Raw genomic sequence first — 59,378 nt, 5'->3', positions numbered from 1 at the left:
GTAATTATTTCATTATTTCACAAAGATTTATGATTAGTATTGTGTGGAATTTGCCTACAGTTTTTTTTTTTTTTTTTTTTTTGAGAAATAGGTAACAAGTTACCTGCTTTGTTCATTAAGTCATGGCCAAATAGTCTTGAAGAATAGACGAGCCTTTAATTGGAGTTGACGTGCATAATGCCGTCAGAATTATTGATAATTTGGATGGTTTGGAGAAACTATAACAAAATATAAAGATTGGCTAAATTACAAAAAAAAAAATTATCCGTCAAAATTCGATTTTTCACTTTTTTCTATTATTTAAGAATCAATACTTTGCCCTTTTAAAATAAAAAATATTCACAGAAATAGGTGTTAACTTGATAACAAAACGACTAAATTGCTCCTCATTCTCTTCGTCTGCTCATTTGTAGCCTCTTCTCCTCCGTCCTTCGTGCCTCTCTCGACCTTATCTCCGACCCCATTTTCTTCACCTGCTCCCCCGCTCCTCCAGCCCCCCCACAACCCCTCCATTTCAGCGACTTAAGGGAGAAGATCGAGGTAGGCATGGAAGGAGAGGTGGCGAGGGCGAGGGTCAGACGATGGAGGAGGACGAGAGCGTGTGTGAGGGCAGGACGGAGAGGTGGGCGAGGGCGAGGCGGCGCGGTCGAGAATGTCAATGAGGAAGGAAGAGGTGCATCTAAGATGAGGGTTTTAGAAATATTTTGGATATATAAAAATATATATAGTAATAGGATATAAACGGAACCCTAAGCCATCGTTTGGTTTGGGGTTAAGTAAAAACTTGTTATTCCAGGAATAGAGTTAAGTTCAGGATTAAGATGGAGCTAGAGTAATTTTGTGTTTGATTGAGAATTAGGTTTAGTTCAGGTATAAGTAAAATAGTGTTTTGTTAGACTAGGTGGGATAAGAAAGATAGTGGATAAAATAGTGTTTTGTTTGGTTAGAGTAGTGGGGTGGGGTGGGGTGGGGTGGGGTGGGGTTAGCTAACCCCACCTCCCAAATTGAGTGTTTGGGAATAACTTCGGGGTTAAGGGGTTATTCCACCCCTTTACCCCGAACCAAACGGGTGCCTAGGGTTTAGTGGTGGTCCCCTAGGGTTGAGTGGGNGGCATGGAAGGAGAGGTGGCGAGGGCGAGGGTGAGACGATGGAGGAGGACGAGAGCGTGTGTGAGGGCAGGACGGAGAGGTGGGCGAGGGCGAGGCGGCGCGGTCGAGAATGTCAATGAGGAAGGAAGAGGTGCATCTAAGATGAGGGTTTTAGAAATATTTTGGATATATAAAAATATATATAGTAATAGGATATAAACGGAACCCTAAGCCATCGTTTGGTTTGGGGTTAAGTAAAAACTTGTTATTCCAGGAATAGAGTTAAGTTCAGGATTAAGATGGAGCTAGAGTAATTTTGTGTTTGATTGAGAATTAGGTTTAGTTCAGGTATAAGTAAAATAGTGTTTTGTTAGACTAGGTGGGATAAGAAAGATAGTGGATAAAATAGTGTTTTGTTTGGTTAGAGTAGTGGGGTGGGGTGGGGTTAGCTAACCCGGGATAGCCCATTTGAGGTAGGGTTAGCTAACCCCACCCTCCAAATTGGGTGTTTGGAAATAACTTCGGAGTTAAGCGGTTATTCCAACTCTTAACTCCGAACCAAACGGGTGCTAATGGAACACTAACGGCGGTGACCGAAGTGAACATTTCTTAAGTTTAAAGGGGACAAAATGTAGGCTTTCAAAAGTCATGAAAAGAAAAATTTAAAAAACAGATATTTACCGAAAAATTTTATGTAATTCAACCATAAAGATTAGAACCCTCGTAGCCTTAAAAAAAAAAAAACAAACAAAAGAAGTTACGAACTAAAGTGAAAAACTAGGCACAGATTAAAGACAATTGATGTGTTTAATACTTTTATCTATCAAGAAGAACGAAATAAAAGTATTAAACATGCATCAGAGAAGGGAGCCTGCAAGGTTGACTTCGTATGTGTAATGTGTTAGAGACCCTCCACATTTTCCTAATTCTGCTGCTTCTCTTCTTCAAGGTTGTCTCTCTTCCATTGACATTCTAATCTTAGGTAAATCCCTTTCTCTTAGATTTTTCCTCTCTTTTTTTTTTTTTCCAATTATCTAATGAAATATATTATTAGTCTATAGGTATATGAGCATTCGAAACTTCATTTTGCAACTTTTTTTTTTTTTTTTCTTTGATCTAATTATCTTCAAAACCTGTAAAAACCACAATTAAATTCTTGTTGCTAATTGTGATGTTTTGTCTCTAGAAGAGGTTAAAGTCATTCTTTTGTTTCTCTTCCTGGACAGTTTCTTAATAAAAAATACCAGATAATAACCAAAAGACAAACAATTTATTTCAAATAATGAACAGAACTACAACACATTTGTCGATACCGACCCCGAATCCTTGACGATCTAAAAACAAGGCAATCTCATTGTTACTGTCATCGAAAGAACAATAGGAAAGACAAAAGGGAGGAAAACTATACTGTTTTACTCTTTGAAGCTACAATCAGAGACAGACAAGAACAATATAGCCGTGCAGATTCATTACCTGCATCTAATTTATACTCATAAGTAAAGCAAACACAGAAAAAGGCATGCCTAGTGTTTGTTATATTGACCTTAAAATGCAATGCTAATGCTTTTCCTAGTCTCTATGAATCTCTCCTATATAAGTTGATTCTCTCTTTTATTATATATATATATCTACAATAAAATCTACCCTCTTTTTTTCCCATCTACAGCAGAACCCCACCATAGCCATGAATGCAAGTTACCGAACACCAGAAGGCGAACAGAGATAGAATCTGACACAAACGAAGTTCAGTTCTATGAAGAAATCATGGTCGACAGACTCCCTCTCTAGCCTTTCGGGGAAAAAAAAGTGCGTCTGCGCCCCGATGACTCACCCTGGCTCATTTTGTTGCAAACATCACAGTCAGCTAACAGACGCGGACAAAATTTCACCCTCTACTCGTCCTAAACCTCTATGCGCAGAACAAGCATCAGAACGTGAGAAATGTTCAAAAATTCTTTCTAAATCTTTAGTGAAATTATCTTTTAAATAATTTAACATGAAAACAATAAACCTTCTGTTTCAAAAACCACAAGCAAAAATTAAGTAGCAAATACTATAGAGACAAAAAGATCAGATGAGGCTTGTAAGTCGAGACGTGCAAACCACTGTTCTAGAAGCGAGATTGCACATTCATAGGGGTGTAATGATGGCCCACATTTTTCGTGTCAATTCGGGCTAGGGGCCGGCCCGGCCTGGCCCGGTTCCAAATCCGGGCCGAGCCAGGCCGGGCCGGGCCGAACTACCAAATCTCTGGCCCAACACGGCCTTCGGCTGGAAGGCCTGGGCCGTGCCGGCCGGGCTCCGGGCCAACCCCTAAAAGGTTTTATTTTTTATTTTTTAAAAAATATATAAATTTAAAATATAAAAATAATTATTTCTATTTAAAAATTTAAAATTTATAAAAATAATTATAAAATAACAAATATTTAAATTTATATATATATATATATATATATATATATATATATATATATATATATATATATATATATATATAAAATTTTCAATTTAAAAAAAAAAGAAAAGAAAAGAAATTGAAGTGTTTTTGGTCCAATGGACCAAAATTGTTTGGTCCCTTGGACCAAAAGCCTCATCCCAAGGTCTGCTAGAGCAAACCTCGGGAGGAGATCTAAGATCTCCTGGGGAGTAGGGCTTCTCCCCAGGAGATCCCCCAACCCCAAGGCCCCCTTCTCCCCTTGGGGAGAAGGGCCTTGGGTTCAGGCCGTTCTGGCCCGGTTGGCACAGCACAAGAGGGCCGTGCCATGCCGGGCCATTGGCCTCTCCTCGGCCCGGCATGGCCTAAGCCCGTTTCGGATCGGGCCGTGCCGGGCCGGGCCGTCGGGCCCAAGAGGAAAGGCCCAGCACCGCCCTTAAGTTTGGGCCGGGCCGGGTCGGCACAAGTGCTAACCTATGCCATGCACCAGCTCGGCCCGAGACTGTGCTGGGCCGAGCGGCCCACGGGCCGGACCCACTCACGTGCAATGCTCCGGCAATCACTTCTAACGATACAACGGCTACTGTCCACTCCGTTGGTATATTTTTAGGGTGGCACAGTATGAATCCAATAAGCTTTCAGAGATCCAGTAAAATAGTAAGAAGCAATGTAAAATTTAGTGTAAAAGAAATGTAAAATTCAATGCAAAATAGGAGGAGGAAGCCTTTTTGCAAATATCTAGTAGAAACCAATGTAAGCCCCCAAATCCACCCTCACCTCATCTATATACAGATGAGAACCCAAAGGGCAAGGCAAGATCTGGAAAAGAGATCTTACCGAGATAAGGTAATTATTATGCTTAAATACAAATTCTCAAAAATAAAATTAAAACAAAAAGTTAGGTGAACCGGGTAGCCTAAACAGCGCACGCCCACCCAACCTGACCCTGCTCGTGTCGTGCGTATGTTTAGTCGAGAGCTTTACTCTCACATTCTCTCAAATAACTAACTTGAGAAAAAGCAAGCATAAAATAAGCAACAACAAGCCTTTGGTTTTCAATATGAGACTAAACCTCACATGTAGTAACCTAAGCATGGACTCCTAGGCAAGGCCTATAAAATGTTGGGCTGCCCAGGAAGCCCATGGGCAGAATTAAAGTCTTAAATCACTATTTTTTTTAAAAAAATTAATACTAACAAGAAACTGGATCAGAATGGATCTTACCTAATTGGCTGATTTTGTTTGTTTTTTGAGGCTAGTCGTAACAAAACCTTCAATATCATTGTTATTTCCTAAAAATGGTCTTTTATACTTAATTTGTGATTGAGATCCCAATTTGTCAGTGATACAATTTGTTGTAACCATTATTGTAATGGCTTTGTTGATAATGCAGATGCATTAGAATTTGCAGTGTATTTCCAATCTTTTGTTAATTTCAGACATTTATTCTCAATTTTCGGTTTGCTGGAATTTGCGAAACAGATCATCTCATCTGACTTCAAATGTGATCCAATTTTTTTTAATAATCAAATATGTGGTTGACTAGAATATGTGACTAACCGTCCCTAGTGTAAGTGGCAAAAGGTTTGGTGGTTGGTACTTGAGTTCTCACGTTCGAATCATAGTTGATTCACATTTCCAGCTAAGTTTATTTCTAAAAAAAAAATAAACGAAGCGGATAGCATGCTACCTTTTTCTCTCAAAAATAAAATCAATATGTGATCCAAATTGTTCAACTTGAACAAATGTTGGTAATTTTGCCAAAAAAGGACAAGATTCTAGTAAGTTAATCATTAAGGAAGAAAATTTGATACAAGTCACATAGCAAAAGAGAAAGCCATTATGTAACCAAAGTACTTGCACTAAAATGTAATCTTCTGCAAGAGGGGTTGGGGCGTGTGATCAATATGAGAATAGAAACAACAAGAAGAAGATAGCAATCAAAATGATTATCTCAACTAACAATGGAACATTTTTTATTTCAAATGGCAAATATGACAAAAAGACATAATGGTGCAAATTACCAACCAATAATCCAAAAGGCGGCCTATGCGGCCGCATATGCAATTCGGACCATCCACCGCACTGCATATGTAATATGCGGTGCAGTATGCTGTCGATATGCAAACGACATTTTTTTAGTTTAATGTGGAATTGAAACGTAGTGTTAAATGGGATTGTTTGATGAATGATTATGAACATACATATGATTATTTTATACAAGTTACTAATAATGCATAATAAATGCAATTATTTTTTTAGTAGATATTATTTCTAATATATCGAATAAATTATGTTTATGAATATTGGTGCATAATTTTTAAGTGTTGGCCTGTCGAATGGCATGAATGATAGTTTATTGAAAAAATTAATATTCTTTATAAAAATTTAGCATATTAATTTTCAGAACATTCATTTTCATTTGATATTATTTTAAAATTTTGCATCAAAATTTTATTTATTACTTTTTTTAATAATTAAGAATAAATTGTCAATTATTAGTTTTATGGTACATGTGTGCATATGAGATTTGTGACTTGAAATTAATTATTTCAATTTGTGAATTCTAAATTGTTACTATAGTTATTTAGTTTTGCTAGGTCACATTTATGTATATTTATAATACCTGTAATATTTTTTAATATTTTAATTATTGGACTACAGAAGTATCCGCATATGCACTGTTTGGTGGGTAACCACATTGATTCAGCATACTACCTTTTGGAAGACCACCATCTAGAAACTTTTACCGACTAAATGGAATTCAATTCAAACAATCTTAAACATAACTGAGATCACAAATTGCAAATAACTTTCTGACATAATAAAACCAATTAGCAAGAGAGAGAGATGTGGTAGTAGCAGTAGAAATATCTTGTTAACCATCTACTGTAAGCAGCCATGGTTGAATTTGCTAAATTATCGAACTTCAGCAAAAAAATAAAATAGCGGTTGTTCAATAGAATGCATCAGACAAAAGAAAGAAGCAAAAGGATGAATTCACAGCTCATTGAACTTCAAAAGGATGTGCAAAGCTGAAAGTTTAGAGTGACAAGCAACTCATGTTTACTTTTGTATAACACAGACATTGAGGATTCACTACTACTACTACCGCTACCACCACAGTAAGTGATGAACATGTAAGATTATACTCTTTTATCAAGCAACAAGATTGTACTATCAGAGTTACTACCAAGCAAAAGTTATCTCATCAGGAAAATAATCCTCAATTCTAATTTAGTTATGCTTGAAAATTTTGAGATTGCAAATGAATTTCTCAACTATAATTTAGGTAATCTAACTGTTGCACAATCATGTAAAATATCCTGCTCAAATTGTTTTACCGTCTAAATTTGGATGCACCGATTACAACGTGTTCTTCTTGGTAAACATGAGTTTAATTCAGTAAGAATATTTTGACAACCCAATGTTAAACAAAGGAAAATAATCGAAGCCTGTCAAATTGGCAAGAACCAAATATAAATCCATTATGCAAGTGAATAAAAATTGAGACTAATGCATTCCATGGGGAATAAGTCTTCATGAATGACATTTTATTATCCAAAATTGTTCAATGTATAAACTTCAAGAATCTAATCTCATTACAATCTCAAAAAGGGTAATGAGCTATCAATATATTTCGCAAATAACGTAAAATTATCGAATTTTGCATTATGCTTGAATTTCCCCACAATCATCAATCTATGCAATATATCCCCACATTATTTCGCAAACTCTTCTACCGCAATAAAACCTTCTCGTTTACTCAGAGAACTAAAACTGATTCATAGCAACAAAAGCAAGAAACCACTTACTTGGCCTGTGCCTCACTCTGCAACTCCTCTGCTCCATCCGCCGCCGTGTCCGTCGCCGCCACCGGCTTCTCCTCGGTGGCCTTCTGCGATCCGGTGATCCTCGCGAGCGCGACGAACGACATCCCCCCGAGCACATTATTCAAACACCGCAGCACCACCACCGCCGCCTTGAACCCCGGCGGCGGCAAAGTTTTCGCCGCCGCGTATTCGATCCCGTTCAAGGCCTGGTACCTGAAGTTGCTGCTCACCCCCATGTGCGCCGCCCACGTGAGCGCGTTGAGCACCGTCGGCGGCGACCTCGCCGGCGATTCGTCCGCCGCCGCGGCTGAGGCGGCGGCGCCGCCGACCCGCCGCCGCAGCGCTACCAGCGTGTTGGAGATCGCCGTCCCCGCGAGCCCCGCCGCGAACCCCACGGCGGCGAACGCGGCGCCCTTGGAGGCGAAGACGCCGAGGCGGGTGAGGAGGGAGTGGTTCCCGGGCTCGAACATGTGGCTAATGGCCGCGGAGGAGGCGATGGAGGAGGTGGGGGCGAGCAGGTACATGAGCACGAAGTTGACGATGGAGCCCACGACGAGGGTGGAGAAGACGAGGTCGAGCTCGGTGATACCGAAGTTGGGGCGCGACGCCATGTCGCCGAGCACGTTCGCGCTCACCCCGATGAGCTCCTCCATGAGGACCTTGAAGGGAAACTCGGGGTCCGCCGAAACCCTAGATCGCCACCCCTCGAGGAAGATCCCGATCGGATCGGATGGCCGCGGCGGGGGATCGGGATCGTCGCCGGAGCCCCATCCTCCGCCGGAGGAGCCTCCTCTCGGTGGGGCGGCGCCTCCGCCGCCACCTCCTCCGGCACTTTCGTAGGCGGGGGGGATGGGAAGTGATCGAGCTAAAGAGATGCTAGTGTTCGATGATCCCGATCGGAGGAGCAGGGGGAGGGAGAGGGAAGGGGTATGGGTCTGACGACGATGGGAAGGGGCGAGGGAGGAGGAGGCCGAGCGGATTAGGGTTCCGGCGAGTGTGCGGCGGTTTCCGGCGAGGGGCGGCGGCGGGAGGTGGCGGAGTTGGGTCGCCATTAGAGAGAGAGGAAAATATTTTTTTATATTTTTCCCACTAAAAAAAAAAAACAACGTTTAACTAGTTTTTATTTATTATTTTATTATGAGCGCATCAGCGCAAGCTTCCATATGCCGCACGTGCGTATGCAGACCTCTAAGGCGCAAGGTGGTAGGTTGGGTGAGGTGGACATGTATGTTATGGGAATTGTAAGGTGTATTAATGCTTTTAGGGTTGTGCCGATTGAGTGAGGGGACGTAGGGGACTCCCGGTAAAGCCATAAAGCGTTTTCGCTTCAACCCATGCGTGGAGGCTTAGAGGCGGGACTTCAGCAAAAGGGGAGGTGGCAGGGGCTGTCCATGTAGTGCGGGGTCTTTTGACGGTGCACAGTAATTAGTGTTAGTATTGAACTGCACAGGAATGCGATAACCTATCTAAAGGACACAGCACAACATATCGTAAAAGGATCGTACCCTAGGAGGTGGAATTTTAGTGGTTGAGGTGGTGGAGGAAGAGGCCACTCTNGGGGCGGCGGCGGGAGGTGGCGGAGTTGGGTCGCCATTAGAGAGAGAGGCTCACCGGAGAAGGAGGTGGTGGAGTTGGTGATTTTAAGGTGGAGGATCCCATGCTAGGAAAATGCCATACAACACGACACAGGAAATCTATCCAATACCGTGAGGACACGTCAAGTAAGATTGTGATTAATGACACGTGGCAGTATCTACGGCGTGATGTACCTGTCGGGGAAGGTGGAGGGGAAAACGACTTTAGGGCGGAGATTCGGAGGTGCGTACCCAACTTCGCTTTTGCGAAATACCGAAATGGCCCTCAGGGGATGCAGGGGAGTGAGTTAGCCGTGTTGGGATTTTCGTAATTATGTGGAATTTTAAGGGTATTGTATGTACAGGTGGAGTGGGTTGGATGGTGGAACGCGGAATCTCCAGACGTATGCGTGCACGCCGTATACCTTCGAACGCGACTACGCGAGTATTATTTTATTATTTATTTTTGATCAAATTGGAAAAAAAAAAAAAAATCACCCTTTTTATATTTTTTTTATAAAATATATATTATTTTTTTAGATTTTAAAAATTAAATCTAAATTTTTAATAAGGTGAGTAAATATATTTTCTTTTCTCTCCTGTTCTCTCTTCATATTCCTCTTCCTCGCAATTTCTTTCTTTCTCCACCAGCTTTTTATCCCTCTCCTCCACCTCCACTACCTCATGTCGATGTCATGCTCCTCTTTCCTACTTCTCTACAGTTTTGTTGACACTAGCGGTGGCAATACGGATTTGGATATAACACAAATTGTGGAAGTGAGTCGTAAACGGCAATGACGAGGAGGGTACAGTAGGATTTAAGGTTGACAGGTAGGGAGAGCGCATCGCGGCGGGGGCAACGACTGCGGCAGAAGATAACAACTGCGGTAAAGAGCGACGAAAGAAGTGCAGTAGCGAAAAAAAATACAAATGGTGGAACAAAGCGAATAAGAAAAAATAAAAAATATATATNTTAATATATATTAAAGGTATTAATTTCTCTTTTTTTCTTTAATCTTTGAAAATGAGGCTAGATGCGGAATATTTTTCAAAAGAAGGCTAGATAGGGAATATTTTTTTGTAAAGAGGCTAGATATGTAAATAGTTCCCTCCACCTTCACTACCTCATGTCGATGTCATGCTCCTCTTTCCTACTTCTCTACAGTTTTGTTGACACTAGCGGTGGCAATATGAATTTGGATATAACACAAATCGTGGAAGTGAGTCGTAAATGGCAATAGCGAGGAGGGTACAGTAGGATTTAAGGATGATAGGTAGGGAGAGCGCATCGCAGCGGAGGCAACGTTTGCAGCAGAAGATAACGACTGCAGTAAAGAGCGACAAAATGAATGCAGTAGCGAAAAAAAAAATACAAATGGTGGAACAAAGCGAATAAAAAAGAATAAAAAATATATATTTTTCTTCTTTTAAGAAGGTCATCATGTGTTATAGCTAGCTGCTACAGAAAGACCAGTAGAGAAGAAAGAAGAAAAAATTACACTGTTTGAGACTAAGTTGTATTTTTTAAAACTATTTGAGACTAAATTTTGGTCAAAATTTGTTTAATTCATTATATTTTAATTTGTTTCTAATTAAGAAATCAAATTATAATTTTATATAAAATAAGTTGATTATCTACATTTTTATTAATATTTTTATAATATAATAATATATGACAATTAATTTAACTATAAAAAACAATAACACTTCCGTTCACCCAAAAGTGAGTTTAAATTTTACATTCTATCCAAGGGCCAATAACTCTTTACTAGGCTTATCAGTTTTTTTAAACATTAAAATCTCAAAAGGAGTGTCTAAATTCTTAGAAGAGTAGGTGTGAATTTTAATTGACACCTAATTTTTGAGCCCATAAGTTGCATTTGTTATAAAGTGTTGAAGTGACAATGACCGCTAATCTTTAGCTACTATATCATTTTAAAATTATTATTATTCAGTAATGCGCACAGATGCACTACAAAAGACTAAAATGAAAAGATAAAAAGCTTGAGTCATTCAGACAAATCATTGGTATCTCAATCGTATCTAAGATACCTAGTGAATGGAATGAAAGATTATGAATTTGAGTTCCAGATAAACAAATTTAGATAGAATTGTTGGGAGACAAGTTCTCCATTCTTTAGAGAAAAAGAAATAAAAGCATAAGCCACTCAAATTAAAAGGACCGACAGGAAACCGACTATTCCTGCCGCAAATGGCAAAGAGCTTGGTGATTGATACTTGAGATTTCAAATACGAATCCTAGTTGAATCACATTTCCAGCTAAGTTTATTTATAAAAGAAATAAACGAAACGGATAGCATGCTACCTCCTTTTTTTAAAAAAAATGGGGGAAACTTCAAATACCTTTCCCGTGGTTGCACACTTTCTTACTTTAGTATCCTGTGGTTTAAAGTGTATCAAGTTAGTATCCTGTGGTTTCGCACTTTTTTACTTTAGTACCATATAGTTTCAAGTGTATCAAGTTAGTATCATGTGGTTTCTCACTTTAGTACCATGTGGTTTAATATTTCGTTAAATTATATACCCCGAAATAAATAATAAAAAGAAAAAATTGAAACCACAGGGTACTAATTTGATACACTTGAAACTACAAGGTACTAAAAGTACGAAACCATAGGGTACTAACCTGATACACATTAAATTACAGGGTACTAAAGTGAAAAAGTGCGAAACCATAGGGAGGATATTNTCATATGCGGTGGCAAAGTATAATAATCATTTTTCACCAGAAATTAAAGCTGAATCATTTCGAATGCGACTAAAAAAAAAAAAAAGAAAAAAAAAAGAGACTCATGGGAAGTTCAAAAGTCACAATACATAAATAAATATGGCTAAGAGGAAGTAGTTAGATTTGCAGAGAAGATTTTAATGGGGGATCAATGGTGCATGAGACATGATATTTGAGCATTGAATTGGATTTGCTTTGAGCCAATGTGTAGTTGAAATCAGGATCTTTTAGTTCAGTTTGATGAGGAATCTTGTGCTTGTGGCCCCAATGGAGTTGTGATGAAGAACAATTGAGAATGCGAAAAAGTAGTGTAAAATAAAAAATAAAAAAAAAAAAAAAAAAAAAAAGGAAAAAGAAACTTTTGCCCTAGTCAAGTCCAGGTTAGGTGTAACTTGGGTGCACCAACCTTCACAAAAGGAGAAATGATTGGTTGTACCTGTGCACCCCATGTTTTGTGTATCTATTTTCTTTTTTTTTTCTTTTTTTTTTTTGAGAGAGATAGATAGCACGTTATCCGTTTCACTTATTTCATTTAGAAATAAATTTAGCTGAAAATGTGAATCAACTAGAATTCGAACTTGGATCTCGAGTACCAACCACCAAGCCCTTTGCCATTTGCTCTAGGGACGGTCGATGTGTATCTATTTTCATTCTTGCATATTTCAATGGGTTAATTGTACATGTATTTATACAAAGTAATAAGATTATATATTTATTCCTATAAAAGTTTAGTGGTCAAGTGTATATATTCCTTCCAATTTGTGTAGATTAGATTCGTAAATAATTTCTCTCTACTAACTAGTTGGCTATGATTTTTTAGTTGATACTACGGTTTTACGTTCGAAACTTATTACTTTATATTTCAACTTATTTTTGACAAAAAAGACAAAACTAATAGTCTACTATCTTTCTCTCTCTAAAAAAAATTTCTTAATTGTCAAATTAATCACAAAGAAAAATGACCAATACTATATAACGTAGTTGGCCAAGAATTTAATGATTGACATAATAGCCTATTATCTTTCTCTCTCTAAAAAAAACTGTCTTAATTGCCGAATTAATCACAAAGAAAAATGACCAAAGAAAAATGACCAATACTATGCAACGTAGTTAGCTAAGAATTTAATGATTAATATTTAAGATTCTTTTTTTTTAGATAGAAAGGGCATACTATTCGTTTTGTTTATATTTTTTAGAAATAAACTTAGCTGGAAATGAAAAGCAGTAAGGTTTCGAACTTGATACCTCGGGTATCAATCACTAAGCCTTTTGCCACTTGCGCTAGAGACGGTCGATATTCATACTTGATATTCTAATTTCGAAATTTAATTGTTTCATATTTCTTACTAAGTTCATTAAAAAAATTAAAACGAAACATGTAGTATATATACTACTTTTCTCTCCCTAAAAGAAAGAAAAAATGTATGGGGACCCCCTCAACTGCAATACATTCTAAAATAACCTCCTCTATTATCATTTTTAGATTGACACCTGCTACACTAATTTTTTAAAAATAAGTAAATTTGACTTAAAATTCTAAAAAAAACTTATCAAATTATTAATAATATTATTAAATTTAATAATTTTGATCACTTTTAGCAAATAATTTTTTTTTTATTTTCTTCTTCACAGGAAAGCTGTAGGAAAAATTATTTTTTATGAAATAGATGTTATAAAACAGTGTTTTACTAAATAACCCCCACTGGAATAAAACTCTAGCGGAAGAAGCAACGTGATTGCTTAGTATTATATATATGTTTGGTTTGGAAAAAATGATGGCTAAATTCATCTGTTCTAATTTTTTTTAAAAAAAATTTAAAATATTTAGAAAATATATTTTGTAGTTTTAGTTCTACAAAATAACAGTGGGAACCACTGCACTAAAAATGTGTCGCAAAGGTGTCTCTCTCTCTCTTGAGAAAGTTCCCATCATCATTTTATTTATTTATTTTTTTTTATTTGCCCGTAAATCTAAAGCAATTTCAAATATTTCTGACAAAATTTCTAAAGAAAAATTTTTAAATATTATCCTAGTGATTTCATATTTTCTCACTTTAATACCATATAATTTAAAGTGTATCAATTTAGTACCATGTGATTTTATTTTTATTCTTTTATTATCGATTTTACTAATTTTTTTTGTTAAATTAAGGACAAAGTTAAAAATAAAGGGTACTAAAGTGAATATTCGATAAACCTAATTGGGGTATCTGAAGTTTTTTGTATATAATTTAACGAAATATTAACGAAAAAGCTGACGAAAAGATAAAAATAAAACCACGGAATACTAACTTGATATGCTTTAAATCATATGGTACTAAAATGAGAAAGTGCGAAACGAAAGGAATAGTATTTGAAGTTTGTCCATTTCTAAATTAGACCGTAATAATGGAGAAAGTTTACAGTATAGCAGTTATACCGAATCATCAAATATAATTAAAATACTTTTTTAAAAAGACTAAGATAGAATAGGTGAATCTCCAAATACCACATCATTCATGTGATTGCTATAATTTATTATTATTTTATTTATAGCAATAATTTAAGTAATTTTAAGTAAAAAAGAAAAAGAAAGGCTCATCTAAAGCACACAAAAACAAGTAACTCTTTCCAACAGATTGGAGAAAAACCCACCCACTGGTTTCCCAAATTCTCACCCTCAGTCCACTGCAACCCAACCCACTGAATTATATTTAAATATATCAGGGAATAGATTTATTTGGAAAAGTTATTCCTGCAGGTAACCTATTCCTACCCAAGAAATTCTTTCCTGGACCTGGTGTAGTGTTCTCGTACCCCGCACCTCAGAAACCATATCACAAATAACTAAAAATTTAATTTGGATGTTGAAATAAGTTATTCGAGAATAACTTTATTCTTCCGCCTTCAAAATAAGGAGTTTGTTTTTTTGCTTAGTTAAAGGTCTCTTATTATTCATGATTTGGTAGAATAGTATATTTCAGTTAAACGTTATTTATCTCATTTAAAAAAAAAGATTTGAAATCTGAATATGATATTTTATCCTCAACACTTGATCATACTCTATATCAATCAAATATATAAATTTCTTGTATAAAGAAGAGAATAGTACAGAATAAGAAATTCATATATCTAAAGAAATTTGCAAATGATGAAGTGTAAAATCTACACTCCTTTTTGGCTGCTTAATTAGTAGTTTTTTTTAAAAAAATTTAATCGGGACAGCTACCATTGCTGACCGTCAAGCCGATTGATGGATTATGAATTTGATAATGTTGTATAGATATCGTCTCCAGCAAACTTTTATCTATTATGAAGGGCTCAAAAGTAGACAATAAATAAGTTATAACTTTCGAACATCGATTTCTTAGAATCCAAATTATGAATCTTTCTATTACTGCCCGTTTTTCAGACTGCTAGACGCCCTACATATTAAATTTCCAAAATATTGTTTATTTTCGCGCATGGCTTTTTTTTTTTTTTTCTATATTGTGCAACACACACAAGTGAACACTGATCACAAATACTCCACACGGTGCATGAGACGTACAGATACACCAGGTGCAGGCAATAAATTACGTTCCCACCTGCTTATTCATGCTATTTATTATTAACTCCTCTCATCCTAATCCCTCCCCTCTACCTATTTATACACATCCGCTCACATCTCTCTTTCACAACACTGTGTGATAATATATACACATTATATACATGTTCCAATAATTCATTGCACTGAAGCTTCCTCTTCACAAGATGGCCACCATTATCCTCCTCTTATCGGAGCTGCTCCGGCCGGAGAACACGAACTTGCTCGCGGCCGCGCACAATTCGACGGCCACTGCCTCTTCCCGTCGCGGCGGCGGCGGCGGAGGCGGCATCTGCGGTGCAAATAAGTTCGAAGTAGCAGAAAAGATCAGAGAAGAACGAAGCCGACCGGCGGAAGGCGCGGATGATCATCATTTGGAGGAAATGAAGATATCAGTGGATCTAATTTGGCCTTGATTTTTTCTGTTGATCTAAGATTAATCGTTAATTAGGTCATCAATGAGCTTAATTAATTGCAAATGGTTGAGCTTATTGAGATCATCATGTACATAACATAATATAATATACAAGTTTGTTGAAGTGTTTTTCGTAGAATGGATTTTGTCATTAATTGTATAGCAATTATGTCCTAAACTTTTTTTCTTAAGTTTCAATTGTTATTGTTTTAAGTGTTTATTGCATTATTAGTCCTCAACCTTTAATTTGATTTTTTTTCATTTTGGATTCCAACCTTGCCCTGATACGTAAATTCTCATTAAAATTAATAGAATTTTCAACAGCAGGACTAAATTGAAACGAATAATAAGTTTAAGGGTCTAAGTGCAAAGGAAAAGACAAACTAAGCCCGGTACCAACCATTTGGGCCGTAAAATTGTTACGGCCTGGTCCAGCCTAATTCGCAGAATTTTAAATTTTTTGTCCTTGAAATCGGACGGCCTATTTTTGATCTTACAAATGAACGGTTCAGATCGAGTCGAGGTTGCAAAACCCAAACCCTAATTCCCCTATATACTACGCCGCTTCTTCGAACTACTATATATATCCCCTTTCCTCTTCGCTTCGCCAGTTGAAATTCCTATTTCAATTCCCAAACCCCTTCGTCGTTGCGATTAAAGTGAGAATTACGATTCGTATATGTGTTTTTTATATGTTTTTATATTTAATTTCTTCAATTATGGGGGGCAAATGAGGAGTCTTTTTCACAATTAATGGGTAATTTGCGTCTGAGGATTCACGGTGATGTTACCCTTTTATCACCTTGGAGATCTGATGCCCCACCCTTTCCTTTTCCTCTTTTTTTTAGAAATTTTTTTGTGATTTATTTATGCTACATTGATTGTGCAATGATTTAGTTTTTTTTCTTTTTTTTTGTTTCTGAAATGAAATTGGAGTTGTTGTTGTGGAAATAATTGCAAGGTTGAGATGATGATGTGTGATTTAGTTTCCCTATTGGTTTGATGGCCGAGATGATGGCTTTCATATGTATTAGCTCTATCTGATCATCAACCTTCTCTCTTTCGTTTTGTGGGTTGAATTGTTTTTCTTTTTTTTTTTTGGAAATTTGTTTTGGTTTGTTTAAGATTGAATTCGCCTTTTTATGCACAATTTTAAGTTATATCCTCTATCTTTTTTGTAGTTCAAGGACATTTTTTTAAACTAATCTCTATACAATTGAAAAAATTTTATTTGCGAACTAATTTGGTTTAATGGAGAGAGAGGTCAAAGATACTGAATCATTCATGGTGTTTCAACATATTTTTCATATTTTTAGTGTGAAAAAAATAAAAAAGTAAAGAAAAGTGGCTATGGAATTTTATATTTTTGCTATTTAAAAAGCCTTTTGCATGTTAGAATGGTAAATAATTTATTATTTGTTTTTACAGTTATTATTACTGAAAAAAAAAAAATTCTAGAATGTTGTTTGTAAAGTGTTTAATCGCTCAAACCTCCTCTCTCTCACTTTAATTTATGAGAGTTTTAAGTGCTTGCATGTCAAAAATTTATGAGCATTTTTTAGACTAAATTATAAAAAAACTGTAAATATTTTTTTTCTTGTAAAAATTTTAAAAATAATTTTAGAAAGATATGATGTTAATGTAGAAGCGAAATAATCAATTTTTTTTATTAAAAAAATAATTTTCTAATATATATTTGTTATTTTGAAAGGTATTTTTATAAGTAGTGATAAATTCCCCAAGAAGGGGTTTAAATGTAATAATTTAAAATATTAAGTAAAATATAGATTTTTAGAAGTTATAGAAAAAAATTGAGAAAAAATGTTAGTATTTATATGCAAAAATTTATAGTTTAACTTATGTTTTAATATTTTCTTGATTTTTTTAATGTATTCTAGAATATGCAGATGGGGACAAATCAGATGCAGTGGAAGAAACCTGAGATCTTTAGATGTGAATTTTGGATCGCCATTTATCATATTTTTGCTTGGAACAGCAACTGTAACTGTTGTTTCTTAAGTTGTAGAACATTTCTTCTTTAATATTTATAGAGATAAATATAAAATGTTGAATTTTGTGTGAATATATTTACTATTCAATACGTTTATAGAGAGTTGAATGAAATTAACTCTAAATTAAAATTTAAAAATTTGAGAATCAAAGCATTTATTTTATTTGAAAACATTTGACTTTTTATATGAATAAAAGATTAAATTTGTAAAGTTTGCAGCAATTAAGAATGGGTTGGTCAATTCAGAATGATTTTCATCCTAAATTCTTACTAATAAAGACAATGGCGTTAAACAGAAGTTCACTAAGATCTCGAGAGATTGCGTTATGTGCGGTAAAAAAATACGTTGAAAAAATATTTTATTTATTTCCGTATGTAATATTACTTTCGCATATCGTGATGAGTCGATTACTATATATTTTCTGTGGTTTTACTGGAGAACGCAAAAGCATATTTTTGTATGTGTTTTTTTCAATTCCATTTTATCTAAAAAGCGTTTGATAAGCCTTCATACCAAATTAAGCCTAATAACTACTAATTGTAGAAGTTTGTGGAATAGTGGGATAATTTTAGTAATTATAAATGTATTTGAAAACAGTTTTGCCCAACATTTTTCAATTGGGTTAATTGCATTTTCACCATTCACCCAAATTTTTATTTTAATGTCCGACTTTTTAATTTTTACAATCGGAATTAGAATTAAAATCCCAATTGGTTCCTATTTTTTTTCCAAGCCTAATCTCACCGCGCCGAGGGCGTGTTTTGTTCATTTATTTTTCATCTTGGACTTCGAATGGACAAATCGTGAGTGTTTGGTATGCGAGATTATTATTTCGATTTCACTTCTCGATGAATGAGAATCTCCTATCACTTTTTTTTTTCAATCCAACCTCGAAAGTTAGACTCTGAATTGAATCCAGATAAAAATAATACACTTTAAAAAAATACCTCAATTACATTTTGCTATTTTTTTGACTTTGATTTTTAATTAAATTATAAATTTAAATTTAGAAATTAAATTTTTAACTCTAGATTTTGATTTAGAAATTAAATGAAAGTACATATTCAATACAAGTATTTTGGATTTGATCTATAATTGTAAGTTTGAATTTAATTCAAATCAAAAATTAGTTTTACTTTTTTGAATTGTCCACTAAATTTTAAAATTTTAAATTATACTTTAAATTTTGGCTTATCATTTTAATATTTTGATGGGAATTTTAATATTTAATTTTTAGTTTGAATTTAAATTATAAATTTAGTTTTATGTTTTGAGGTGCAAACTTAATTTTAAATTATTTTTTTATTTTGTATTTTAATTTTAATTTTATTTTAATTATTTTTGAACCAAAAGTGTTATGAAACTCTTCAGAAAATAAGAAAAATATATTAGTATCAAAATTGATCAGAGACTTATGGACGATGATCTTGATAATGATCTTGATATATACCAGCAAATACTACTTTTTTTAGAGCATTCAATATTTTTAATATCGAGCTTAAAGTAGTACTTAAATTTTTTTGATGGACCATAATTGTCATTTACATGAGCAGATATGATTTTATTAGAGTCGACTTAATATATTTTATCAAAATTAAGATAAATTTAAATGCTCCAGATTTATTTGAAATAAAATATAAAATAAAAGTTAGAAGTGAGTTTTTGGCCAAAAAAAATAAAGAAAAACAAAAGTTAGGAATGGATTTTCCCGCAACTAATCGTGCAAATTTTTTTAATTGTGAAAATAGATATTCCGAATTTTTATTTATAAAATTAGACCCAAGCGATTAATAATTTATTTTTTTTAAAAAAATAGACATAATAAACAGTAAAAATAATTTTAATTTTTTGAATAAAAAATAATAAATAAATTTTATGATATTCAAGAAATAATGAATTATTTATCAGTCAAGAATAACTTTAAAACTTATTTTTATAATTATAATATCTTTTATAAGCTCATTAATTTTGAAAAAATAGTTAATTTAAGTCAAAATAATAATAATAATAATTAAAATTCGGATCAACGTGAGAAAAGAGCGTCACTCACTCTCCCCTCCATTCTCGCGCTGTTCGGTTCGAGCCCCAAATTCTTTTTCGCCAGGAATTTTTCTTTTCCTCTTACCGAATCCTTTTGGCTTTTTTGGTTTTTCTCGATCTTCTTCTTCTTCTTCATCTTCTTCTCCGGATCTGGGTCCCAGATCTAAAAAGTAAAAGATCAAACAAGATTAGGGATCTGGGGAACACGGCGCGATAGTAGAAGAACAACAGTTTTCGTTATTAGGGTTCTTGGGATCTCTCTCCGCTCCAGCACAGTTGCGGTAGCAGTAGCAGTAGTGGTGGTGGTGGTGCTCAAATGGCGGTGAATGGTGGGGGTGGTGGGGGGTTGAGCGCGGAGGAGGCGTCGACGATGGGTGGGATCGCGACGGTGTCGCTGCTGCACTCCTTCATCCCCACGCACTGGCTCCCCTTCTCCATCGTCGGCCGCGCCCAGAACTGGTCCCTCTCCACCACCCTCCTCATCAGTCAGTCCCTTCAATCCTCTATCCTCTTCTTCTTCTTCTTCTTAGTATGCAGATGCAGACCCTGTTTGGATGCACGAACATCTTCCTCACTCGATCTATTCAAGAATTTTCACGATGATGATCGCGGTCTGATATACTAATTTGAGGAATTAGATGAATCGGCTGGTTCGTAGGTGGAATATGCTTGCTATCCAAACCCGCCTTTCGAGGAGCAAAAAAAAAAAAAACTCCTAGTTTTCAATCATTTATCATTGGATATGTATGTTATTCTGACATCCGAGTAAGGTCTGAGCTATATGCTTGTACCGAATAAGTTATCATTGGATATGTTATTATGACGTCCAAATAAGGCCTAGTATATGTACCGTACGACGATACGAGACCGATATGTATCGTAATCCACCCAATAATCCAAAATCGGCTATCGTGCTTTGAAACCTTTCATACCAGCTCAATCTGTTATGCTCCGGTGTGGAAGTCCAACTGGGAGGGCAACGGATCTGCCGCATGGACAGATTCTCTCCTGTATGTGTAAAAGCGTCAGGTCGAAACAACCTGTCTAACGATTTCGTGATTTGCATGATACAAAGAGAAGCTTGTCTAGGGGGTTATTGGGTAGCGGAGTTGGATCGGACCCATTTGTTTAGACCCTATTTTAGAAGATGCATTTCTTCTGCAGAAGAATATTCTGTTGGATTAATGGAAGAAGAGGGTTCATGTGTTCTCTCGATAATATTATTTTGACACTTGGGCAGAACTTTCAGTTTTTTCAAGAGTTTATGAGATTTAAAAAGAAGAAAATGAGTAGATTAGATCTTCAAGGTTTCTTTTCAGGCTCTCCTCTGGGCGCCATATCCGGCTAGTTTAGTATAGGAAAGTAAATTTTAAATCATTTCCAGCATCTAGAGATCGATCATCTAGAGTGTTAGAATTTACGAGGCTCTGAGAGATTTGAGGATTTGGACAGGGGAACAGGAATGGACGTCAGCTGGTAGTCATGGGATGCGTTTAGAGTTCATGGGGAAGCGATGTCGACATTGAATGAATGGATGGACTTGCAAGTTGTGAAAAGTGAGTTTATACTACCCGGAAATTTTGTGTACGATGGATCAAATGTGATCAGCTAAGTATATCTAAGGTCCCCAAGACATTGGAGAAATTTGTTAGTTTTGGCTCTTAGTCTATTTAACGAAGTAGGGGAAAATCTAGATTATTTGTGGAGTAATGTGCCTCTGAAGAGTAAAGCTGTATCGAAACAATCTTGCGTTTTTTATTGCACTTTGCTATTTTCTTCAAATCTGCTAAAGACCTGAACCCAAATTTTAATACATTTGAATTCTGACAAGAAAAGGGAAACCTAATTTTCGTCTTGTACGTAAATGGTGGAAACCTAGTTGATCCATAAAACCTTCAAAATGAGTAACTTTCCTGATTAATTTTGGCCCACAGAACTTGCTGTTGCATGTGAATTGGCGAATTATTTGGTTTTATCGAATATCGACGGTTACTTCAATTGTGACCAACAGATCAAAGTCAAGGGAGTCATTAGCTCCAACAATGTCGCATCGGATAGAGTCCACAACCAATGACTATATCTACATTTAGAGGCTTATAGGGTTGGCAAAATCCGTATACCTTTTTTGTCTGTAACCTTTATTCGGTTTGCTAGGCCGTAGTTCTTCTCAGAGTTGTGCTTTCCTTCATTCTTACATTTTATGGTATGTATGTGTGGCTAAATAAAAACTCCCTTCTCAACCTCGCAGCTGCATTTGGAGGTGTCTTGCATGTGGTTTCGACCTCTCTTCTTGGCATCACAGCAGTAACTATGGCTAACACTATTGCAGGCGAGGAGACAGTGCATAAACTTGCTTCCCTTTTGCTCATATTTCTAGGAGCAAGCTATATCGTATTATTTGCTCTGGGGAAGGGAGGGCATAGTCATGCCCACAACCATCCGATGGAGAAGATGGCTGTGGCTGGGCTGGTACTTGTACCCGCATTATCTCCATGCGCAACAACCCTTCCTGTGTTTCTTGCGGTCGGTAACTCGTCCTCCATGATGATTCTCGCCATCATCGTGCTACTATTCAGGTGCGCCATTTTGTTTATTTGACTATCTTGGTTAGAGTATTGTTTTTCAATCTGTAGATATGAGGAATATTTTGTCCTGTTGTCCAAACATGGGTTGATTGCTTAGTCGCTACTTTTGTGTCAATATGAAAAAGATAGTATGAAGTCAGCAGATGTTTCATAGATATGTTTCGTCCCCCGGAATTTCAATATACCAGGAGCTTCAGTGGCAAAAGTTTGCTACCTACCATCATAAGGAGAAGTGCACATAGTTGTAGTTTCGGAGCGGGTAAATACCAAATTTCTTCTGTTTTAGTGGAGCCTTTTAAATTTAGGTAAATCCCAAAAGTAGGTTATCGGTCACTCGTCTCATGGAGAATAGCAAGGGCATTATGCAAGTTGCTTTTCTAGGCCGTGTTTATTACCTACCTATTATGTGAGGACATTACGAAAGACAGGTGAGTATGACCTCGTTCAAGCTTTTGAGGGATGTGATGTCGAGTTTAATGATTCTCAAAGCCATGTTGACATGTTGACTTCCATTAAAATCGCCACCAATTTCAGGTAAAACCTAGAAGTGGGAGCTTTCAATTGAACCCTTTGTTTTTAATGCTTTAGAAGATAAAATCAAGAAGTATATCAACAATGTTCTTGATCTGTTAGATGATTTTCCAGTTGATTTCTTTTCTCAGACAGATACTCAGGCATCGTTTGGTAGCATTGCCAGTTTTTTGTTTTTCTTAATGCAAACTTAATATAATAGAGTGTGGGTGGATGTTAGAATACTCGTCTGTCTATACATCCAAAGAGTTTGTTTCCCCAAAAAACAAAAACAAAAACAAAAAATTAGTCGTAACTTTTTACTCTTTCTTAAGAAGATGCCTTCGATGCCTTCTGACTCCCCGATGGTTTGCATTGCAAGCTAGTCAATAATGACAGACCTAAGAAAAGTCTATAGACCAGTTTATCGACCATCAGAATTTGTGTTTATTTAAACTGAAAAACAACTGCAGTACCAAATGACTCCTTAATTGTTGTGTTTCTTAGTCTTTTACTTCGATCCCTTGAATTCGTAAATTTAGATCATTTTATTCTCTGAAATGCAGTACAATCACGGTGATGACCTCTCTGGTGGCTCTATCATACTACGGCGCGAGCCAAATCAAGTTTCACTGGGTAGAACGGTATGATAAGCTTCTTGTCGGCTCGGTGCTTTGCCTGGTCGGTACCCTAACCTACATTTTCCACCACCACGACGGCGACGAGCACTCTGCTGAAGGGCATCTTCACAGAAAACTTACAGGCCTGTGAAAATCGTCTGATTGTTACTCTGCAAATGTATTCTTTGTTGTTCTTTTGTTTCGGTAACATGTGAAAAGAGTCCAGTATGAATGAAGATAGCGGAACTCTGTCTCTCTCTCTCTCTATATATATATAATTTTTTATGATGTTGATTACAATGCTTGTGCTATGTAGTTATATTGAGTTGAGCTAGAATATTATCGGTAGTAAATGGATTTCGTTGAGACCAATTTATTTCGATGATGGAGTTTTTAAATTAGCGATCAGTATCGTTGAACATTGAACATGATTTAGACCATTTGAAGTATTTAAAAAATCAAATTTCAAAATTTTCCAATGTTATTAACCTAATAATTAATATATTATAAAATTTGTAATTTTAATGCTCAATACGAAGCATCTTCTTATTTAATGATATAAAAATATTTAAATCAATTGGATTTTTTTTATTTTTTAAAATTATTTAAAATAAGATCTACACTCTTTATCTTTAGTGCAAGAATTTTATTATTATTTTTTAAAGGATATTTTTTTAGCTATTTATTTTTGTGTCCAATTATGCATCAGAAAATAATATTAGAAGAACATGAAATTCTTGATGCATAAGAGAATAATATCATAATAATATGAAATTTAATTTTTAGATACCTCAAGTGATTTAAATTATGTTCAATGATGTCCATCATCAATTCGGAGGCTCTATTAAAAATAAATTGATAGCAACAAAGTTTGTTAATCACCGATAGTATGGTATTCTATCCCAACTTTTGTTGTACTGATGCAATTAGGGAGTATATCTAAAGCTGGATGGGTATAGTTTCTGCAACGGAGAAGAAAAGTTTTAAAATATGGCTTTTGCAATTTGCCAACTCGTACGGTCGTACCTCGACGCCTCTTGAGTTAATAGCCTTTGGATCAAAATTTATTCTTGACGAGTCGTTGAATTTTTAATACAGTGACTCTAAATCATAATGTTCATCGCAATACTTTTTAATGTTAATAATTAGTCTTTTAAAATTTTGAATTTTTACTTGATATGATATAACCTTGTTTATGAAAAGTAAGTTGTAGTTCGATTTCAAAGATATATTCCAACTGAGAATAAATATTATTCAAGAAAAGAATGTTGGAGATGATCTTCAAATTATATATATATATATATATATATATATATATATATATTACAATTACCTGAGAAAAGCATTTCAAGTTGTTAGATTGAATCAGCCATCACGAAGCCCAATGATGAAAAACAGAAAGCAAATCAAAGGCCAGATACAGCCGTCAAAAGAGAAATCCAGCAAATTTCAACAGGATAACGTAGCTAGTTAATCAAAATTGTGAACATATATAAGAGATCTCCCACATCTTAAGAAACATAATAAAATCTTTGCGATCTCAACAAAACTCAATTTCAAATTCGGCGCCGACATCCCTCTCAATAAAAGGCCACCCATTGTTAGCCGGAAGAATACTACAGCCTCCTGAAGTGTCAACAAAATAATGAGAAATCGATTAGTGATATTCCTTCTAAAATACTTGTCGCTAAGACGAGAAAAAATGCGCAAGTTTATGTAGAAAATGAAATTTAATTACCCATGCACATGATAGAAAGACTTGAAAGAATTGCATGAAATCAAATTTGAAAATGTTAGTCGTAAATAAAGTAAATACAAAAAATACAGCACAGCGTGTCAATATTGACGTTCATGAAACACAAACTCACTCAGACTAATCAGTATCTGCGTCTTCGTGATTCTTTCTTGTTCGAAGATGGAAGTACACAAATTGAAGGATTATCTGTAAAAGGAGTTAAGTTGTTCCTGCTGCAATTATTTAGGAAAAAGTAAAATAGAAAATATCGAGGATACAAGGGAATCAAGAAGCACACATCCCCCAGCATCAACTAGCCATGGAAGATTTGGCCGGATTTTATTCCAATCCAAACTATTTACGAGTATGCTGCGACAAAAATAAGTAATCATTTGCATAAACAAAGAGTCGTAGTCAGGATGCATAATTATCAAATCGTATATATCCATAAAAAAGGCGCGATGGAAACTAGAGTTGTTAAGCACTTCTAAAAGTTTCAGGTGTATTAGATACCTTCCTACATAAGTTGCATTTCCAATTAAAGCAAATGTAAACATTAGCGGATTGAGGCCCTGCACAGAAGACATCAACATTGAGACCAATATACCATCAAGCTAAATGAAATAACTTGAAAAATAAAAAATCACCGTCGAATATCACATACAAACATACAAAGGTCCCCCGATGCTTAGTATAGAGAGTGTTCTCCAATCATAGGAAGAAAATATTGCAGAGTATGGTAGGTACCACAATAATAGACAATTTCCAAATATTAACTAAACTAACAACTTATTCTAATACCGAGACAACAATCTTGGCATGCAAAGTTCATCGTTGGGAATTAAAAATTGAAAAAGACAAGGCCATAAATAGCAGATAACGAGCACGTAGCATGTGGAGGGTCTCATAGTGGAAAGCAAATAGTGGACGCCATAGAGGGCGTTGTGAACACGTAACAGATTTCACAAAAAAGACTACTAAATATTTCGTCGTTTCTTACAAAAAATACATATGATTTTGAAGGAAAGACAAGTAACCATTATCTTTTTCTAGTATTGCAAGCATATCAAATATAATATCATTATTTATAAAACTAACTTCAAATATTATAATTTAGAAAATCAGAAGGACAAAAAACTAGACTGTAATCTATTGATAGGATTTAGATCATTTTATTTAACTTCAAATCCGACTGAATAAGACATTTTCACTCATTTGCAAATTTCCAGCTTTTTAGCCCATAGCGCCTGCTTTAACCCCACTTTATAGCACCCACTCTAGCAGACTCAGTGCTGCTAAAGAAGTCACTACGAACCCACTCCACAAAATACCGCTCTAAACAAAATGGCGTAGTATTAGCATAGTAAATACGTTACAGTGGCAGCTATGGCGGGCGTAGTAGCTGCTATTTAAAAGAAGTTGACAAATATTTCTTTTGTCATCACTCGACATAACATTACATAAAAGGTCTCATTGAATATCTTGATCACAAGAGTGACTCTCTCCTATCATCTGTGCACGTAAAATGTTCTATTTCAACCTCCTCCTTTTGCTACATTTATTTGAACTCAAGGAACTTTTTGGTCTCTCAATAACATCAATCTAATTATCAAACATACAGAATTTCAAATTTTTGTTATCATATCAATAGGACATTATAAAACTTGTAGTTGACAAGCATGCCAAGAGTAATTAAACTTTACGATAACGCACAACTGAAGTAAAAAAGACAATTAAACAACAAAACAAGTCTATGACACTTGCCTACTATTGTAGATTTCTTTTTTCGAAGGTCATATACATGTGGGTTTTAAAAATCATTGTATGGATATAGCATTACCATCTAACACCTTCAGTTCTAACATCAAATTTATTTTAAAGCACATAAATTAGGAAAGGTAGCAAGAACTCATTTTTTACAACAAAATAAATGCCCAAGAGGAATATTCATACTAAAAAAATTGATAGTAGAAATCACGAAAACAATAATTTACTAAAAGAGCACAAGAAAGAGAAGAGCTTACCTCTACATTTCCTCGCCTAATCTGCAAAAGATTGCAAATTACTCTCAATTTAATAAAACACATATAATGAAATCTTGACTAAAAGAAGAAAATTATACTCTCAAAATCATAAAATTTTCGATATCATAGAGTGTAATCTTACATTCAAGAAAATTTGAGGAAGTCGGCCCCCCATATATATAGCCGCCATTGCCCAGCCGAGGAAGCTTCCAATCCCGCTGCTTTCGCCACTATGTTGAAGTGATGAGTCGCCTCTTTTCACCTGCGAGAGAGTTATTTAACAGAGTATCCTAACTAATGGCATTATAACAAAAGCACTAAATAAATATCTCACACAAAATAATTTATCACAAAAAATAATTGACAAAAAACTTCATAGAATATATTAACTCCCATCAATTCACCAAAAATAAGAGAAAGTCTCAGTTTTTGTTACCTGTAAAAGCTTCCGGCCCAACCGTAGAACCGTTCCATGAGGCGATGTATTGAATGTATTGCCTATAGAGAAGTAATTAAAATACATAACCAGGCAGAACGCCGTAAAAGGTACCTGAAATTAGAGAATGAATTGTGTATCATTCTATCACCTAAACAAACGCAAAAATACTATATATATATATATATATATATATATATATATATATATATATTGGCAATATTATTTATTTAGATGTACCTCTCTGCAATTTTAATGCATGCTCTCCTTATCATACCCTTTGCACTAAAAAGAATGCCCAACTTTAAAAACATTTATAATTTTATTTATAAAAAACCAATTCCACACACGAATTTGGATGACTCTAACTTAAGGGTATCTATGTAAAAAACTAAATCAACAAGTATCTATAAGAATATAAAACTTAGAAGGATTCAAGTATCTATCAGCACAGGTTGTGTCTATCATGCCATATCATGTCGACAAAACATCGGCATGATATGACCCCACCGTGGATGGCACAGTTCAAAACAATCTTTTATTTAAAATTAGCAAGTAGTTACATTAATAAAGTGCAAAAGATTTGATAAAGATATATAATAATCAATTAGAATATTGTGATGTCAAAGAAAATAAATATATTTGCCATTGTGCGTCGGCACAGAAGTATTTTTGTGAAACGTGCGTATAGGTACGACACACTGTGTCATACCATGGAGGCAAGTGCTCGGCACACTTCCTTGCTACAGCACTTAAATCCTTTCTTAGAGAGGTAGATATATATAAATAGAAACTTCGAAAGAATATATATATGTAAAAGTTACAAGAGTATTAATTACCACGGAGAGTATATTTCTTGTATTGCTTGTTGGTGGCGCAGATTGTGTTGGAACAAGACCATCTAGTAATGGTTCTCTTGAAAGAAATCGAGTTTGTGTGAGCAGGGGTGTCCTGCTAGTATAAGGTGAATGAGGTAACCAAGAACCAGCTATTGGTATTGGGCTGCTTGATAGAGATCGTGCCGACCTGTAGATTCAATAAAAAAAAAAAAAAGTTAGAGAGGAGTTACTCCCAATATCTAGTAACTAATAAGGATGATTCCACCAAAAAAAAAGAAATCATTGTCTTAAAATTTTTATAAATAAATTGTAATGTAATGCAAATAACAAGAGAAGAAAAAATGGTTTAAAAAAAAAAGCAAAATAAATTATAACTACAAATCATAACAAACCACTAAGTAGAAAAACACAAGTCTAAAGATGGAATGATAGTGAAATAGATACAAAACAAATAATGAACAAATGTTTCTAGATTTTAAGTTTGGCAATTCAATGTATCAAGTATTCAAGTGAAGAGTGATATTTTGAACCTTAAATTGTACTACAAATAGCAGACTAAGTAGTTTTACAATTCTAGTAATTTTTTATTTTTAAACAAAATCTAAATATTCTAAATAGATCACATTTTTTAGCAAAATATTTGATAATTAAATAGATCAAAAAATTACATATAGTAGAAATCCCTGCCGTCAGAAGTATAACGTTGAATTACGGTTGGGTCAACAGGAATTGGTGAGCTTCGCATATGGTTTCCTTCAATTCCAGAACTGTCTCCATTTGCTTGGTCACTTGCTTTAGATTTGTGGTCATCCTTATACGCCAATAGCTTTTCAGTTGCTGAATTTTCTTCTTCCTATATTTCATGATTAAATAAAGTATCATTAATAAGCAATTTTAACCCCATGCACATATACATGCATGCATACATATGTATGTATACAAATGAAATAAATGAAAATAACAGAAAGTAATATTCCTTTTTTCCATATGCTGATTGAAATAAATGTAACTGTTATTAGAAATTAAGAAGAATGATTAATTGAGACCCACAAGGACAGATAAGTACCAAAACAACATAGTTTACTAAACATGTGGCTTGCACATTTTGTACAAGTATGTATGTGTGTGTGTTTGCAAAAGAGGGATTTAGCCGTAAGTTCTGTAATAAGCGCAAATTTACGCATGTGGCCACACAAGCATGAAACAATAGTATGCATGCACATGCCAAACATATACCGCACTTGCTGTATTAGTAAGTAAACTTTACTTTTATTGAAATCTTTTGCATTATATATTTATAGAGTCCCGCTATGGTGCTTTTAAAAGCACTAAGCACTTAGTGCTTGTAAGTTTTCCACAGTTAGATCTACCCCTTTGACCATTTCCACCCGTAAGATCATACTATTCAACCAACTACCCACCCACTCAATCTTAGGAAACCGCTATCATCCTAACCTCACATCCCTTATTCCAAGGGCTGATAACCTACAAGCACTAATAACTTGGTACTTTTAAAAGCATAGGAGCTCAATTCTATATATATATATATATATATAGAGAGAGAGAGAGAGAGAGAGAGAGAGAGAAAGAGAGAGAGAGAGTATAGGGCTACTATACTCTTATAAGCATAGAGCTCTTTATACTCATAAGTTGTTTTTTAATGATGGAGATTCCGAATCGACGATACACGCCATTAAATATGATCTAGAACATTTGAAACGTCTAGGAAATAAATTTCGGAATCTTTCGAAATTATAGTTAAGTCCATCAAGCGAGCATAAAATGAACGGTCAAAATTGAACGACATCCTAAACATGGATGATCCGATTCTTCAATTTAAGATCGGAGTTATTGATCTTTATCTAGGTAGTGAATAGAATTTTCTATCAAAAATTCAACCTATTCGGATTCTTTTGCACCGTTAAACTAGCAAGTATTCCATGCCGGCCGTTAAAAATTGTCGATTTTGTGAGCTTTTGATCGTAAGGTAAATAATGTCGAAAAATTATGAAATTTGATCTCTAGATGTTTCAAATGCTCTAAATAAAGTTTAATGGTGTGGATCGTCGATTCGGAAGCTCTATCATCGAAAACAACTTATGAGTACGAGGGCGATCGTACTCATAATAGTATAGTAGCCGGACTTTATATATATATATAAGTCCGGCTATGGTGCTTGTAAATTTTTTATCGTTAAATCTACATCTTTGATCATTTTTACCCGTTAGATTATACTATTCAACCAACCACCCACTCAACCCTAGAGGGCCCACATCATCTTAACCGCACATCTCTTAATCCAAGGGCCGAAACTTACAAGTACCAATGACTTGGTACTTTTAAAAGCATAGGAGCTCAATTTTATATATATATATATATATATATATATATATATATATATATATATATATATATATATATATATATATATATGTAGAGAGAGAAAGTTGAGCTCCTGTTTGTAAATTCTTAGCAAGCACAGGAGCTCAACCTGCTTGTGACTTTTTGGTCGTCGGATCACCTCAAGATCCGTGCAGCAGTAGTAAACGGCACTTAATGGGACACCATTAATATTGCTACACGAATATTTAGGCGATCTGGCAGCTAAAAAGTCACAAGCACAAATCCCCCCGTGCATTTAACATGAGCTCAACTACATATGTATATAGAACGAAGCTACTATATTATCTATAGTACCGGTGTGGATCGTTTTCGATCTTCGATCTTAGAGTGTTCAAATCAACGAAACACACTATTAAATATGATCTAGGGTACATGAAGTTCTTAGAAATAAAATTTAAATTTTTTTCGACATCGTTTACTTAGTAAGTAAATCATGTCAAAATGAACGGTGAAAATTGAACAATCATTAAAATTTAAGGATAGGACTTTTGAATTCAAGATCAAAGATGCTGACCTCTATCTAAAGAGTTTAAAATATTTTCTATCAAAATTTGGATAAATTTAGATTTTTCTACACCATTAAACTACAAACTCAGCATCGTAGCCATTGAAAAATGACAATTTTGAAGTGGTTTAATCATAAAGTAAACTATGTCGAAAAAAATATAAAATTTTATTTCTAAAAACTTCAATACCCTAGATCAGTTTTAACAGTGTGAATCGTTAATTTGAACATTCTAAGGTTGAAAACGAGACTATAGTACTAGAACCTTGGTACTTTAGATATTATAGAAGCCTCTCTCTCTCTATATATATAAATATATAGACACATACAAAATTAGATTTATGAAGATGTAAGACATACTGACGTGCATGTACTTATGTCTACAAACAATTATGGATATGCAAATATATCTGCATGTATACAAGCAATCACTGATGCATCTATATTCATTAAAAGAACAAATACGAAAAAAAATTAAAAAGAAATGACATAAGAATTTCAAATTGAGCAGCCTTTTAATATAGTCTAAAATGAAAGTACTGATAAATATAGCGATTTTCATTTAATCTTCCGAATCATCCAATCCACAATATCTTGCTTTTGTAAATATATCTTTCTACCAATCAATGTAACATTAAAATTTCCTGACACCAATTGACAAGGATCATCAAATAGTCCCACTAGGAAATGAAAGTTTTGTTTCCCTTTCTAACATGCAAGCATAACAAGATTACTATTATGGACCTAACACATAGATACACAATGATATAAGCGTGCAGAGAAATGTGTTCTTATATGAAAGAGTTATTATTAATTCTTCAATAAATAAATCATGAAAGATACATGCTCACATATTTACTCACATATAAGACCAAAAAATATGCACATGAAATTGATGCGTATTGACATCATGATAGTTTCCAGAATAGAAGTAGTGAAACATGGTTGTTTTAGTGTCCAGTGAAACTGTTGACAACTATAAAGTGTAAAATGAAATAAAAAGCAACGAACAACTTGAGCAGTGGAGAAGGTGTGATATAAAATTGAAAGAATCGTGCAGAATTACAATAAAGCTAGCTGGCAGGAATGGCATCAAAATCATAGGGAAATTAATTACCTTGCTAGATGCTCTACTTTTGTTAGCCTTGAGTCGTGGATAAATGTGACTATAGTATATAGTCTGTCCTGTTAAGACCACTGTAGTTGCTGTGTATAACTGCATGTTTAATGCATAGTACCTTTTCAAAACAACGAATTGGACGCTCCCAGTACGAAAATGCTTGAATATTGTATCTTACCAAAGCCATGTAAAACTGTGTTGGCAACTGCAAAAAAAAGAAAAAAAGAAAAAAAAAGAGTATAGTCAGAAAGATTATCCTCTTTAGTTGATTATTTTCAGTCATTCACCAATATTATCTGCTTTCTCATGCATCAGCATTATCTACCTTCAAGCACCTTTGGAACAAAACTATGCTATCATAAGATCAAAACAATCTTTTATACAAAAAAAAGAAAAAGAACAGGATTTTATGTAAAAAGTTGTACTACTAAAGACAAATAGATAAATGCAAAAAAAACTTACAGTAGCAGGTTCCAGTAGGCAACCAACAAGGTTAAATAAATCCCTGCACATAAATTAGATAGGAGGAGCAATTAAAAGGATAGATTCAATTATTTCAGGATACTAAAAACAAAAGAATATTGAAAGGATGAATCTGAGGTTAAATATATACAGGTACGCAAAAAAACTAATAGTTGTCATAAGCATAAGCTTTCTAACCACACGATAGGACAAAGTCAGCACAAACCACAAGAATCCCGACATAAACTAGCTAAACGTAACTGTTAATACAGAACAGTAAATATAACTATAGGCCAGCACTATAAGCCAGTTGGATGTATCAATATTTTATTCAATATATCTTTTGAATTACTCATGAAACTTGTTATTTTTGGTAGATGAGGACCAAGATCTAACGTTAAGAAATGCATTCTATATTCAGCTTCAAATCATTTTCATAGAATAAGATAAATTGCTTTGTAGGTGAAATACATTATTCTACTAAAACTACGCTTGTCAAGACTTCCTAAGGAGCTAAAATCAATCTCCAAGCTTTCAATCGTAAAAGAAAATCCTGAAGAAGCATAAATTTTCATTGAATAACAAGTTCTAACATCCAAACAAGGCTATATATTTGCATACTCTTAGTATTGCATCAAATATATGAGACAACATTTAATATAGCAACATTCCAAATTATTGTGAGTATTATTCTATCCTACAAGTACACTCATTGTACTATCCTTGGCTCTGCTTTGCTCCTTCGTAACTTCTACCACCAATAAATTGAGACAACAATTTACGCATGATAAAGCAGAAACAACTAGTACTCGTTCTCGAGTTGTAAAAGAAAATGTGGTGTGAACAAGAGATCACTGACCCTATGATCCAAGTCATAAGAAAAGCCACCGAAAGGCCTTCCGTAGACTTCGTCTTATAATTCGTGATAATCTGCGGAACCTCGGCAATGCCCCAACTAACAACACTAACCAATCCAAGCAACAAAGCAATTTCATCCTTTGCACCACAGACACAATATTTCAGGTAAATCTGAGCCCACTGCAAACAACGCCGGTCCACAGGGCAAGTAGGTGGAGGAGCTCCATGAAGAAATCTCATTATGGCAAAACAGATATACTACTAACCTGAAACAATTTTAGAAAAAAAAAAAAATTGTAGATCAACATTCAACAATACATATGCATAATGAACTTTGCGTGTGCTAGTGTTTCTATACTATTTTAAATCTTTTTTTTTATTACAAAGCAGAGGGAAATTTATTATTTTGTTTACTAAAAAGAAGCAAACTCATACTAATCCCAGAAACAAAACATAGCTTTGATAAACCCTAAAAAATCACACAGAGGGAAACACAAAAGAGAAACATAAAAGGAGCGCCCATCCGTAAAACCCAATTAGGAGAAAAAAAAATCCAAAACAAAACCTAGAATTGGAAACTAAATCATTTATAATCATCTAAATGTAGAAATAATATGCATAACAAGACTCTATGAACATACTTTTTTAAAAAAATTGTTCTTGAGATATCTTTTTCTGATTAAGTAACACAAAAGGCTTTCTATGACAGAGTCACTCTGTTCTAAGTATTATGAAGTAGTAATTGAGTGCTTCAAAATATAAAATTCATAATCTTACTAATGGAGAATCCATTAAATACACAAATGGACCCCCTGTTTTATTTTATTTTATTTTATTTTATTTCTTGAGGACTGAGTTGGAGAGTACAAAATTCGATCCGTACGAACCAGAATTTAAAAACAGCCGTAAAAAAAGGAGAAATTTCAAAATTGAAAATTTATTGAAATTTATTAATTAAACCAGCGTAGTTCGTGAAATCCAAAAGACTCCACAAAAATGAATCATCAAAACGCATCTAAATGAATAATCGGCACGAGCATTGAAAAAAAGAAGAAGAAAGAATCATCGCCTCCATATCCACAAACAAAACCCAAAGATCAAATTTTATCGCAAAACGCCAAATAATAATAACAATAATTAATCACGAGACAACATCGCAAAGGATTTAGGAAAATATACTTACAAAAGAACCGTACGAATCCCCTGGTTCGAAGGATTCGGAGAACAAACCCTAGAAAAAAAAAAAAAAATCGAGTAGAGGACGCTCACGAGCTCAAAACATGGAGAAAGAGTATTAGGTTTCAATTTTCACAACAATTAAAGATGAGAAACTATAAACCCTTTTATACCCTAAAAAAAATAAATTAAAAAATACCAAAAAATATTTATTTTCTCTCACCTCGTTGCTCGCCTACTCGATGTTTCTCTCATGTGGCTTGTGGCTCCTGTATTGGCGGGTATTTTTGTTTAGAGGTTCAATTACAGAATGAGCCCCTCAACCTTTTATCAAATTGTATTTTGGTCCTCAAGCTTTCAAATTTTAAAAGGAGTTTTGGTTTACTTCCTACGCATATTTAGTCTTAGTTTGTGATTGTTAAAAATATTTTTTTTATATACTATTATTAGTTTGGTATTGAGATCTGTTAGAAAAAATAGAGTTAGAAAAAAAAGCATATAGGGATATGCTTCTGCGTTTTCCGGTGGGACCACAGAAAATATATCATAATCGACTCATCATAACATGCGGAACGCAATACTACGTACGAAAACAATTCGGATATTTTTTCTTTATACTTTCTTACCGCACGTAATGCAACATTCCCGCAATCCCACCGCACGTAACTCAATCTTCCCGCAATTCCAAACGAAGCCTAAATGCTAAAAAAAATCGAATATGCTTTTAATTTTTTCTTTTCTAATGTTGTAAAATTGCTAAAATTATCTATTTTATGCTTTGAAAGGTTCAAAAATTTTAAAATTCTTTTGATTTTTTTTTTTTTTTCATATATAATACTATGAATTCTCGAAACTTGCCCTATATTAGTTCTTCAAATAAATGGTTGAAAATGAAAGGGTTGAGAAGGACAGAGGTGCACAAGAATGGTAAGGTGATCACTAGAAAGGTGAATCTGATGTGAGTAATTTTATGGCAACTGCTATTAGGGCCAGCAAATCAGCGAAACGGCTCATGATTGGCTCGCGTTCGGCTCGGTATTCAACTCACTTGAGTTCGACTCAAAATTAAATAAGTCGAGCTTGAATAAAAAAAAACTCAAAATTTATTTCAGGTCGAACTTAAGTATTACCGGATTCACTCAAATTAGACTCGAAAAGCTATATATATATTAAAAATAATTATAAATATATAATTATATATAATATATATTTTAATTAGAGTTCGGCTACTTTACTCTTATGAGTATATTTTTTTTTATACTCATAAGTTTTCGGCCGTTAGATTTACCTTTTTGATCATTTCCATCCGTTAAACGGTACTATTCAACCAATCGCTCACTCAACCTCAAGAGACCACTATTATCCTAACCGGAGACCATTATCATCCAAACCATACATCCCTTCATCCAACGGTCTAAAACTTATGAGTATAAAAATATCTATACTCATAAGAGTATAGTAGCCCTAGCTATTTTAATTATATATAATAATATATATTATATATTTTAATTATATGTATGTAGAGTTTAGTTTATTTGGCATATTTACTGGCCCACAAAACCAAACCAACAAAATTCTATTCTAATTACTCTCTCTCCCCCTCTCTTTCACTTGCTTGAGTCGTTTCTCCTAAATTATTTTTTTTAATATTATAATACCGTATTTCATGCATTTTTTTTTGTATGTTGAACCAGTGAATATATTTTTATATCAAAATTTAGATAATATTTTATAAAAATTAAACTATAGATTGTATGATGCTAAGAATATCAAGCGGCTCGTTTAAGGCTCGAGTTCTTTCGACTCGGAGTTAGACACGTTCGAGCTCGGCTCAAATTAATTTAAAACCAAGCTTGAACCTAAATTTAGATTTGAAATTAATTTCAAGCTAAACTTGAGTTGAGTTAAGCTGGCTCAAGCTCAGCCGGTTTCCACCCATAACTGCTATCGGAGAAGGTAAATTGTTTCCTGCACTTGGTGCATTGTCACATCTATGTATCCGGGACTTATAATCCATTAAATTATAAAAAAAATTATATAGAATTTGATTTTTAAATTATATATGTGAGATGAATGTATAATTGATAAATTCATAATAAAATAACATAAAGATGAACTAGATATAGACTAGGGGTGGTAATTCAGCTCGCTGTTCGCGAGCCAGCTCGTGTTCGGCTCACAATAAGCTCGAGATCGAATCGCTCGTCACTACAAGAAAACTTTAATTTAGGGGCATTTATAAATGTTGCTGTATGAGCTAGAAATGTTGCTAAAACTATTAGTAACATTTAATATTTTGTATTGCTTATGCTTGCGTTGGTGTTTGTTCTAGCAACATTTAGATTGAGTGCACCTAATATGGAGCCAATAAAGATATTCCACATCTATTACTATATACTAAAGTCCGTGGAGTTAGATTCATGTGTTGCCACGTGTCTTTCGATTACTTACGGTGCACCTGGTGCATTGTAGACCGTAGCGTTAGATTAATGTGCTGCGACGTTTAGTCTGGCTACCTTCTGTGCACCTGCTGCACAATAGACTGTATGTGTCCTAGAGTTGCTTTTGGTGCTCTTGATGCACCATGGACCGTTGATTGTGGATACATATATGGTCCATGGGGGGATTTTCGGTGCATTTGTTCTTTGCATATTTTTTGACATTAAAAGAGAGTTTGGAGTGTTCTCAAACTGACACGTCTCCCAAAACTCTCTCCTTCTTTCTCCCGTTTTGATAGCTATATCTTTTTTTGACACTTGAATTTTTTTTTCGCCACTTGCAGGCTTTTTATGTTGACACCTGCAAATTTTTTTCCTACATGGCTTAGTTACAAATTTGTAACCTCTTTTGGTAAATCAAAAAATAGAAAAATTATCATTTGTATTCACCTATATATATGTATGGTAATTTTCAACTTTTTTACGACAGTTCCTTCTTTCAATCCTCTATGAGATATATTATTCTTTGAAAATTTATTCTTTTTTAATATGCATTTAATTGATTTATATCTTTTAGTTCGTGACATTTTGTAAATTTAACGATTGTAATATAGTGAAAACTATTTGTTAAGTAAAAATAAATTATTCATTACGAACATCTAACTAATTATTTTCATACTCTTTTTCTTCCTATTTTTTTGTTCTCCGCAGGCTGGTTAATTAAAAACCTACAAATCAAGTAACTACTTTTTACGTAATATTTTCAATTCTCGATATTATTTGCATGGGTCGACAAAAAATGATTTGAATATAGGTAGAAGAATAAGAATTTAAAAAAATAAAAAAAAAGGATAGGTATGGACAAACTGGCTTAAAAATATGCGTATTACAAATTTTTCCGTTTTGCTTCAGAAAATATTGAAAGTTTAAGGAACCCTAAGAATTTAAATAAAAACTATCAAATACCTAAAGACAAAATCTATAATAAAATTTTATATTGTGAAATCAGATGTTGATACAAATATACATTTAATATATATATTTAATAGAATACTATATTTTATAAATATAATTAACGATATATCTATTATATCCGCGGCAAAGCGCGGGTACATCGCTAGTATGCCACTAATAGATAATATGGTATGCCTAATTAACCATTTCCATCATTCACTTGATGACGCTAATTATTTTTGTTAATCTAGTATTGAAAAGATTATTATATTGTTAATTAAGCTTTTAATTAGTTTGAAATATTAATTGGTAATTAAATATTATTAATTTTTGATATATAGAAATCTATTGCTATGATATTACACTCACAGCCAATATTCATAATACACAACAAACTACAATTTCAAATTTTATTAACATACAAATCTATTAAACATCTCATGCATTAATACAGAAAATCACACTCTTTAATTCATTCAATATCTAAAAAATTATGTCAAATTACAATTCAATATCCATAATACATGAGTACCTAAATATGATGATTATTAAATGATACTGAGAAAATTAGAGAAAAGATGTTTTCACTTCTCCATTCCAATCTCATGAACATGCATCCTGTAGAAGCATGTTTGCATCTCGTGTTAGTCTGTAGGGCGTTTGGTTGAATTTAGAAAAAATGATTTTCTGAAGTGATTTTCTAAAGTTGTTTAGCAAAAAAATTTTGATGTTTGCATATATTAATATTTTTACTAAATTTTATTTTTAAAATAATTTAAAATTTGAATTNTTTAAATTAAAATTAAAATTAAAATTTTTTAATTTCAAATTAAAATTAAAATTAAAATTAAAATTTGAAATTTTGAAATTTGAAATTTGAAATTTGAATTTTGAATTTTGAAATTTGAAATTTGAAATTTGAAATTTGAAATTTGAAATTTGAAATTTGAAATTTGAAATTCAAAATTTAAAATTTGAAATTTGAATTTTAAATTTTGAAATTTAAAATTTAAAATTTTGAATTTTGAAATTTTGAATTTTGAATTTTAAAATTTGAATTTTGAAATTTGAAATTTTGAGATTTGAAACTTAAATTTAAAATTTTAAATGTAAATTTTAAATTTTAAATTTGAAAAGTTGAGATTTAAAAATTCAAATATGAATTTAAAATTTTAAAATTTAAATTTAATATTAAATTTATACTTTAAATCTAAAATAAAAATAAAAATTAGAAGTTTAAGTTCAAAATCAGAATCAGTTTTGGAGAAGCAGCTTTTTTCTGCTTCTGATTCTGGAGCCTTTAAAATCAGTTTTCTGATTCTAAAAAGCAGAATCAGATTTTCAGAATGTCATTTCCAAACGCTCTACTGAGCTCAAAATTACTTTTAAATAGCTAGGCCAAACAACACCCCCTTAGTCTCAACCTGTAAGAAAAATAAAGTAAAATATATTAAATATGTTATATGATATATTTATAATAATTTGAATGAAAAAAAAAGAATGAATGATAAAAATTGAACTACTCTTACTGTGACATTCAAAATTTTAATTTTACCTTACTGTGACATTTCGTTGAACACTAGTTGAGCAAATTTAAGTAAGGAGCGTCAATAGTATAAATCATAAAAAAAAATGGAATAACAAATCTATTCAATAAACAGTATGATAATGGCCATAAAAAAACCAAAAAAAAGAAAAAAAGAAAAAAAGAGAAAAGGATAATCAACCAAATCTATATATAAGGTGCAATTGCAACCTAATTCATTTTTATCCCACCAACGAGTGCTACCATACCTCAAAATTCAAATAGAGTATACCGTGAGTAAGTGCTAACCCTTTATCCTTTCCAATCATTCAAAATATAAATATTTCTTAGAAAAAAGAAAATAAATTTAAATCAAGCAAAATGAAGCAAAATAGACAGATTAATTTGTGTACTAAAAGATATAGTTATATCAAACTGAAGAGAGGAAAAAAATGGAAATAGGATCTCGACCTCTTGGCATTTGTTAGTCGATGACCAACCGTCTCTAGAGCAAGTGGGCTTGGTGGTTGATATCCGAGACCTAAGTTCGAATCCTAATTGATTCACATTTTCCAGTTAAGTTTATTCTTAATTGACAACTTGATGAATTATGTATCTCTCGAAAAAGAAAAAAAAAAAAAAGTGTTTGTCAGTCGGTGAGGACAAGGACACCGGGCACGGTTGGCAAGGCGGAATTTGGCTAAGGATTGTGCTGTCTCCTTATGTAGTTGGATAATATTTTAACTCTTTTTTTCTACTTTATAAAAAACTAAAAACCTAGTTTACAAATATTGGAGGAAGCTATACAAATATATATATGGAGGGAATTAATTTTCAAACAAAATATTGATAATGCTTTAATAGTTTTAACTTCACAATGCAAGCAAGTGTTGTAGGATATAAAAATAAATGCTACTAAAACTTTTCTTCAGCAACAGTAGTTTGAAGTGTTGCTAAATAGATGCATTTTACCAACACTTTTCCAACTATGTTGCTAAATAAGATAATTAGCGTTATTTGGATAAATGTTGTTAAGTAAATGTTGTTGATTCTCCTTTTTTGTTGTAGCGCGTTTAGTAAACGAGCCAAATAATACGAGTTGAATTTTTCAGCTTATTTAACAAACGAGGCGAACACGAGTTAGAGTCAGCTCGCTCGTATTTGGCTCGATAACAGTTCGAATACATATATTTTATATTTACATAATTTATTTAATTTATATATATATATATAAATAAATAATTATATATGTAATATATATTTTTATTATTTTATTTTTAGCAAAATAAAAATATAAAATCAAACTCAATTATAAAAAAACTTATTTATATATAAGTTTCAACCACTTGATCAAAATCTAATGGATACGATTTTATAAATTTTATTTTTTATATATATTCAATCTAATTCTCTTAACTTATTGTTCGTTGATTAGCTCGTGAGCCAGCTCGTGTTTGGCTCGTTTATTAACGAGCCGAACATGAGCTAAATTTTTCGACTCGATACTTTAACGAGCCGAACACGAGCCGCCCCAGCTCGCTCGTGTTCGGCTCGTTGACACCCCTAATGTAAGACAGAATAATCAAAGAGAAAAATAAAAAGTTGTTCAAAAAATTAAAAAAAATTAAATAAAGCCTTATTCAAAATTTAGGGCATCAATTGTAAAAAAAATCATAAGTTAGAAGACTCAAATTATACTACACTGGAGAGATTCTTTTTCATTTGGCTCTCTCAAAAGTACTTGTTTAAAATAAAATCCTAATCAAATTTAAATTACGAAAATAATGCCACGTTGACCCGCGCTAAAAGATGATTAGAAAAGTATTTTGGGTAAGCATGATAAACAATTTGTCGTATTTTTTCAAAACTTTGCGAAGATGAAGAATTGTACTTGAATATTATCGCGTGAGCATGATAAATCACAATGAATAATTTATTGTGTTCAATGTATTAACTAAAGATGATAAATAGTTTACTGTATTTTTGTAAATTATTTAGCTGATCCTCTCTTGTACTATGTAGCATCCACGTGGACGGTAAGGAATAAATTTTGCATTTAAAATTTTATTAAGTCAATTATGTAATAAAATTTTTNATATATATATATATATATATATATATATATATATATACATATATATATATATATATATATATAAACCTGAATTGGAATTTCAGGCACTAGTAGTGGCAATTTATGTTTTTTTCATTTTTAAAATAATTGCCTATATGTTCCTAAAAATTTCTGAAATATTTGATTTATTTATTTTTTGTTTCAAATATACACATCATATATTTCTTCGTTATTCAAAAATATCCTTGCTATTAGTGCCCGTTAATTCATTTTGGGTTAAAACTAAGTTAAATTTTTCCGATAGTTAAAAGTAGTGAAAAATATCTATTTTATCTCTAATTTAAGAACAAATAAGAAAAATTAACGACAATAGATGACTAATGGTATATTTGAAATGATAAAATGATCATTCTATAGAAATAACGATTGTTCGTAACAGTTCATTAACAGAATTCAACTATAGGAGTATATTTGGAAGACTTTGGAACTTTAAAAGAGTATTTTAATATTATACTTTTAAGAGTGGTAAATAATAAAGTGGTATATAAGTAAATGCTCTTTTTATTTTTTAAAATGTATCACTTTTGTATCCTTTAATTTCGTTTCCCTCTTTCTATTATCTCCTCTATTAATTTTTTCATTTTTAAAACTAAAGAATATTAAAATAAATTTTTGATAAATTATAGACTACTAAAATGAATATCCAATAAACTGTAAGTGGTGTGTCTGTAATATTTTTTGTATATTATTTAACAAAAATGCAGAATGATAAAATGATATGCGAATATGATGATATTTGAAGTTTATCTTTTTATTTTCGTTCGGCTTATTTGCGGGAGACGTGATGGGCATGTAAAGCGCCACGTGTCCTCTCCGGGATTAGGCTGAGGCCGTGGATGGTGTGATTAGACCTGGAGTTTTTGTCTTCTTTTTGGGGGCCGGTTTCTATCTTTTGTTTTAGATTCTCGGTGTTTCTCTTTTTGGTTGCCGGGGCTATGGCAGTGGCAGTAGCATTGGCGTTTTGCAAAGAAAAGATAATCACTGATTCAAAAAGATCACAAAAAAAAAAAAAAAAAAACAGAGGTGAAGGTACCCAGCTGGATTTGGGTCTAATCGTGAGTCATTTTAGGCTGATTTTGGAATTAAAAAACAAACAAATGATAAAGTGCCATTGGAAACCGCTTTGTTTGCATCTGTAAATAACAATGCATTATATAGCAGAGAAAATTTATATCGCCACAATTGCATCATATAATCAGTAATAAATTAATCATATCTCTTTTCTTAAGAAAAAATTCAGGACGAGCAATTCTATTGGTCAGCGATATAACCGGTGCATTCTATACTTTTTCTTATATAATGTTAGTTCTTTAAGCTATGTTTTATACTATTTAACTAAGAAAAATATTATCTGTACATCGGAAAAAAAGAGAGTAGAGGAGCCGGCAATGAGGTTGGTTTGGGTCTAATTTTCTCCCTCATCCGCCGACGTCAGCAATGGCGATGCAGGCTCGGATATGGCACTGATCGCGGAGATGAGGCTATGGTGAATGGTGTGGTCATAGACGACGGCGATGACTGAGGTACCGCGGGATTTGAGAACTATGGGAAGAGAGAGTGCATCGGAATGCAGTTGTTGCAGCAGAGGGTGAGTGAGGGGCCGTGACATGGGAAAAGGATGGAGACGGTGAAAAAAACCGAAGAAAGAAGAAAAAAAACTGTTTAGTTTACTAAAAATTCAGACTTAATTTGTAAAATTCAAAAAGTGACCTATTTTTGTAAAAGTATAAAATCAGTGAATTTTTTATGCAAAATGTTCTTTCTATTTTTTTTTAAAAAAAATCCTCACAGGATCAAATCTTAATTACAAGTTTAGACTCAATTCTCAACCCAACCGTAATTTGGCCCACTAACAAATTTGTTGTATTGGGTTTGTACGAACCCAAGCCCAGAATAACTCGATCCATTTAGAACTTAAATTGGGCTTTTTTTTTAAAATTTTGATGAATAATTGGTATTCACAACTTAGTGGCCAATTTGCATAAAAAATCTATTGGTTTTGAGATTTGCAAAACTAGGCTTTCTTTTGAGTTAAAAATTCGAATCGAATTTGCAAAATTCAAAAAGACGGACTATTTTTGTAAAATCTCAAAATCGATGAATTTTTTCATGCAAATTGGCTTAACTTAATTCATGCATTCAGACCAAAAATCGCTCCGACTTGCATGTCAACTAACCATGTAGTGCCATTCTTGGTGCACCACTTTCCCTGTTCAAATTTTGAGACTCCTTATATTTTGATCTTTAAACTTTAATTTGCTTATTATTTGTCGCTCAACATTTGAATTGCTACAATAAAGTTTAACAGTCCAATAAAATTGACAAAATAATAATGTATTACTGTTGTAGCAATATCGTGATTAGTGACACGATAATATCTAAAACATTATATTACTACCACATTAGCTACATCTTAACTAACCATATGGTGCCTTCTCAGTGCACCACTTATGGTGCTCAAATTTTGTGACTCTTAATATTGTGATGATTAAATTTTAATTTGTTGTTATTTTTCATTCAATATTTATTGCAGTCCGATAAAATTGACTAAATAATAATATACAATTAATATAGTAATATCGATGGTAAGTGACATGACAATAATTAAAATATTATGTTATTACTATATTAGCTACACATTTGGATTCAGTCAACTAAAATAGATTGCTGAACGTAATTGTAACAAATAAAAAAACTTTAAGTTGAAATTATAATAAATTTAACAGTCCAATAAAATTTACAAAATGAAACTACTCTATCGACCATTTCTCATGCAAACAGTATAAATTTTAAAGCTAGCTGAGTGATAAACAGGGGTTGCCACCAATTTAGTTATTTATTTAATTATGATAAAAACGTATGAAATTTGTTTAAGCTATTAATCATTTTAAATCGCCTATTCAATTTTTCAAAATTTTAATCTCATAAGCCAATCTTTTTAATCACCGTTTGAGTAAGCCAGCCACATCTTGATTTGAAAAATTAAATGCGTCATTTATTTTTATAAATTTAATTCATATATATTATATTAATTTTAATTTAAATTTTAAATTTTAAAAATATTATTAATTTATTTTTATTAAAAAATTAAAAAAATTTAAAAATTAAAAATAGTCCATTTTATTCAAAATGAAGTACTAGTACGTAAGTTTGGTGTGTTTTTACCGTTATTTATTTATTTTATTTATTTATATTTTCTTAACCCCTCCTCTCAAACCCGCGAGAGCGAATCGACCACGCGTCAAACTCACAAACCATAGAGCCGAGAGAGAGAGAGAGAGAGAGAGAGAGAGAGAAAAGAATGAACGAAGCCCTTCTCTCGTCCTCTCCCTTTCAATGGCTCCTCCTCCACCCTCGAAACCCTACTCGACCCCCAAACCCTACCTCCTCCTCCTCTGCTGATACTTAAAACCCTAGTCGTCGTCGTCGTCGTCACATGGGTGTCGCCGACGATGGACTACTACAAAACCCTAGGATTGCGGAGGGACGCAAGCAAGGAGGAGATCAAGGAGGCGTTCCGCCGATCGGCCCTCAGATTCCACCCCGATCGCCACTCCAACGCCTCCGAGGAGGTCAAAGACGCCGCCTCCGTCCGATTCAAGCAAGCCTCGGAGGCGTACGAGGTGCTGATCGATGAGCGGATGCGCGCCGACTACGATCGCGCGTGGCGCGGCGCCGGATCCTTCGATCGGCGAGGCTACGGTGGGTATTCGTCCTCGTCGTCGTCTTCTTCGTCGTCCCACTATTATGGGGGCAATCAGTATGGTTATGGTTATGGTTATGGAGGAGGTGGCGGGGGATACCGTCGACCCCCGGGGAGCGGCAGCGGTGGATTAGGGTTTGATATGGAGTTCGTGTTTCGGGTGCTCACGAGGCGGGGGTTCCTCATCAATGTTGGTTTCGCGAGGTAATTCACCTTTAAATTCAAATGCCTTTGGAATAGTTGATGTTGATGTAGGGTAATTTTAGTTATATTTGTTCTATTTTCGTAGTTTGGTGCGTAATTCGGTCCAAAAATCCCATCATTTTACTTCTTATTATGTTGTGTGGTTGAACTGGGAAAAAATGGTGCCCCCACGATTCTAACCCAAGAAGAAGTAGCTTAATTTGCATATATCTGTTTGACATAGAGCTCTGAATCGTGTAGCTTTTATCGAGAGTTGTAGTAGTTTTGAGTTCCAATTTTGCGTCAACAACTTTGACAGGATGAGAATGTATTTGTCTTACCAAGTGCATGCTGGTGATTCGACCGAAACTGCCTCAGTTCGGCGACTTTGCTCGAATCTGGGCGATTTGGGTTGAAAATCTAAATTCTTTTCATATTTTATCGGGCTCGATTAAAGACCACATGACATTTCCTGACTTCTTTATATGGAGTGTTAGTGAGCCATCTATTTGTTGCGAGGTTGTTCTTCTTCTTGAAAATGAGGTATGTTGGAACATGTGCTGCTGCTTTCGAGGGAACTGTTGTTGTGTTCCTCTTGATATTTGACATGTGGTTATGTTGGAGGTTCCCTAATTTGTGGTGGATTTTGGATTTGGCATTGACACCATATAGGAGTCTTTCTTCCGCATCATCGTCTTTATCATCAACCCGGTTTAAGATTGTGCTTAGTTATTTTGCTTGTAGTGAAGGGTACTGTTATTGGATGAAGATATAGAGTTCCTATGAAGGAATGTTGTTGGCTGACATGCATTTCTTTTTACTGTTAATTCTACTGAAAACTGGTTCTTCCTTTGTGTATCTCAGATTGATATTTCTTACTAGGAATATTTTGTAATGATGATATTATAGAAATCTAGCAAATGATATAGCATGAAAGCCTTTTGCTGATAAATCTTTCCACAGTGCTTTGTTAGGTGGAGCTGTCATTATTGAAGAATGTCTTCAAGCAATGTGGCGAATGAACAATTCTGGGGTACGCATTGGATCTCCCTTTAGTACTGAGTTCTTTATTTAAGTTCTTTCATTTTTTTCCGCTGTGATCCTAAGTCATGCCTTATAGAGTCTAGGCCTTGAGAATGCAAAATAAAATTCATTTTGGTGAAGTTTTGGAGATCTAATTTGATAAAGTAGATATTTCTTTCTTGTATTTATAATATTCCTATCAAGTAATTCTTTGGCATAAAATATCCTCCCTGACCACGAATTGCTGCCAGTTGTTCCAATAGGCAGGGACTAGCCAGTATAGCTCAGCATAACCCAAGTGCTACTAACCATTAAAATATCACCTCGAACCTATTTTACTGAGGCATTTCGCTAGGAATTTTAAGGCATGTTCTCTAGATTAGATCGCTAAATGGGGCTAGTTACAACAAAGAAGGCAACCAATTATATCGACCGTCTACCATTATTTCACAGAAAATTTGTTATGTCCAGACTAGTGTGACAAGCCGTCAGCTATTAGTGATTCTTTTTTTGAGCCTTCGTGAGTGAGCTGTGCTGTAGCAGGAAAACCCCATTATTTTTTACAGACCTCTTTGATAATGGAGCCAATGATGATATTGTCACTTTTCCCTGTGATATTTTCTCCAGGAACTTAATAGAAATGGTTCAGTTTTCTGAGTCCTCTTGTCTAACTCAACTAGTTGCTGAGCTTCGGCTAGATTTAAGATATTTGTTTCTGAAAAGACCTTCAGGAACAAGCGGCAGTCTTGGTTGTGCCAGCCTGAAAGAATTATGCTGCATTTTTTTGGCGTGCCTTCTGCCTGTGATCAAACCCCCCTCTTCTTCTCCCTCTTTTTTCCCCCCTTCTTTTTGTGCCATTGTAAGCCCGTAGCGTAACAAAGTGATGACGAAATGCTTTCTCTTGTTGTGCAGAAATCATTTGAGGAAGCAATGGAGTCCATTGAAAAGGTTAAGGTACAGAAGAAAGATGGCTAAGGCATAAAAATTGTGTGTATAGAAATAATTTTAAGGCGGCACCGCAGCCCATCGAAAAGGTTGAGTACAGAAGAAAAGTAGCAAAGGCATCGATAACTTACTTTACAGTGATTGAAACTGATCGTGCAGAGTCTTCATGAATCTTGAGTGTACTCAGAAATTTGTGTTTTCTTCTTCCTATTCTTTGCTCCAGTTCTCTTGTTTTCTTTTCTTTTTTTGACAAATTGCTCTAGTTTTCTGTCCCGGCCTGTGTGTATATGCACAATTAGTGATATACCTACACCAGTATTCATTGCTGCGATGCATTAAACTTGTATTATTGGGAAGATCACCTTTTAGCCTAATAAGTTCTGTATTCTTCCTATGTTGTTTCCTGCAAGAGCTCAATTAACAGCTTGTGCAAGATGAAAGTTAATTAAACTTGGTAACAGTCGTGAGCAATGAAAAGCCACCAATAAGCGGAAACTATTTCCTATGGATTTGTTGGATCCTAAGAAAAATGATTTCGAGGGCACATATACTATGCGATTATTGTTCTCTTTATGTAGTAAACTTGATAAAAAAAAAAAAGGGGTATTAAACAAAGTATTCATCCCTGGCTTTTGTTCAAGCCAAAGAGTGGTTGTGATGCATTGGGGGCTTATTTTAACTTCTGCTTGGTTTCTGGTTTCTAGTTCAAAACTGAAAACCGAATCAATCTTCTATTCCAAATTTTAGTTTATAAAGTGCAAACTCCTAGTGGTGCGTCATAATGACTCGATCAATATATCACTACGTATTCTTGCATACAAACTTCAACCAAGGATCATGTAACTTATGATCCTGCTATGCAATTGAATGGTTGGAGTACTAGGTTACTAACTACTAAAATGATCAATGCAGCCTAATTTGTCATAATTCAAACAAGGCAAAGCACTAAGTAGAACTTTGCCAATTCAGACAATCATAACATACCACAACCAGATACGATTATATCGTCAAGAATTACAGGGTAAAATGAACAATAGCACGTAATTTAAGAAGAATATATAGAGCTAGCTCACAGAATTTATAGCCCAAAAAATGCTACAGAAAGGGTTGTGATTCAAGTAAAAGAGCACTATCAGGGAAAATTACATAACTCGGTGAACATGCGCAACCACTATCATAGTATCGTTTGCCCAGGATCAAGGGAGTAAATACTGCACTTCAGATTCTGAACTGATACAAATATAGTCAACTTCTCTAACTTGTATTACTTGGTTCTGGATGAGTGTCTACATTACTTTCCGTTTGCTCGCTGCTTCCATTACATCCAGCTTTCGTATGTTCATGAACAATCTGACCCACCTTAGCATACTTCTCCTTGAATTTCTCCTCCCAATCTTGTAGAACGTCTAGTTCAGCTTCGTTTAAGCCTTCAAGGTTTCCATTAATGTCTCTCGGATCGAAGGACAACAAAGCCAAGGCTCTGCTACATTCCTTTCCTGCAAATAAGGCGTATGGTCCACCAGGTCCATAGAACAACCTGCAAGGAGTTATTTTATGGTCAATATCACCATATAAACAGCATAATGTAAATCAAGATGCAGGAAATAATGGCATGCCAACGGTGGCTAACACATCCAATGAGATGAGTAAAAGTCAAGGACCATAAAGGTGTAGATAAAGTTTCATGAACAAGTAAAAAGTAGTGAAAAAAAGGAAGTTCGAGTTTACATTTACAATCAGAGAAGGTAATAACTCTGCCAACTATAGCTTGATTTTCTGGTGCAATATCCAACCCCGATAAATCTCTTTGTGATGAATTAGTAATTGTTTTGAAAACACATCACCAACAAATACATATTGTCTACTCTCATTATTCATTGTTCTTGTAAGTAGCAAACCATTCAAATGTACTCCCTAAGAATGATGAGACATAAACATGAGCCAACAATGATAAAAGGGATATCGTGGCTTAGCATGATGAAAGTGTGGAAAGAGATGAGCAGGAGAAGAGAAATCAGAAAAAAAGAAGGCGAGAAAACAATGCAAAGAAAAATGTCATAGGCCTTCAACAACTGAATTTTCATTGACTTCTCATCAAAACACACATTTACTTACGGATGTGGTTGTTACGCTTTCATACTTCACCTCTTCATCCTCCCTTTTACCAAAGGTTTGCTGGATAAAATACAAGCTTCAAAACTCTAGCATGAATATAAACAACTCCTTTGTTACTCTTTGTAGCCTCAGTTCCCACTTGGTGGTTCACATTGAAGATAAGCATCAAACCTGCATCTCTTTTTCTTTCCTAGACTTCCATGTCCTCTTCGAAAGCTCAATTGGAGATGAAGTGTATCGGCTTTGCCCCTTACTATATCTATTGGTCATACTCTTCTATTTCAAGAACTTCCCTAGGTTTTTCTCAAAACTGTGAAACCAAAATATCTCAAAATTTTCAACCACCAATTCCCCAAATCCTCAAAATATTTACTTCAACAGTATCTGGTTTTCTTCAATGGTCTATCCACCACTATTTGGTATTCGCAAGGCATACACCAATACCTCTTCTCTTATGTTATTGTCATTATCTTTTGGACTATCACTATCTAAAAAACAAACCAATTTCTTTTCCTTTATACCTACTGTTCTCATTATTCATAATTCTCAGTTTTCACACTACATACATAATATTTTTGTGAAATTGATACTTATTAAGTTCTGATTCTTCTATGCTGGCACTGCAATTACCTTAAACTATTTCTCTTCATTTATCTAACCGAGTCCAGCATCACCAATTCACAAATTCACATACTGGTTTTACACACACCTAAATTCCCTACTTAAAAGCTTCAATAGAGCAAAGCGATCGCATTAATCAAATCAAAAGCAAAAGAAATCGCACCTCCCCAGCGACACGTCGTAAACGTTGCCCTTGATCGCCATCAACAGGGGCTTCTTGGGATCGGATCCATCATAAGCCCTGAGCTCCTCCGCCGTGATGTCCCCGACCTGGACGGGCTCCGCCGGGACGTACGGCGGCGGCGGCGCCGTCGCCGGAGCGGCGGGGTGGGAGGCGGAGGAGGGCTTCTCGGGGAGGGCGTCGGGGTGGACGAACATGGAGGAAACGAGGAAGTAAGCGGCGACCATGAGGGCGAGGATGGTGGAGAACGCGGCGGGGGAGAGGCCCGTGTACGCGTCGATCGCCTCCGCGAGCGCCGCGTAGAGCCCCATGATCGGAGAAGGGGAGATGCAGATTAGGGTTAGGGTTCCGATCGCGTAGAGAGAGAGTGTGTGTTGTTGTGGAAAAGGGGGTTTTTGAGGAGTCGAAGAGACGACGGGTTGGTGAAGTGGGTAGTTGGATGGACGACGACTGGTTCAGAAGAAGAAGAGGAATGGGTAAAGATATTTATTGCTTGCACCGGGTGTATAGACACATTGTACAAATATTTTGGGTAAATTACACATATGGATCTCCCTGACATTTGATCCTCAAATTTTAATTTATTATAATTTTTATTAAAATTTAAAATTATTATAATTAAATCTCACAAATTGACTAATATAGTAAAGTCGCAATATTTTAAATAACTTTTGAATCAAAACATTTTGAATGTTCGGTCTGAGTAAATTTCGAGTCAAGTAGCTCACTTATGCAGATGTTATTATCTAATGTGAGCCTGATTGGAAACTGATTGTATCTGACCTGTTGCCACCTCTGAGTTCAACAATAAGATGAAATGAATGATAAGAGGATACGCAGATTGAAATTTTGAAAAATGCTACTCGTATATTTATATACAAGTATAAATTTTACGTTCGTTTTGGGATCCTCCCGGTGCAGGTAATAATTTTTTGGAATAATTTCATATGGTCTGTACAAAATTTTAATTTACGAAGTTATGCTTGTAAATTAGAGATATTTATTTAAAGTTAGAATGATCATTTTATAGAAAAAAAGGATCAAATTTAACCGATCAAAAAAGCTACTTGAGAATTCAAGTTCGAAATTTAATTACTTCATATTTTAAATTGAGTTCAGTTTTTAAAAAAGTGAAGGAAACTGGCAAAGAGAAATATATTTATAAACTATGCTATGTTGGAATGATATGCATAATAACTAAACTTTTATAAGAATAAATATGCAATTTTATTTCTCTGAGTAATTTTTTGGGCAAATTATTCTAGAACAATCAGTCAAAAAGACTACCGTAAGCTTCTTGTAGAAGATGTTACAGGTTTGGATGCTTCTAGTGCTTGTAATTTCATCCAATCAAACCAACTACATTTAATTTAAAATTTATTTTTTGAAAAAATGACTTAAACTATTGTTAAATATAAGAATTGTAGTAAAAATTGTATGGAGAACTAAACAACTAGGGGCTATTTTTAAATGCAGTCCTCAACTTTATTGCCTAATTTATGTCTCTTTATTTTTTTAAAAATCAAATAATCATAGTTAAATAAATTAAAAAATTATATTAGATTTATTAATTTTAATTCATTTTAGTAAATAATATTAAAATGATTGATGGCTAGTTGCTTGACTTATCTATTGATATTATAAAAATAACAAAACTAACAACAGTAGTTAAAATAAAAATAAAATCTAAGAGATCTCAATTAAAACTTATTTGAATTATAGGTCATTTACATTTGGCTATCTAATCTTTTAAAAATTTAATTTTAGTGTTTAATCTTTCATTTGTTTAACTTAAAAATGTCAACTACTCTTTGGCTATAAATTTTCTAAGCTTATTACTTTCTTTAATGAATTAATAGTTGTGAGAAATATACAAAATATACTAATTAAATCTAAGATAAATAATACATTTAGATTTTAAAGATAAAGCAGCATTGACTCAGTTATATTAAATATATTAAAAAATAAGATAATAAAATTAAAAATAAAAAAATTAAATAGCTTTTAGATAATTTTCATATATTACACAGTTTATTACTCCTATAGGTGGCGTAGGCCTATGCATTACTGGTCACTCAAACAAGAGTTAATTGCGTACAATTCCCTACAAATATAGTAAATTATAAATATATTTCTATAAAATTTAATTTTCATATGTTGTCTCTATAAAAGTTCTAATATTTTCAAATATATTCTTGTCGTTAGAATTTGTAAGTAAAATATTTAATCCTAATTAGTTAATGAGGTGAATTGGCCTTTTTATTCTTCAATTAATGGTTGGGATTTTTGAAAGAACATATTTATTATCTTAAAAGGTCATTTCATTTATAAAATAAATAGTAACGATAACAAATCAGAAAGATATGTTTAAGAATATTAAGACTTTTATAAAAATAATATATAAAAATTAAATTTTATATGAATATATTTATAATAATGGGGCAATTTCTTATATACTCCTGAAAAGTTTCCGACTTTTCAATTTATTCCTCTTGGAAGGCTAATATTGAAAATACCCCTCCTACGTTCCAATTTATTTCTAATATACCCTTAGAGTTAAAATCTGTTAAGTAACACTTGTTATCTCTATAAAAATACTATTTTGTCCTTTTCAAATATACCCTTCCACCATCATTGTCTTTTTTATTTGCCCTTAAAGTCAGGGGCACAAAAAGTATTTCAACTTTTTGTCTTTTTCAATATACCCCTCTACCGTAACCAACCTTTCTTATTTGCCGTTAAGTTAAGGGTAAAATTGGTATTTTAATTTTTTTTAACTGTGATAGATATTTAACTCACGTTTAACTCAGGTTAATTTAACAGAAGATAACTGTGGGGGTATTTTGCAATAACGGTGGAACATATGAGGGATATTTTAGAAAGAAAAAAAAAAGTACGGATAGATTGGATATTTTCAGGTGCACGAAGGGTATATAGGCAATTATTCTTATAATTTATTATATTTGTAAAAATTTGTATCAAATTAACCGCTGAAACAATGTCGATTACTTTTCTAGGTGGCCATTCTTTGTGTGTGCGTGTATCGGAATCAGTAAAGCAGCATGGGAAAGAAAGAAGCTTTTTCTCTTTTCGAAAGTGGCGTTCTCTCTCTTTCGGAATCAATGAAGTATGGCAACGGGTCCACTAAACAGTGACAGCAGTGGCCATGAAAGTGCCCGAAACGCTCACTTTCCACTCTCGATCTGCGAAGAAGCTTCCTCCCCCGCAAGAAAGCTCTTGCCCAGGAAATCTCCTCCCCCTTCCCCTCCCCCCCCCCCTCNCCCCCTCCAGCAGTCCACACTGCTGCCATCATCCGAAAATCTCCGGCGATGGCGGCCGCGCTGCTGACCTCCCTCGCGAGCCTCACGGCCAGACTGCTCTCCGCCTCCTCCTCCTCCTCCTTCCGGGCCGGCAATCCCGCCGCCGCGACGGCAGCCGTCGCCGCGGAGCTCCAAAATCTCCGAGCAGTCCTCCGCGGCATCCGCGCCCTCCTGGCCGACGCCGAGGAGCGGGAGACCCGCGAAGAGTCCGTCATGCTCTGGCTCCTCGAGCTCCGGCAGGTCGCCTTCGACGCCGACGACATCCTCTCCGACTTCGACCACGCCCTTCTCCGCTCCCCTCCGCCGGACCGCAACTCTCGCAAGCGCAAGCACTGCCAAGACGAACGAACAGAGCAAGAAGATTATGCAATTTCTTTTCCTCCTCATCCTCCTCCCGTACTCGATGCGTCGTTCGCGCGAGATATCTTGAAGAGGATAAAGGAGGTGATGGCAAGGTTCGACGGGATCAACAGAGACCGCACCGCCCTCCGGTTACGGGAGGAAGACGGCCCCGCGAAACCCGAGACGCACGTCCTGCCGCGGCAGACTACCTCGGCGGCAGCGGACCTCTCGCGAATCTGCGGCCGAGAGGAAGAGAAGCGCAAAGTTATCAGCGCGATGCTCGCCGATGGCGGCGGCGAAAAAAAAGTTGTTTCTATAGTCGCCATGGGCGGCATGGGTAAGACCACGCTCGCGAAGCTCGTATACAACGACGGAAGAGTGGAGAAGCAGTTCGGAATGAGGTGCTGGGTCTGGGTCTCTCAGTCTTGCGACGAGAGAGCACTGTTGAAAGCAATCATCGAGAACGCGAGCTGCGGCGGCCGATGCGATCTTACGGAGATGTCTGATCTTTTAACTACACTGAACCGGCTGATCGCCCGACAAAGGTTTCTTCTCGTGCTGGACGACGTGTGGGATGCGGAGCGGATTGGCCTGACGGCAATTCTCGATTCGGTGTTATCGGCGGGAGCAGACGGCAGTGCAGTACTGATCACCACGCGGAACGAAGCTGTCGCCGCTGTCGCTGCAGGCGGCGCGCAGCTTATGATCAAGCTCGGCGGGCTGTCAACGGGACACAGCTGGGAGTTGTTCTGCCGGTGCGCGTTCGGAGACGGCGGCCGTGATCCGCCTCCCGAGCTGGCGGCGACGGGCCGAGCCATCGTCGACAAGTGCAGGGGCGTGCCGCTGGTCGTCGCGGTGGTCGCCGGGATGTTGTACTTAGAAACCCGATTGGATTACTGGGATGAGGTTCTGAACAACGTCGTGTGGGATTTCGAAGAGGCTGAGGAGAGTGTTCTCCGTGTTCTCAGGTTCATCTACTGTCATTTTAAGAAATTATAATCTTACAACATTCTCGTAAGTCCTTTTCTTGTTTTACTTGTTTAAAAGTTAAACTAGTGTCATAGGAATCGGATTGTTACACTTTATATTATAATTGCAACTATGAAGAGAAACTGAAGCTGAGATAAAACTTTCAGAAGAATCAAAAATTGAGGGTCAAACTTGAGATCGTAGTTAAATTGTTGCAGCTCTGGTTGAACTAACTTTGTAGCAACATTCGTTTTTGCTTGACAAAACTCAGGTTGAGCTACAAAAATCTCCCTGCTCCTCTCAAACCATGCTTCTCCTACTGTGCTCTCTTCCCCAAAGGCCACCTATTCGAGATGGATTGCCTCGTCCGAATGTGGGTAGCTCAAGGTTTCATCCAGGTCGACGATTTAGCTCTAATAGAAGAAACGGGGCGCGAATATGTCTTCGACCTAATGCAGAGATCACTGTTTCAACGATATGCAGAACATATTGCCGTAGATGAGTGCTATTTCACGGTGCACGACCTCATCCACGACCTCGCAAGAACGATCCTAGGAACTGAAGCTGTAACTGCCGAACTCGAAGCATCAACGGACGCGAACTGCACCCGATTCTGCACTACAAGTAGCAGCTACGTTCGGCATCTGTCGGCTACTATCGGAGTTGAAACGAGGCTGAGCCAATTGACATTAGAACCAGATTGCAAGCCCGATGCCCTGAGGTCATTCTTGATATGGTCGGGGAATCGGACTAGTTATGTACCGAAGTTTGGTGCTTATGAAATCCTACTTGTCCTAAATTTCCAAAGAGATCTGTTTGAGAAACCACATATGCAATACTTGAGAGTACTAGATTTAAGTATTTGCAAGATACCGGAACTCCCCGAATCGATTGGTGGCTTAAAGCATTTGCGGTACCTTGGGCTCGCATGCACTGATATAAAGCGGTTGCCGAGATCGGTAAGCAATTTGTGTTATTTGCAAACACTAGACCTACGATACTGCGAGCGTCTAGTTGAGCTTCCGAGCGACATAAGCCGGTTAACGAACTTGCGCCATCTAGTGCATGGCGTTATATACAAGATGCTCGATGGGCCGGTGATCAGCATAAGTAAAATGCCGGCAGGCATCGGTCGGTTGTCTGCCCTTCAGACACTGCCGCTGTTCTTGGCAAGCAGAGAGAGCGGGTCGGCCGGGGTCGACGAACTAAAGGAATTGAATGATCTTCGAGGAGAACTTGTTATCGCGGGCCTGCAGTGTATTCGGGGCAAACGGATAGGCGAAGCCAAGAAAGCCGAGCTGAATAAGAAGAAGCACATCACATACTTGATCTTCCGATGGGACTTGAACTACGACGATTTCGACAAGAACAAAGAGGGGAGTTCACAAGAGTCGCAATTTAAGGATGACGAGGATGTGCTCGAGAGCCTTCGCCCCCATATCAGCATCAGAACCCTCGAGATTGAAAGATATGCGGGGTCACGATTTCCTAGCTGGATGGTTGATATTTCATTTGAAAACTTGGTTCAGGTCAGGTTAGTGGATTGCAACAATTGCGCGTACCTCCCGGCACTCGGGCAACTCCCTTCTCTTAGGGAGCTAGAGATGTTGGGAATGAACAAGATCACACGAATCGGGGAGGAGTTTTTCGGCGATAAGGGAGTTATCTTCCCGTCTCTGCAACGTCTACTTATCATGGGAATGCACCGATGGGAGGAATGGAGCTTCAGTAGAAAAGAGAGAGAAATTCTTCCCCGCCTCCACGAACTCAGCATCTTAGAGTGCAGGAAGATTACGTCGCTCTCGCTCTACGACTTGGGTATGCTGAAGAAGCTTCGTGTCAGTTATTGTGGGAAGCTCGAAAAGATCGATGGTTTGGAAAGCTGTTTGGTGGCAATAGAAGAAAAGGGTAGAACTTCTAACCGTGCAGGTCTGGCCGTAGAAGAGAAGGGTAGAACTACTGATCATGCTGAGACCTCGAGATCAGCGGAGCTTCGAGAAGTTGGGTTGTCAGAAAGGCAGAGATTGCCCGCTGCTCTCGAGTATATCGATATCGACGGGTGCCCGTTACTCCCAAAAATCAGCATAGAGCCCCACAAATAGTAGCAGCCGCTACACAATGATGTAAAAGTAGCTGGTGATTTCGCTGACATGAGGGTTCTGAATTTGGACCAGACATAATCACATAAGGCGGCTAATTAATTACATGCACAATCCTTATGAAAGATCTACCAGTTCTGAAAGAGTAGCTTATGTATGTTTTTTTTTTCAATTTGGTTTGATTTGCAGTTATTTAAATGTGAATTAAATTCTGATTAGATTGGGGGTAAGGTTTAAATTTGAAGTGTAAAGAGATTTTTAAGGGAGTGCAAATAGTTAAGCTTATCTAATCAGTCGTCTGAGTACTTTTGGTGTTTCTTTTATTGTGTTTGTGTGTATCTAATATTGGAGTAACAAAGTAAATGGTAGATACCAATGAAAATTGCTGCATATCTTATCAGTTCTATATCGAAGTTTCAATTGAATTCTGTTGAGCCATTTTGCTTTCTGGGTTCTTGCTAACCTAGTTTGATTTCATTTTTGTTCATCTCAAGTCCTTTATAAGTTTCTTTCTGGTATGCTGTTCGATATCTCTTTATCTAATATGAAATACCGAAGAAGATCAGAAGTAGTGAGGAAGATCATGAAGCCATTGATGACCTTTTCTAAACTGTAAGCACACTAGTACAGTAAATGCATACTTTCACAATCCTAAGCACGACCGAATGGCAAGCTCTGTATACGAACTTTAACTCAACTAGCAGGATGTTGGTGGACTATATATGGCATGAAAGAAACAATATCATTACGCAGATGCTGCTGGTACTGAACAATTTTGTGAGCCTTTTGGAGTCCTGGGCTCATGCTACACTTTGTAATCTTAGATTCTTTTACTAGTAGGCACATTACAGGTCTATGGGTTTAAGGGTCTTGTTTTTTTTTTTTTTTTTTTTTTTTTTTTGAGAATAATTTAATGGGGTCTTGTTATTCTCATATTGGATGTGAATTAGTGCTTTCTTAATAAGAAAAGGTAAAGTCCCTGCCCCTCTCCCAAAAGAGGAAGTTTACTGTATAATACTTACACCACATCATTTATTCTCAGTCAATTATATCTCCCATTTTGAGAGAAAAATACAATAAAAATATTGTTCTAAATACTATGATGGAATGGGTGAATTCGAGCGTCGCTTTTTGATTTGTTGGAGGTACCATATCAGTAATATAAGCGTTGCATTTTAGAATTTTTTCTTCCAAATCGGTTAATATCCTGACATTCTTTTCATTCCAGATATCAAATCATCTGTATTTCTGAAATATTACCAACCGTCAAAATAAACGACCCCTTTGGACATGCGAATATAACTTTTTAATAGATTCTCAACATGCAATAGTAAAGTATTGGTAACTATGCGTCGTCTAAAATTGTCGGATTTCATTGTTTTTTGCAAGGCTCAGAAAATTTGAAAACTCTTCGGACTGAGTTTCTTTACGCTTTTATTTTGAAGGCCCTACTCTCCGCAACCTCTCAACTGTCGACCATTTTGAAATAGCCTCCTCAAATTTTTTTTGATTGAATACTTCTAATTTTTAAGAATTAATAATTTCAACAAAATTTATCCATGATTTTAAAATTAAATTTATCAATAATAATTTCAATTAATTTTTAATAAATAAAATTAGATCAACTAACAATTAATAACGAAAGAATTATAAAATTTAATATTTTTTAATTTAATTAAGCATAAAAGCTCAAATTAAAAAAATAGATATTGAAGAGGGACACAGGGTTCTCAATTAAAAAAAAAAAGAGTTGAGGAGCGCTTACAGAAAACTCTATAGTTGCGGGTTCTCAGTTGATTTTTTCTCTCCGGCGTTTTTTTTTTTAAAAAAAAAAAAAAAAAA

At 35.0% G+C, this 59,378-nt stretch overlaps 6 protein-coding genes and 1 long non-coding RNA gene across 9 annotated transcripts; 4 read left to right on the top strand and 3 right to left on the bottom strand.

The window, feature by feature from the left end:
- Positions 7,061–8,414, bottom strand: LOC109708374 (protein RETICULATA-RELATED 3, chloroplastic-like). The gene has a single exon (XM_020230084.1). The coding sequence runs from the start codon at positions 8,406–8,408 to the stop codon at positions 7,335–7,337; it is 1,074 nt and encodes a 357-aa protein (XP_020085673.1). The 5' UTR covers positions 8,409–8,414; the 3' UTR covers positions 7,061–7,334.
- Positions 16,221–17,744, top strand: LOC109709358. Its single transcript, XR_002216074.1, has 2 exons — positions 16,221–16,318; positions 17,558–17,744. It is a non-coding gene; the product is annotated as an uncharacterized LOC109709358 (long non-coding RNA).
- On the top strand, positions 19,692–23,683 carry LOC109709718. The gene is made up of 3 exons (XM_020232049.1): positions 19,692–20,196; positions 21,960–22,287; positions 23,373–23,683. The coding sequence occupies exons 1-3, from the start codon at positions 20,028–20,030 to the stop codon at positions 23,575–23,577; spliced, it is 702 nt and encodes a 233-aa protein (XP_020087638.1). The 5' UTR covers positions 19,692–20,027; the 3' UTR covers positions 23,578–23,683.
- On the bottom strand, positions 24,814–35,264 carry LOC109709717. 2 transcript variants are annotated; one of them, XM_020232046.1, is made up of 15 exons: positions 35,208–35,235; positions 34,992–35,039; positions 33,810–34,074; positions 32,951–32,993; positions 32,667–32,693; positions 32,486–32,584; positions 29,129–29,313; positions 28,461–28,647; positions 27,622–27,735; positions 27,328–27,447; positions 27,186–27,206; positions 25,675–25,733; positions 25,440–25,530; positions 25,295–25,368; positions 24,814–25,052 (listed from the first exon to the last, which is right to left on the bottom strand). In XM_020232046.1, the coding sequence occupies exons 3-14, from the start codon at positions 34,046–34,048 to the stop codon at positions 25,300–25,302; spliced, it is 1,254 nt and encodes a 417-aa protein (XP_020087635.1). In that variant the 5' UTR covers positions 34,049–34,074; positions 34,992–35,039; positions 35,208–35,235; the 3' UTR covers positions 24,814–25,052; positions 25,295–25,299. The 2 variants fall into 2 exon arrangements, with proteins under 2 accessions (XP_020087635.1, XP_020087636.1); XM_020232047.1 differs by lacking the exon at positions 34,992–35,039 and having other exon boundaries at positions 35,208–35,264.
- On the top strand, positions 45,292–48,257 carry LOC109708378 (chaperone protein dnaJ 72). Of its 2 annotated transcripts, none has more exons than XM_020230088.1 (3): positions 45,292–45,942; positions 46,896–46,954; positions 47,857–48,257. In XM_020230088.1, the coding sequence occupies exons 1-2, from the start codon at positions 45,488–45,490 to the stop codon at positions 46,912–46,914; spliced, it is 474 nt and encodes a 157-aa protein (XP_020085677.1). In that variant the 5' UTR covers positions 45,292–45,487; the 3' UTR covers positions 46,915–46,954; positions 47,857–48,257. The 2 variants fall into 2 exon arrangements, with proteins under 2 accessions (XP_020085677.1, XP_020085676.1); XM_020230087.1 differs by having other exon boundaries at positions 45,300–45,942; positions 46,885–46,954.
- On the bottom strand, positions 48,854–51,252 carry LOC109709712 (membrane steroid-binding protein 2-like). The gene is made up of 2 exons (XM_020232040.1): positions 50,789–51,252; positions 48,854–49,426 (listed from the first exon to the last, which is right to left on the bottom strand). Exons 1-2 carry the CDS (start codon positions 51,115–51,117, stop codon positions 49,144–49,146), a joined length of 612 nt encoding a protein of 203 aa, XP_020087629.1. The 5' UTR covers positions 51,118–51,252; the 3' UTR covers positions 48,854–49,143.
- LOC109708867 (putative disease resistance RPP13-like protein 1) lies at positions 54,094–57,929 on the top strand. The gene is made up of 2 exons (XM_020230760.1): positions 54,094–55,436; positions 55,709–57,929. Exons 1-2 carry the CDS (start codon positions 54,136–54,138, stop codon positions 57,537–57,539), a joined length of 3,132 nt encoding a protein of 1,043 aa, XP_020086349.1. The 5' UTR covers positions 54,094–54,135; the 3' UTR covers positions 57,540–57,929.

This window comes from Ananas comosus, linkage group 4 (assembly GCF_001540865.1).
Source record: "Ananas comosus cultivar F153 linkage group 4, ASM154086v1, whole genome shotgun sequence".
Classification (NCBI taxonomy): Eukaryota; Viridiplantae; Streptophyta; class Magnoliopsida; order Poales; family Bromeliaceae; genus Ananas; species Ananas comosus.
The sequence above is the reverse complement of the archived record's forward strand: the minus strand, read 5'-3'. Positions and strand labels throughout refer to the sequence as shown.

Excerpts from the sequence above, each read along its gene's own strand:
- LOC109708374 (XM_020230084.1), bottom strand. The coding sequence starts at position 8,408 with ATGGCGACCCAACTCCGCCACCTCCCGCCGCCGCCCCTCGCCGGAAAC.
- LOC109709718 (XM_020232049.1), top strand. The coding sequence starts at position 20,028 with ATGGCGGTGAATGGTGGGGGTGGTGGGGGGTTGAGCGCGGAGGAGGCG. Across the intron at positions 20,197-21,959 it reads CTCCACCACCCTCCTCATCA|CTGCATTTGGAGGTGTCTTG; the intron begins GTCAGTCCCTTC and ends TCAACCTCGCAG. Across the intron at positions 22,288-23,372 it reads ATCATCGTGCTACTATTCAG|TACAATCACGGTGATGACCT; the intron begins GTGCGCCATTTT and ends TCTGAAATGCAG.
- LOC109709717 (XM_020232047.1), bottom strand. The coding sequence starts at position 34,048 with ATGAGATTTCTTCATGGAGCTCCTCCACCTACTTGCCCTGTGGACCGG. Across the intron at positions 27,207-27,327 it reads TTCCTCAAATTTTCTTGAAT|ATTAGGCGAGGAAATGTAGA; the intron begins GTAAGATTACAC and ends AATCTTTTGCAG. Across the intron at positions 25,734-27,185 it reads TTAGGCGAGGAAATGTAGAG|GGCCTCAATCCGCTAATGTT; the intron begins GTAAGCTCTTCT and ends TCTTCTGTGCAG.
- LOC109708378 (XM_020230087.1), top strand. The coding sequence starts at position 45,488 with ATGGACTACTACAAAACCCTAGGATTGCGGAGGGACGCAAGCAAGGAG. Across the intron at positions 45,943-46,884 it reads ATCAATGTTGGTTTCGCGAG|TGCTTTGTTAGGTGGAGCTG; the intron begins GTAATTCACCTT and ends ATCTTTCCACAG. Across the intron at positions 46,955-47,856 it reads GGCGAATGAACAATTCTGGG|AAATCATTTGAGGAAGCAAT; the intron begins GTACGCATTGGA and ends CTTGTTGTGCAG.
- LOC109709712 (XM_020232040.1), bottom strand. The coding sequence starts at position 51,117 with ATGGGGCTCTACGCGGCGCTCGCGGAGGCGATCGACGCGTACACGGGC. Across the intron at positions 49,427-50,788 it reads TACGACGTGTCGCTGGGGAG|GTTGTTCTATGGACCTGGTG; the intron begins GTGCGATTTCTT and ends AACTCCTTGCAG.
- LOC109708867 (XM_020230760.1), top strand. The coding sequence starts at position 54,136 with ATGGCGGCCGCGCTGCTGACCTCCCTCGCGAGCCTCACGGCCAGACTG. Across the intron at positions 55,437-55,708 it reads AGTGTTCTCCGTGTTCTCAG|GTTGAGCTACAAAAATCTCC; the intron begins GTTCATCTACTG and ends GACAAAACTCAG.